The sequence below is a fragment of the Magnolia sinica genome, chromosome 13 (assembly GCF_029962835.1).
Source record: "Magnolia sinica isolate HGM2019 chromosome 13, MsV1, whole genome shotgun sequence".
NCBI lineage: Eukaryota > Viridiplantae > Streptophyta > Magnoliopsida > Magnoliales > Magnoliaceae > Magnolia > Magnolia sinica.
The window spans coordinates 38,598,238-38,670,326 of NC_080585.1; the positions used below are offsets into that span (position 1 = coordinate 38,598,238).

At 41.7% G+C, this 72,089-nt stretch overlaps 3 protein-coding genes across 4 annotated transcripts; 2 read left to right on the forward strand and 1 right to left on the reverse strand.

The window, feature by feature from the left end:
- Positions 1-18,582: 18,582 nt before the first annotated feature.
- Positions 18,583-29,007, forward strand: LOC131224106 (endoglucanase 14-like). Its single transcript, XM_058219660.1, has 6 exons — positions 18,583-18,741; positions 24,191-24,604; positions 25,349-25,435; positions 25,567-25,719; positions 27,409-27,690; positions 28,690-29,007. Exons 1-6 carry the CDS (start codon positions 18,583-18,585, stop codon positions 29,005-29,007), a joined length of 1,413 nt encoding a protein of 470 aa, XP_058075643.1.
- Positions 29,008-34,429: 5,422 nt separating this feature from the next.
- LOC131224108 (endoglucanase 14-like) lies at positions 34,430-43,097 on the forward strand. The gene is made up of 6 exons (XM_058219661.1): positions 34,430-34,624; positions 36,094-36,507; positions 37,194-37,280; positions 37,411-37,563; positions 39,110-39,391; positions 42,780-43,097. The coding sequence occupies exons 1-6, from the start codon at positions 34,430-34,432 to the stop codon at positions 43,095-43,097; spliced, it is 1,449 nt and encodes a 482-aa protein (XP_058075644.1).
- A 15,356-nt stretch (positions 43,098-58,453) lies between these two features.
- LOC131223621 (large ribosomal subunit protein eL28y-like) lies at positions 58,454-62,955 on the reverse strand. 2 transcript variants are annotated; one of them, XR_009160584.1, is made up of 6 exons: positions 60,465-62,925; positions 60,262-60,309; positions 59,889-60,052; positions 59,596-59,667; positions 58,683-58,849; positions 58,454-58,593 (listed from the first exon to the last, which is right to left on the reverse strand). XR_009160584.1 is itself a non-coding variant. In XM_058219071.1 (6 exons), exons 2-6 carry the CDS (start codon positions 60,486-60,488, stop codon positions 58,778-58,780), a joined length of 423 nt encoding a protein of 140 aa, XP_058075054.1. In that variant the 5' UTR covers positions 60,489-60,629; positions 62,142-62,955; the 3' UTR covers positions 58,713-58,777. The 2 variants fall into 2 exon arrangements, 1 of the variants encoding a protein (XP_058075054.1); XM_058219071.1 differs by lacking the exon at positions 58,454-58,593 and having other exon boundaries at positions 58,713-58,849; positions 59,889-60,095; positions 60,465-60,629; positions 62,142-62,955.
- Between the last annotated feature and the right edge of the window lie 9,134 nt (positions 62,956-72,089).

Genomic DNA, 72,089 nt, shown 5'->3' on the forward strand with positions numbered 1-72,089 from the left:
TCCCATGGTGAGAAAACTTCCTTTGTGAGGTCCACCTTTCCCACCCCTTCATCTCTCATCTCAACCATCCATTTCTCATCTTCCACCATCAAAGAGGAGCTCAAGGAACCAAGGAAGCCTAGGGAGCAAGAAGATCAAGTGGTGGGTGCCTTGATAGGGTAGATTTTCATATTCTTAAGATGGGCCAAGTGAGGCCAACCGATCAATGGTTTGGATCTCACTGGACCCTAAGATGTGGCCGATGGCCCACTTGGATCATCATGATCATTCCATGATGGGGCCATTCTCCATGGACCCCATCATGATGTTTATTTTCTTGTATATTTAGGGTCATCTAGACCGTTTAATTTGGTGGAGAAGGGATCTCCACCGTTGGATTTAATTTTAATGGGCCACATAAGATGGGACCCACTTGATGTATGATTTAGTGCAAGGGAGGGCCCATAGTGCCGGGGTCCCTCCATCACACGGTCTCACTCTATATCTCTCCCTTTTTGTTTTATTTTTATTTTATTTTATTTTTATAAGGTCGTATGGCCTGCTTGAATGGACCCCACCATGTAGTAAGTATTTTATTTGAGTGGGGCCCACCTTATAAGTATAGTGCCCATGCCACTCATCAGTGGTGGCCCACCTGAACAGGCCCACCTCAAATGGTAAGACCGTCCAGCGTCCCTGGACGCTGGACGTTTAAATGGGAAAACATAAATATATTATTTTTTTAGGCCTTGGAGTGGTCCACTCATGTAGGCCCCACCTTGATGTATGTATTAAATCCATGCCGTTCATTCCTTTCCTAAGACGATTTTAGGCGTTGAGCCAGGAGGTGGGATCCATCAGACCCTCAGGCGGGCCATACCATACCAAAAGGTGGTTTTCACCATTGAAACCTTCCCTGATGGGTTGTACGTTGGAACATGTCCAATATTGGACTTGTTTTGCTCGTAGTGAGCCATGAAGAACAATGGACGGAGCGGATTCACCGGATGTGGACCCCACCTGTAAATCATGAAAAAAATCGAAATCAAAAAAAAAGGACGCATGCTTCTGTCGAAGCGGAGGCCTGCGATTGCTGGCGGACGGGGCCCGGAGCCTCGACCCCACGGCCAGTGGGCCCACATTGATGTTTATATGTCATCTAGCCGTTCATCGGGTGGCCCACTCCAAGTGGGCCCATCTCAAAATCAGCCTGCTCAAGACTCAGGTGGGCCACATCGTGTAAATTAGTGGAATTGAACATTTACCTTTGAAACCCTTTTTGGGCCCACGAAGTTTTGGATCGGGGTGAAAATTATTTTCACCATTCATCTAGCTGTTGGACCTTATCAACGGTCCTGGATGGGATATAAACACTATGGTGGGCCCCACATGGAGCCCACATTGATGTATGTGTTTCATTCCCACCGTCCGCCTGGACGGTGGACGTGGAGCCACTTTGATGTGTGTGGGCCCACTGTGATGAGTGTGTGGGCCTATAGATATATATATATATATATATATATATATATATATATATATATATAATATTATAGTTCATATAATATTATATACATGTATTATGTATATATATTATATACTATATACATATTATATACTATATTATATGTATATATTTTTATTTTTTTACTAATGTTGAGGCCCGTGATTAAGGCCCACCTCAGTACTTGTGACCCCTGGTTGAGGCCCACTTTGATGTATATAAAAGGCCCATGGGTCGAGGCCCATTCAATGTATTAGGGGCCCATGGGTCGAGGCCCATTGGATGTAATGGGGCCAATGAGTTGAGGCCCACTTGATGTGCACATGGGGCCCAATTGGTGAGGCCCATTTGATACATATAAGGCCCAGGTGAGTAGACCCATTTGATGTACATATGGAGCCCAACTGTTGAGGCCCATTTGACACGTGTAAGGCCCATAAGCTTAGGCCTATTTGATAGGTTCTGAAGCCCCCGGGTTATAGCCCATTGCAATGTACATAAGGCCCATTGGTGTGGCCCACTTAATGAATATAAGGCCCATATGACTTGGCTAATTTGATGTATTTAAGGGCCCAATGGATGTACCAAAGGTCCATTGCAATGTGTAATCCCGACATGATTTATGACAGTCGTGCCTTGGGAGCAATGGTGGTTTGACGTCCACATTGCAAGTATAGTGTGGTTAAATGTCCGCATCATGACATTCCCTAAGGCCCATTGTTAGGCTCGTGCGTGTTATGTGTAGGCCGTCTCGGCCCACCTTCGTTATGTACATCATCCATCCCATATAACATGTTTAGTTCCATGATTCATGATCATATGCATCATACGTATGCTTGATATGAGAAATGACTGATCATAGCATATGCCTTTGGGCAGATTATTTAGGGGCTCCCGTACAGGGGGGTTGCCCTACATGAGCGCACGATACGCGCAGGATTGTCGGATAGTGTGATTCATGCATTTACATTGTGTGATATTGTGATTACGCCCTAGCGACATCGGGCCATAGCCTCCACAGGCATCGTGGTTGGCGGGATTGGATACCAGAAATACTATTCTACATGGGGTGCGATAGATATCCCGGGTGAAAGTCCCTAAACCCTTATGGTACCTGAGGATGCTCCAACATCTGACCGAGTGGATGCATGAGCGCCGATTGCCGATTACCAGACGGCCGCGTTTTCCACCGTGTCGTGGTCGGTTGGAAGGGGGTGCGGCCTTACCCGCCCGAGAGTAGGGGGCAATGCTGGGCTGAGTCTGACCAGCTGGCGGATAGTGAGGTCTTTTCCACTCACCTTATTGCGCGCGATGGGGCGGCAATCGGCTTGGAGTGTACTAGACCCGGTGATATTCCTCATTTGAGCCGTATTGACATGTGGACTTAGATGAGGATTTGTATGCTTGACTTTGCATTGCATGGCCTTGGTATGGCCGATATCATTCTTTGCACCGCATGGCCTTGGTACGGCTAATGGGATTCTTAGCATTCATCGGCATGTTCCGCATTACTCACCGCATGACTACATTATCACCTTGAGCATACACTTTCACCACCCTCTAAGCTTTATAAGCTTATGCACGGCCGTTGCGTGCGTTCGCAGCAGCGCTGAGGCTCGGACGCGTGGCGATCTTCTTTTGGAGTTTTGGTCTATCTTCATTGTATTTCCCTTGCTCATTGTACTTGTAAAGTTTTTGATTATAGTGGAAATGTGATGGAGTTTGGTTGTTGTTTGTGGGTTATGCCTTTGGTTATGCTTATTACGAATCAAACGGATGTAAAAAAATCCTCCTTGTAGCATCCCAGGATCAACCTGGCGAATGGGCGCCGGAGCCGAGAATGGGGTTCTACGAGGCTGCGCCCGATTCGGCGATCGGGAATTTTGTGAGCCCGGTTTCCGAGTTTGGGGCGTGGCATTGTGTTATCCGAGCATAACTCGGGAATAACCAAAAACAACATTACATATCTGCTATGAATGATTTAAGTCCTAAGTTCGAGTAGCCTAGCGATCCTTTATTACCGACCTTTAACGAGCGTGCCTTCGAGAGTTTTCAAAGTTGATAGGCACCTTCGCTCTTTCGTGTAGGACGGCGCGCCAGAGAGTGACCCGATCGACTCCCGCTCCACCACCGCGGCTCCCGCATTACCACCTACGATTCTGCCCCACCACCCGAGATCCCTCCGCCCCACCGAGGATGCCACCCATCTACCGTGGATTCAGCCGCCCTATGGGCAGTCCCCACCGAGAACTAGTGCGAGCCGACCGTATCCGTGAGTGCTTCCCGATTGCAGCAGCTGCAGGCCGTGACGGCCGCACTTCAGGGGGAGGGCAGACACCCGCACAGGCAGAGCAAGAGCGCTCGAGTGCCCTCCTTCGAGAGTTCCGACGCCTCGATCCCCGGCATTTCCAGGGTGAGCCAGACCCGACCGTGGCCGAGAGATGGCGCGCGGAGTTGAGAAGATATTTGAGACGATGGGATGCGCGACCGAGCGCGAGTTCGATTAGCCGTATTTCTTCTCCATGGTGAGGCCGAGCACCGGTGGACATCAGTCTTGGCCGAGCCCGATTTTGTTTGGACTTGGGAGGATTTTGTGGATCGGTTTGACCGCGGTATTTTCCCGATCACATCCGACGTCGCGAGCATTGGAGTTTGAGGCCTTGGTGCGGGGCGATATGGTGGCTCAGGATGCCGCTCGTTTTGTAGCATTCCCGATTTGCACCATATTTAGTGGATGATGAGGAGCGGAGAGCCCGCCGATTCGAGGCCGGCTTACGTTACGGTCTTCGAGGCCGTGTTATTGGGCATGAGCTTCCTACCTTCGAGGAAGTGGTGCGGAAGGCCCGGATTTTTGAGGCTGAGTGGGACTGTTCTCAGTCTGATCGAGGAAGGACCAAGAGGCAGGCTCCTTCCGGTGATACCAGCAGGTCGACCACCGCGAGGCGCACAGTCGCCCACCTTTCGAGCACCAAGGCACCCCGGCACCTCCGGCACCACCTCAGAGGCGTTCACCGGCACTTGTTTTAAGTGCGGTGCGACAGACACCGTATGTGGGAGTGTCCTCGCCCCAGCAGCAGAGAGGTCCACAGCAGCCTCCACCACCGCGGCAGCAACAGAGACCCCCACAGCAGCGAGGCCCCCACAGCGACAGCCGCCTCCACCGCCGAGACCACCTCGGCGACGTGCATCGGCCTGCCTGAGGCGCAGCAGGAGGCGGCGGTTTCGCGCCTCGGCCGGCAGCGGCAGGCACGCTCGAGAGGGGCAGGCACCTCCCGGTCGGCTCGAGCTCGATTCTATGCGGCCCCAGATCCTCATCATCGGAGGAGTCGTTGAGGGTATACTTCCGTATCCGCATGCATTGCACGTGTGTTGTTTGATTACGGTGCATCGCATTCTTTCGTGGCCGAGAGTTTTTGCCGATTGATGTTTTACCGTTGGAGTCTGCTCATGAGGGGTTGTAATGTCGACTCCCTTGGGGAAGACTGATGTTGGGCCGATTTTGCTTATCTTGCCCCGTTTTGGTTGGGGATATGTTTTTGCTTGCGACCTGTTTGTTTTGCCTATGTCCGAGTTCGATGTCATCCTGGGCATGGATTGGCTTGCCGAGTACCACGCCATATTGGATTGTTCCGCGAGGATAGTCACATTTTGTATACCTGGCTTGCCGCAGTTCCAATTCATTGCTGAGCCCAGAGGAGAGCCGTTGTCTTGTTTGATGTCTTGTGCCATAGAGGAGCCTTTAGCGGTGAGCGTCACCAGTTGCCCGTGGTTTGCGATTTTCCCGATGTGTTTCAGGAGATTCCGGATTACCGCCTCGTCGACTCACCGAGTTTAAGATTGATCTCCCGGTATCGCGCCTATTTCAAAGGCCCCATATCGTATGGCACCGTTGAGTTGCGGGAACAGAGGCAATTGGACGAGTTGCGCGAGTTAGGCTTTATCCGTCCGAGCCGTTCGCCGGGGGAGAGCCGTACTCTTCGTGAAGAAGAAGGATGGCTCGTTGAGGCTCGCGTAGATTACCGCGAGCTCAGCAAGGTCACGATCAAGAACAAGTACCCGCTCCCGAGGATTGATGATTTGTTTGATCACCGCAGGGTGCACATTCTTTTCGAAGATTGACTTGCGTTCTACATCAGATTCGGTCCGAGAGGAGGACATTCCGAAGACAAGCATTCAGGACGCGTTATGGTCATTTCGAGTTTCGGGTCATGTCCTTTGGACTGACATGCGCCCGTAGTATTCATGCAGTGATGAACGAGGTCTTCCGTCCGTATCTCGATCGGTTTGTTGTAGTCTTCATCGACGACATTCCGATCTATTCGAGGACTCGTGAGGAGCATGAGCGGCATTTGGAGGTTACATTGCGGACCCTCCGCGCCAGCTGTATGCGAAGGTGGAGAAGTGCGAGTTTTGGCGGAGGAGGTGAAGTTCCTCGGTCACGTGGTGACGAGGAGGGTGTCGCAGCGGACCCCTCGAAGGTTGAGGCAAGGCGTCGGTGGGACCAGCCCACGATCGCGTCCGAGATCCGTAGTTTCCTTGGTTTAGCGGGCTACTATCGGGCGTTTCATTGAGGGCTTCTCTCGTATTGCGGCCCTGTTGACGGTTGACCCGGAAGGGCGCAGAGTTTATTTGGAGTGACGCTGTGAGCGAGCATTTATGGAGTTAAAGGACCGTCCGACGTCCCGCTCCTGTCCTCACTCTTCCCTGTAGGAGTGACGGATTTATTGTATTCACCGATGCCTCGCATATTGGTTTGGGTGCCGTCTTGATGCAGCACGGCAGGCTAGCCTTCGCGTCTTGTCAACTCAAGGTCCACGAGCTGAACTATCCCACGCATGATTTAGAGTTGGCCGCAGTCGTCTTCGCACTGAAAGTGTGGAGACACTATCTCTATGGGGTTAGGTTCGAGCTCTTTTCCGACCACAAGAGCTTGAAGTACCTCTTCTCGCTGTCTGAGTTGAACATGAAGACGCTGGATGGAGCTTCCGAAGGACTATGATTTTGATCTCCGGCACCACCCGGGTAAGGCAAACGTGGTGGCGGATGCCCTCACCCGTCAGCCTGAGGCCCAGTGGCACACATGATGATTCGGGAGTGGCGGATGCTCGAGGATATAGCGAGTACGACTTTGAGTTTGGCTTGCCGTCTTCTATTGTGTAGTTATGAGCCTGTCGATTCAACCTCTCTTGTCGCAAGGATGATCGAGGCTCAGCTGACGAGTCGTTACAGGATTACCGAGCGAGGCGATCGAGAGTCGGGCAGTTACGCGATTGGTACGGATGGTGGACTTCGCTTGAGGCCGATTATGTGTCCCGGATATTCCCGAGCTACGCCGAGATCTTATGACCGAGGCACATCGATCGCGGTTTTCTATCCATCCCGGCTCGACGAAGATGTACCGCGACATGAGGCGAGTATTTTGGGCGGGGATGAAGCGCCGGATCGCCGCTTTGTGGCCGAGTGTGACACGTGCCGCGTGTCAAGGCCGATCATCGGAGACCCCCGTCTATTGCGGCCGTTGAGTGTCCCGATGTGGAAGTGGGAGCACGTGTCGGCGATTTTATTATGGGCTTGCCGAGGACTCGGCGGTCATGACGCCATCCGGGTTGTCGTGGATCGACGAAGTCGGCACATTTTATTGCGATACGTGCGACTTGGCCTTTGGACCGGCTTGCGAGATTATTCATTGAGGATATTGTGAGACCGCATGGCGTTCCAGTCTCGATCATTTCGACCGAGACCCGAGGTTCACGTCCCAATTTTGGGGGAGCTTAGAGAGCGATGGGTTCTGATTTGCAACAGCACCGCGAACCATCCGCAGACCGATGGCCACACCGAGAGGGTCAACCAGATCCTTGAGGATATGCTTCGGGCCTTGCGCGATTGATTTCGGAGGTATGGGATGAGCATCTGCGATTGGCTGAGTTCTCATACAATAACAGCTACCGGCGACCATCGGCATGGCTCCTTTCGAGGCACTTTATGGTAGACTGTGTGGATCACCGAGTTGTTGGACCGAGGTTGGGAGCGTCGTCTCTTAGGTCCCGAGCTTGTGCGGTAGGTCCGAGGCTATTGATATCATCAGGGAGAGGATGCGCACAGCTCCGGCAGAAGAGTTTTGTCGATCGTCGGCGTCGTCCCTTGGAGTTTGATGTAGGGGACCATGTGTATCTCAAGGTCTCGCCCATGAAGGGCGTAGTTCGATTTGGGAGCGAAGGGCAAGCTTGCCCCGAGATTCATAGGACCTTTGAGATCACCGGGCGCGTTGGCGCCGTGGCCACGGCTTGCCTTGCCATCTCGGTTATGTCCGGCGTCCACAACGTTTTCATGTCTCCATGTTGAGGAAGTGTGGGTCGAACATCATTCTATCGATTGGCGGCCGTTAGAGGTTCGTGAGGACGCTTCCTATATTGAGCCGACATCGCATCCTTGATCGGAAGGAGCAGTCCTCCGGACCAAGGTCATTCCGTTGGTGAAGGTTCGATGGGGTCACCATTCTCGTTGAGGAGGCTTCTTGGGAGCGTGAGGCCGAGATTCGAGAGCGTTATCCCCATCTTTTTGATGATTGATTGTGTTGCATGTTGCATGTTATCTCTGATTTTATATAGTGATGTGATGTTTCTTCTCCCTCTTGAGTTCTGCCTAGTTGCGGTGATTGTGTAAATTTCGAGGACGAAATTTTTATTTGGAGGGGAGAGCTGTAAGACCCGTGTCCTAATCCGTACCATTCTGTTAGCTTCCGCGGTCCTTCCGGTCAAATTCGGCAACCTTCGCACCGTATTCGGTATTTGGCACGATCCTGCCAGGTCCCGCGCACCGACGCCGGCTTGATCCGAAAGTTACTAGCGACCGCGCTGCCGCCGCGGTTCCAACGCCGTGACTTGCGCCCCGAACCGATACCCAGGCAAGGATATGTGGCGTATTCCGAAGAAACACCGCGTTGCGGATTTCGAGGGAATCTCTACTATTAGTCCCATCAATCAACCATCAAAGCACCCCATACCTCAAGTACATCAACCCATCACCACCTTTTACAAAAGTCCACCCTTCTTTCCACCTCACCACTCCTCTTTCCAAATTTCAACAACAACCATACCTCTTTTACCATTTTCAACCCAAACCATCCCCCATCACTCCATCACCCTATCTCACTCTCTCTCTCTCTCTCCCTTACAAGTCTCTCTCTCATTCAAACTCTCCCATAGCAATTCCCATACGTATGGTCCTCCCATGGTGAGAAAACTTCATTTGTGAGGTCCACCTTTCCCACCCCTTCATCTCTCATCTCAACCATCCATTTCTCATCTTCCACCATCAAAGAGGAGCTCAAGGAACCAAGGAAGCCTAGGGAGCAAGAAGATCAAGTGGTGGGTGCCTTGATAGGGTAGATTTTCATATTCTTAAGATGGGCCAAGTGAGGCCAACCGATCAATGGTTTGGATCTCACTTTGGACCCTAAGATGTGGCCGATGGCCCACTTGGATCATCATGATCATTCCATGATGGGGCCATTCTCCATGGACCCCATCATGATGTTTATTTTCTTGTATATTTAGGGTCATCTGACGTTTAATTTGGTGGAGAAGGGATCTCCACCGTTGGATTTAATTTTAATGGGCCACATAAGATGGGACCCACTTGATGTATGATTTAGTGCAAGGGAGGGCCCATAGTGCCGGGGTCCCTCCATCACACGGTCTCACTCTCTATATCTCTCCCTTTTTGTTTTATTTTTATTTTATTTTATTTTTATAAGGTCGTATGGCCTGCTTGAATGGACCCCACCATGTAGTAAGTATTTTATTTGAGTGGGGCCCACCTTATAAGTATAGTGCCCATGCCACTCATCAGTGGTGGCCCACCTGAACAGGCCCACCTCAAATGGTAAGACCGTCCAGCGTCCCTGGACGCTGGACGTTTAAATGGGAAAACATAAATATATTATTTTTTTTAGGCCTTGGAGTGGTCCACTCATGTAGGCCCCACCTTGATGTATGTATTAAATCCGTGCCGTTCATTCCTTTCCTAAGACGATTTTAAGCGTTGAGCCAGGAGGTGGGATCCATCAGACCCTCAGGCGGGCCATACCATACCAAAAGGTGGTTTTCACCATTGAAACCTTCCCTGATGGGTTGTACGTTGGAACATGTCCAATATTGGACTTGTTTTGCTCGTAGTGAGCCATAGAAGAACAATGGACGGAGCGGATTCACTGGATGTGGACCCCACCTGCAAAATCTATGGAAAAAAAAACGAAAATCAAAAAAAAAAAAAAGGGATCAGCAGCCGCAGCTGCTGCTGCTGTGTCAGTAGCGCAGCAGCGCTGCCTGCGCATTGCAGCGGGCGGACGGCCTGGCCGCCGTACAGCCACCCACGGCTGCAGCCGTGGGCCCCACATTGATGTTTATATGTCATCTAGGCCGTTCATCAGGTGGCCCACTCTCTGAAGTGGGCCCATCTCAAAAATCAGCCTGCTCCAAGACTCAGGTGGGCCACATCGTGTGAAACAGTGGAATTGAACATTTACCTTTGAAACCCTTTTTGGGCCCACAGAAGTTTTGGATCAGGGTGAAAATTATTTTCACCATTCATCTAGGTCTGCTGGACCTTATCAACGGTCCGGATGGGATATAAACACTATGGTGGGCCCCACATGGAGCCCACATTGATGTATGTGTTTCATTCCCACCGTCCGCCTGGACGGTGGACGTGGAGCCACTTTGATGTGTGTGGGCCCACTGTGATGAGTGTGTGGGCCCACTGTGATGTGTGTGTGTGTATATATATAGATATATATATATATATATATAATATTATAGTTCATATAATATTATATACATGTATTATGTATATATATTATATACTATATACATATTATATACTATATTATATGTATATATTTTTATTTTTTTACTAATGTTGAGGCCCGTGATTAAGGCCCACCTCAGTACTTGTGACCCCTGGTTGAGGCCCACTTTGATGTATATAAAAGGCCCATGGGTCGAGGCCCATTCAATGTATTAGGGGCCCATGGGTCGAGGCCCATTGGATGTAATGGGGCCAATGAGTTGAGGCCCACTTGATGTGCACATGGGGCCCAATTGGTGAGGCCCATTTGATACATATAAGGCCCAGGTGAGTATACCCATTTGAGCCCAACTGTTGAGGCCCATTTGACACGTGTAAGGCCCATAAGCTTAGGCCTATTTGATAGGTTCTGAAGCCCCCGGGTTATAGCCCATTGCAATGTACATAAGGCCCATTGGTGTGGCCCACTTAATGAATATAAGGCCCATATGACTTGGCTAATTTGATGTATTTAAGGGCCCAATGGATGTACCAAAGGTCCATTGCAATGTGTAATCCCGACATGATTTATGACAGTCGTGCCTTGGGAGCAATGGTGGTTTGACGTCCACATTGCAAGTATAGTGTGGTTAAATGTCCGCATTATGACATTCCCTAAGGCCCATTGTTAGGCTCGTGCGTGTTATGTGTAGGCCGTCTAGGCCCACCTTCGTTATGTACATCATCCATCCTATATAGCATGTTTAATTTCATGATTCATGATCATATGCATCATACGTATGCTTGATATGAGAAATGACTGATCATAGCATATGCCTTTGGGCAGATTGTTTAGGGGCTCCCGTACAGGGGGTGTTGCCCTACATGAGCGCACGATACGCGCAGGATTGCTGTATGACTGGATAGTGTGATTCATGCATTTACATTGTGTGATATTGTGACTGTACGCCCTAGCGACATCAGGGCCATAGCCTCCACAGACGCATCGCGGTTGGCAGGATTGGATACCGGAAATACTGTTCTATATGGGGTGCGATAGATATCCCTGGGTGAAAGTCCCTAAACCCTTATGGTACCAGGAGGTTGCTCCAACGTCTAGACCGAGTGGGTGCATGAGCGCCGAGTGCCGATTACCAGACGGTTGCGCTTTCCAGTGTCGTGGTCGGTTGGAAGGGGGTGCGGCCTTACCCGCCCGAGAGTAGGGGCAATGCTAGGCTGAGTCTGACCAGCTCGAGGAATGGGTCCTATGGGCAGGCGGATAGTGAGGTCTTTTCCACTCACCTTATTGCGCGCGATGGGGCGGCAATCTGGCTTGGAGTGTACTAGACCCCGGTGATATTCCAGATTTGAGCCGTATTGACATGTGGACTTAGATGAGGATTTGTATGCTTGACTTTGCATTGCATGGCCTTGGTATGGCCGACATCATTCTTTGCACCGCATGGCCTTGGTACGGCTAATGGGATTCTTAGCATTCATCAGCATGTTCCGCATTACTCTGATACTGCATGACTACATTATCACCTTGAGCATACACTTTCACCACCCTCTAAGCTATCATAAGCTTATGCACGACCGTGCAGGGCAGGTGACGTTGGATCGCAGCAGCGCTGAGGCTTGGACGCGTGGCTGATCTTCTTTTGGAGTTTTGGTCTATCTTCATTGTATTTCCCTTATGCTCATTGTACCTGTAAAGTTTTTGATTATAGTGAAAATGTGATGGAGTTTTTGGTTGTTGTTTGTGGGTTATGCCTTTGGTTATGCTTATTACGAATCAAACGGATGTAAAAAAAAAAAATCCTCCTTGTAGCATCCCAGGATCGGAACCTGGCGAATGGGCGCTGGGAGCCGAGAATGGGGTTCTACACAACAGTGGACGGTGGTACCCAACAATGATGTATGTGTTTTTTACACCATCCACAGTAGTGGACGGTGGAACCCACCATGATTTATGTGTTTTATCCACATCGTCCACACTGGACGGTGGGACCCACCATGATGCATGTGTCCCATCCAATCCGTTCAACCATTTGGCCAGCTTGTCTTACAGGCTTGAGACTAAAAATGAGGCAAATCTATCAGGATCAAGTGGACCATATAGCAAAAAAATAGTGGGGATTGAATGTCTGCCATTGAAACCTTTTGTTTCACAGAAGTTTTGGATCATTAGAAAATTTGTTTCCTCTTAATCCAGGTCTATGTGACCTTATGGCTAGAGCGGATAGAAAATAAATGATACAGTGGGCCTTGAGCATTTTAATGGTGGAAATCATTGTTACCACTATTATTTGGAGTGCAGTCCAGTTGATCTTTTGAGATGATTCATGTGTGTGTGTGTGTGTATATATATATATATATATATATATTGATGTACTTGTGGCCATCTGTTGAGGCCCACCTTGATATTTATAAGGCCCATTTGAGGAGGCCATCTTGATGTATTTGTGGCCCGTCGTTGAGGCCCACTTTGATTTATATGAGGCCCATTAGTGCGGCCCATTGATGCAACCCACTTGATGTGATCGAGGCCCAGGTACGTGGCCCATTTGATGTGTATGAGATCCATGTATAGGGCCCACATGTTGTGTATTTGAGGTCCATGTGTAGGGCCCACCTGTTGTATATATGAGGCTCATGAGCGAGGTCCATTGTGATGTATTCGAGACCCAGGGGCAAGGCCTGACATGATGTGATTATGGCTCATATGATGTATATTCGTACCATCCATCTCCAATAAATTTGACCCTCCTTAGTGTATATATTCTATATCCACCGTTCGTCTAGTTTGTCGGACGGTGGACTCCACTTTGATGTATGTGTCTTATACTATCCGTCCATCTACCCCAGAACGGTGGTAACCCACCTCATGTATATTCCTACTGCCCATCTGTTTTCTGGGGTGGGATCCAACTTAATGTATGTATTGTATTCCAGCACCATCTATCTGGACGTGTCGTGGGGCCAACTACGATGTATATATTGACCTGCACCATCCAACTTGCTAGACGATAAGCCCACCTACTGCGTATTCACAGGGCCCACTATGTTGTATGCATTTCATCTAGGCCATCCATTTATGCGGCTCACCTTAATGTGTATAGTAGGCACACTGTCCATCTGTTGGGGCCCATTTGATATGTGCAAGGCCCACCATGATGTGTTGGATACGAGGCCCATTGGCAAGACCCACTTGGTAAAGCCCAATAAGATGTATTTTTTGGCCCATGTATTGTGGCCTAATAGACATACAGGTGACACCATGTATTGTGACCCATTGTGATATACATGAGGTCCATTGGTACGACCCATTAATGCGGACCACTTGATGTATATGAAGTTCATTGACATGGCTCATTGGTGTGGCCCACTTGATGTATTTGAGACCCATGTGCAGGGCCTACCTCCCATTTAGCGAGGCCCATTATAATGTAATTCCGGCCCATATGTCGTGGCCCATTGTGACGTATTCCCGGCCCATATGTCATGGCCCATTATGATGTATTTTCGACCCATTTGGCAAGGCCCATTGTGATGTATTCAAGGCCCATGGTTAAGGCCCAGTGCGATATATGTATGGCCCGTTAAGTTGTGTATAAATCCCTTATATGGGCCGCTCATTGGGAGCAATGTTGGTTAAATGTCCACGTTGATGGGCAATAATGGTTAAATATCCACATTGTGACTTTCCTTTAGGCCTTGTTAGGCCGATTATCGTGATCGATTGCCGATTTTGATTGTCATGGCCAATTGTAGATTTCGACTGTCGAGGCCGAGTATCGAGGCCGATTCCGATTTGTCGAGGTCGATTGTATAGGCCGATTTTGATTGGCAAGACTGAGTATTGAGGCCGATTCTGATTTGTCGAGGCCGATTGTATAGGCCGATTTTTATTGGCAAGACCGAGTATTGAGGCCGATTGTCGAGGCCCAATGTGATGTATGTGAGGCTTATATGATGAGGCCTATTATGATGCATTTGAGGGCCAGGCGATATAGCCCATTGTAATGAATGTTAGGCCCATGTGAAAGGCCTATCGTAATACATATTAAGCCCTTGAGTGAGGCCCATGATGTTGTATATTTGGCCTTTGTGTGAGCTTATGGGTCTACTATATGTTAGGATCTATGAGGACCATTCCTCGGAGCAATGTTGGTTAAATGTCCACATTATCGAGGTCGATTGTCGATACCGATTATAAGTATGTGACGGCATAGCATCATGATACATGCCCATACGCACCATCTGCATATTTGTTATGAGATGCGGTTAATCATTGCATATGTCATTGAGTGTGTTGTTATGAGACTCCCTGATAGGTGGAGGTTATCTCACATGAGCGCACGATATGCGCAGGATTAATGCATGACTGGATTGTATGACTCATGTATCTTGCATTATGATTACTCTACGCCCTAGCGACATCAGGGCCGTAGCCTCCACAGGCATATCGTGGATGGCCAGGTGGGACACCAAAAATTTATTCTAGCATCAGGCTGCCATAGATAGACCTGGGTAAAAATTCCTAAACCCTTTTGGTACCGGAGGATGCCCCAACGTCGAGACTGAGTGGATACATGAGCGCCCGAGTGCCGAATACCAGGAGGCCGCGTCTCCCACTGTGTCGTGGTCGGTTGGGAGGAGGTGTGGCCTTACCTGCCCAAAAGCAGGGGGCATTGCTAGGCTAAGTTTGACCAGCTCGTGAATGGGTCCGCTATCGACATGCCGAATAGGTATTGACAGACTATTGGTCAGGCGGATAGTGGGGTTTCTTACACTCACTTGGACTGTGCGGCTGAGAGAGCGGCAGTGTTATTTGGAGTGTACTAAACCCCGGTGATGATCCCAGAGATGAACCGTACTGATATATGGATTTAGTGAGTAGGAGTTGCATACTCATTCATTCATTTATCATTCACTATCCACTCGGGCTAGTAGTGTGCAACTAATTGTTACGTGTACCTTCGCAATTGCCAGGATTTCAGTTGAGGTGCACGACTAACTTGAGGTCAGGAGTTTACTACATTAAGTCTGACTATCAAAACTAGGTATGGGACTAGTTTGGATAGAAGTCCATTGTGATGGACCCCATAACCTGCGCTACTACGTACTACCATCCCGACTTCACACTCCAGCATGGTTATTCTATTCGCACCACATGTTGCATTACATCCACGTCATATGACAATTTGAGTTATTGTATTTCTATATTTATATGGTCTAGGTACGGCTGACGCTATTTGTGTTACTCATCAGGAATGTATATTGCATTGCATCCTCTGTATCTGATATTTGGCTCTCTATGACTCCTCATTTGCATAGTTGATTCGTATTGTGTATTCTAATATTGTATGACTCATGGATTTATCAGTATTTCTGCTTAATCTGTTATCATATTATTTGTGACCTTGTTAGTATATCTGTTTATTCTGATAATTCTTGATCTTGTCCGTATTTCTGCTTACTCTGATAATTTATGATCTTGTCAGTATTTCTGCTTATTTTCGACATTGCATGATTTATGGATTACCAGTATTTTCGGTATTGTATGACTATGGCATTGTATTGAATACTTGACACTTACCTTGTGCACACACTTACACCACCCTCTAAGCTTTCTATAAGCTTATGCATGATAGATGCGTGCGGGTGATGTTAGGTTGCAGCAGTGTTGAGCTTGGAGTGTAGAGTAGTCTTCTGGAGCTTGATTTTCGATTTATGTATTTCCTTTTTAGCATTGTACTGAAATGATTATATTAGTAGATATGTGATGTTGATGTTGCTTTTGTAAATTGGGTAATCTTGTGGTTATGCTTATTATGAGTTAAATGTAAATAAAAAATAAAAAATCCTCCTTGTAAGATCCCAGAATTGGAATCTAGCATATGGACGCTAGGAACCGAGAATGGGGTACTACGGAGGCTGTCGGCACTAGATTCGGCAATCGGGATTCCTGTGAAATCGATTTCCGGATTTGGGGCGCGATAGCTGTGATGGGGCTGAAACAGGTGTAGGATTGGGAACCCAACCTAGTTTATAGTTACAGAGGGTAGATGAGTTTAAAACCCATCAAAACTCCTCTCCTTAAACCTCCACATGAATTTGACAATCCTAGTTCTTTTAAAACATTGTGTGTGTTTCACAATTATAACACTCCACCTTTTATATGAATTTCTGAATGTATCACAACTTAGTGGGGCCCACTGGTATACCAGATCACATTATCCAACCCTTAGGACAATCCAGACCCTTGATCAATAAGGCCCCCTTTATAGAATTCTTACATCTCTATCATTTCTTTCCTCACTCTACTTAGACATCCCCTTCCGCTTCTTCTCCTATCACATACTACATCTCTTTTAAAATCCTTGTGCACACCGTTGATGAGATTTAGACGGATCTCTATTTGAATAGTAGCTGAAATCTCTCGGTACTGATCTCTTAGGAGTGACATCTCTCCACCTTGTCCTTATTGTAGTGGTTTTTCTTCTTTCTTTCACGTCTTCTATTTTAAGTAACAATCTCTTTTACGAACTATCTTCTAAATCAATCTGGCAACCATTAATTTGATGATTTGGATCATTTGATTAGTATGAATTTTTTTAAGGCAACCCATTGAAGAGTATATATAATCTAGTAATTGCAGTCCGAATGGATGATATTGATGTGAGTCTCTCCCCCTCATCCGTATTCTAGCGGTTTTTCTTCTTTCTTTCACGTCTGTTATTTTAAGTAACAATCTCTTTTATGAACAATCTTGTAAATCAATCTTGCAACCATTAATTTGATGGTTTGTGTCATTTGATTAGTAAGAATTTTTGAAGGCAGCCCATGAAGAATATATATGATTTATTGATCCGTCCAAATATATATATTGAAACTTTGTACACGGTAAACTTGAACCACTTGATCATCATTCCTCCAATATAATTACAAGGGATTTTTACAAAAATAATAATAATAATAATATACACCATTCAAAATATCTCAATTAGCCCATGTGATAATATGATGATGTTTTGCCTGTCTTATCAACATGGTGTGGTGCATATGTTTAACGGGCTGGATGTTATACGCGTGCCATGTGTGCCTCACAAGTCTTTGAAATTCACTATTTCTATAAATAAATAAAATATGAGGGTATTTTTGTAATTTTATCCCTTGAAAAGCCCCTCCAAGTAATTTCTAATCTCTTGGAGGCAGTAATTGGTAAATCATAGATCCCTTGGAAAATCTGTGGCAGAAATGCCTAATCACAACACAGAAATTACATATACCAAAATTGATAAAAAAGGAACGACAGAAAGAAAGAAAGGGCACACGCGTGTGGAGCATTGTCCATCTACACACACAAGCAGGATGACAGTATGGTACATGTGTACGAGATCCGAGCCTTTCATCAGTTGGGCCCACCCTCTTTCAACTCTCTGGCCTGAAAATGAGAGCATTGCACTCACCGTACCAAAAAAAAAGAAAAGCAGATGTCAAAAACTTCTTCGGCAGCCATCCATAGTTTTTTTATATACTTTGTAGCTTGTGGCCCACCTTCAGAGGGGAGAGCCCACATTTGTAGGCTTGAAGATCTAAAAATGTTGCCTATCTGATGGATCTCCAGCACGTGTGCTCTATTAGCATGTGAACTGCGTGTGGGCTTACTAAACTTCACGGATTGTGTATGGTGTATATTTATATACAAGCTTGGGCACACATCTATGAAGTACACATACTAATCTGGCATATATGTATGGCATCTGGCCCATGCATAAGGTGGATCTCATCTTGTAGATCACCTCATGTAAAAATCACCCAAGGTCAGCTAATTGGGCAATCCAACACTTTACGAAAATGATGGACGGTTTAAAAGGATTTCCCAATGGTCCAAATCTAATGGGTCTACAATGAGTTGACCTGCCTGAATTTTGCATCAGGACATCTTGAGAATGCGCCCATTTTATGCACGGGTTAGATTTTACATACATACGGCAGGTTGGCAAATGTGCCACGTGTAAAAGTGAATGTGGGGCTGATGCAATTAGCATACAGTAAATACCAAATGACCCAAGAAAAAAAGAGAAGGAAAATGAGGGCAGTGTATAGCTTTCCATGCATGAAATATTATATGCCATTTGTGGCTTCAAAATGCAGTTATAAATACATAGCATTTCAAAGTCCAAACACCACGGAGAGGATACAACAGGCCCTTGAACAAAGAGGCTCCTTTTATATTGAAATATAGATTTTTTCCTTCTTTTTCTTCATATATGGCTTCCAATCTCTTGTGTTTGGGGTTGTTTTCAATGCTTCTCTTGCAACCGAACTTTGCTGCCTTTAACTATAGAGATGCCCTTACAAAGTCCTTATTGTATTTTGAAGCTCAAAGGTCAGGAAGATTGCCACACAACCAAAGAGTGCAATGGCGGGCTGATTCGGCTCTTGCGGACGGACGTGATGACCATGTAAGCTAGCCATACAAGGACAGCTAGAAAACGGACGCGGATTGCGTACTGGGTAACTCAGCACGCTAAGCGTACTGAGTCAACTCTGTAGGGTCCACCATGATTTACATATCTTTTTTCCACTCCGTCCATCCATTTTAACAGATAATTTTAGGGCTCCGGCCAAAAAACGAAGTATATCCAAATCTCAAGTGGACCTCACCACTGGAAACGGTGTGAATTGAAATTATACCGGCGAAAATTTCTTGGGGGCCACAGAAGTTTTGGATCCATCTGTTACTTATGTTTGCCCTTCATCCATCTCTGTATGATCTTATGAACAGGTTGGATGACAAATAAACATCACTGTGGGCCCTACCAAGGTTTCAACGATGGAAGTCATTATTTCTACTGTTTCCTGTGGTGTGGTCCACTTGAGCTTTGGGCATGTTTCAATTTTTGGGTCAACCAGTAAAATGAACCGTAAAAATGGATGGATGGCGTGAATAACACACAAACATTCACGGTGGGCCCAACTGAGTTTACTAAGTACAATAAAAGCGTACGAGTAACTCAGTAGGCAATCCGATTTCCTAGAAACTTAGCTTTATATAGAGAGAGAGAGAGAGAGAGAGAGAGAGAGAGAGAGAGAGAGAGAGAGAGAGAGAGAGAGAGAGAGAGAGAGGAATACTCACCTGCGCACCTTCTGAGGTGAGCACCTTTGGACACGTGTCTTATGCATGAAATCTGAACGGTCCACGTGATGCGGCACCCCTTGAAACTTTAAAGTCCAACTTTCAGCCTGATAAAAAACTTTGGTAGGCCATGGATAAAGGAAATAGTTTCCTCTCTTGATTTGTATTTGTATTTACTATGGCCTACTAGAATTTTTTATCAGGCTGGAAATTAGGTCCACAGATTTTCAAGGGGTGCCGCATCACATGGACCATTCAGATTAAGTGTCTAAGACACTTGTGCAAAGATGCTCATGAGTGCTCACCTAAGAAGGCGTGCAGGTGTGCGTTCCTCTCTCTCTCTCTCTCTCTCTCTCTATATATATATAATTATAATTTTCGAAAGGTAATTAAAGCATAATAAAAAGCATATTTTCAATTTAAAAAATTGTAAGGAACGATATTACCCTGCATGTGATGCATCAACTTGTAAGTTGATAAAATTCTAATATTTGCTAGCTATATGCATGAGGGTGTCCACTCATTGCATCTCTTTTATTCAAAGTTTACCTCGTCCATGTTTTCTCTCTTTCCCTCCAATATTTCTTTCTTTATACTTTTTTGCGTGCGCACACCCACATGGGCACCTCAACCCATGACTTCAATGTTGGGAGAGCATCTACTTATGAGCCATGCATGCATGCAAACCCGCTACATCCATAGGTACTGTGGCATGGAAATTACTGTGTGAAACCCTCTTTTATAAAGATTAGGTTAATGGGTATGGAATGTCTTCTTGATGTTGTCATACCTCGCAGCACAAAAATGTATTAGTATATTTATGTGATCCTTTCTCAAGAGAACTAATCACCGATAAGCACGAGTACCATTATTTATGGTCCAAGTCTTTTCTAGCCACAAAATACACAGTGAGAAAAGTAAAAGACAATTATCTTAATGAACTTATGGCTAGAAAAGTGCTTTGTTGCAAATAGCAGTGCAGGTGTTTCTAGGCAACCCCTTCTCTTTTTGAGAAATGATGGCTTACAATACTTCTATCTTATAATCCATTTTTATTTCTTGTTCATATATATATATAGGAAATGATTTTCTTTTTCATCCTTGCTCTTAAAAATAAGTGATTTTTACTGCAAACTTTCTAAAGAATCCATGCTTTACAAAAATGCCTTAATTTAATTTAATTTTTGTTTAAAAGTTGTCAAACTCAAATACTTGTAAGGCCCATGTGATGGGTGTATAACATCCAATCCATCAAACGTATGTGCCACACAGGGAGAATAACACGAACAAAACATCAAGTCAATCAGGTCATTCGATGTCTACACTACTTGAATTGGGAGATATTGAATGTTATGCAATACTTTTTATGAATTAGTCCACCTTGTGATTAGATCTATCATATTTTTGATTCATCTAATAATAATAATAATAGTGTTGGTGTGTGGGTTGAGTGTGAGACAAGTTGGGAGACAACTTTTAGAGGCTTCTTTTTCTTTTAATCTTTGATGTGTACTTCTCTTAGGGGTCGTTTGATTTTGAGGTAATTCAAATTAAGGGGGTTTCAAATCCATCAACCAGGGGGTTTGAAATCCAAAGTGAGACCTTGGCTTACATCTAAAATCATTCCCATAGTTGCATGTGTAACATGTGTATCACTAGACTATTAATCTATTGGACATATGGCCCGCTAATGATGTCCTAAAGTAATTAGATTATCAATTGCATCACCATAATTACTTTAATAAGATGAGTAACACCATACAAGCATTGTCCATGTAAATCAACAACTAAAAATCGTTGGTTAGTCGCTCGGACGTGATCTTGTGCTTGTGGCCCATCCGAGACTTGGAATTTCATCATTTTTTGGCAAAATATATATTCAGCGGGCTTATTACAACCATTGTGTGTCAAAAATTACATAACATCACTAATTAGAGATATTAAAGTTGATTTAATAATTAAATTCAAACCCCTTAAAATATACTATGAATAACTACTTTTGAATTAAAGTTGATTCTCAATCTAGGTGAGGATTTCAATTCCAGGAGTTCCGAATCCAGGGGGTTTAGAATCCACGCTCCCAAACAGGCCCTTATGTTTCAAAACTGAAGTCATGGTTTGGGGTACCATGCGGTGTGTATGATATTAGGGTGTGCGTGTAAAAGATAATAAAAATTAAAAATTATAAAAAAAAAGAAAAAAAAAAGATGGTAGAAATGTAATTTCTCCTCCTTAAAACCTCTACCGGAGATATTGGTTCCGGTAATATTTGGTAAAATACGTTTTCTAATTTTGTGGTGAAAACTCCGAAAAAAGTAATGGTATTTTAGAGAAAACTCTGATACTCTGGCATTATGTGAAGCACAGTACACAGGCACCTAGAAATTTGATTATCAAATATCAGGTTGATGGATATATTTTGATAGTTAAAAATAAAAAATATCCAACGGTCCTATTTCAACAAACAAATTCTTTGAATAGTTAAAACAATTTGTTTTTTGGACACTGACTTATAGACAATGGGTTGTACAATTAAGACGGTCTAATTTCAGTTATTATATGCCACAGTAATAATTTCAGGGTGCCTGCGTATCAAGCTTCATCTACTCCCTGGGTATTATATCACTATCATATTTTTATTTTTTTGGATGCGTATTGCATGCTAACGCCTGCCAGCAGCGAGGTGGCTATAGGGGAAGCGGATTGCGTAGCTAGTAACTCACTCTGCGCGCATGAGGAAACTTTGTAAGGTCCACCAAGATTTATATATTTTATCTGCCCCGTCCATCCATCTAGCCATATAATTTAAGAGCTTGAGCTCAAAAATGAGGCATATACAATATTCCAATGGACCACACCACAGGAAACAGTTGACTTGAACTTCTACCATTAAAAATTTCTTTGGGGCCACCGAAGTTTGGGATCAAACTTATATTTGTGTTCTTTGTTAACCCATGTCTGTATGATCTCATGAACAGGTTGGATGACAAAGAAACATCACTGTGGGCCTAGCAAGGTTTCAACAGTGGAAATCATTATCCCCGCTGTTTTCCTGTGGAATGATCCACTTGATCTTTGGATATTTTTCAATTTTGAGCTCAACCCCTTAAATTAGGTGGAAAAACGGATGGAAAGCATGGACAGACCACATGCTTTTAAGGTGGGCCCAACTGAGTTTACTCAGTACGATACGATGAGAGATTTCGGCTAGGAGACGGTGCTTCGTGGTCCATCATCATATATATGTGCTTTATCCACTCCATCCATCGAATTTTCTAAATCACGGGTGTACCTACCATGGGAAAACATTGGTGATTGAACGGCCATATTAAAAACTTCCTACGGCTCACTAATGTTTATTTGCCATCCAACCTGTTCATAGGTCACACACACTTGGATGAAGGAGAAACATAAATATAATCTTAATCCATAACTTCTTTCATCTTAAGAAGTTTTCAACCGTTGGTGTTCAATCTCCACTGTTTTCTGTGGTGTGGTCCAATTCAGCTTTGGATCTGCATTATTCTTAGGCTCATACCCTAAAATGTGCTGGAAAAACGGATGCACGGCATGGATAAAATACACGTATCACGGTGAGCTCCACAGATCTTGGGCCACTGCGTGCCAATGCCATAGGGATATCCCTACGGTGGGTGCCACACTCCGCTCCCTATTTCACGAACGCGATGCCGGTAAAAGCAGGATTCAGGTTGAGTTGAACGGCTGATAGGGAAGCGGATTTCGTGCTGTCCCGCTTGGACATAATCCGTCCAGACGGGCGGCTCTATGGGGACCACCATGATGTATGGGTCTTATCCATGCCGTCCATTATTTTTTTCAGATTATTTTAGGATATGATCAAAAAAATGACGCAGATTCAAAACTCAAGTGGACCACACCAGAGAAAGCAGTGGTGATAATCACAACCACAGATGAAACCTTCCTATGGGCCACCGTGATGTTTATTTTCCATCTAAACCGTTCATAAGGTAATATAGACTTGGATGAAGGAAAAACATAAATATCAACTTGATCCAAAACTTCTGTGTCTCCAAACAAGTTTTTAATGGTGGCCGGTCAATCCCCATCGTGTGGTCCACTTGATCCTTGGATCTGTCTCATTTTTGGTTTAATTCACTAAAATAAACTGAGAAAATATATGGACAGCGTGGATAAAACCCATCAATTACAGTGAGCCGTTTTCTTTTACAGCAGCCTCTTAGGTCGGGTCTTGGAGTACCCATAACCGAGTTGAATTGGTCCGGGTCTTGCCGGGTCCTTATCTTCTTTTGAAGACATAGACCCAGATTTAATTGGATTCGGGTACTCTTCGGCTGCCCATTGGATATCTGGCCCTTGGTTTGTATCAGGTTCAAGTGAGGCTCGGGTCGAGTAAACTAAGGCCCACCCAACTGATGGATTAAATACTACCCACGCGTGGCAGGTTAATACATGCATGCTGTTTAGATGGGCTTTCTTACCATTTGAACTGCTCGTGGCTTAGAAAATTTCATTCTCCCTAGAATAATTTATATATACTAATATCATTAGTAACTTTAATGGTACCTTGTCAGATCCGACTTTAAATGGGTAGAAGATTTTGGACCCGACCACAGGAACCAGACCAACCCAATTTTGTATTTGAAACAAACTCGTGGACCTAGACCTGACTTGATTTTTAAATGGTTCAAAAAAATGGACCCAGACTCCTTAAAAATCAATAGAATAGAAATCATAAAATTATTATTTTGAACTTATTTTGTGTTGTGGCACAGGTGAATCTGGTGGGTGGTTACTATGACGCCGGAGACAACGTCAAGTTCGGGTTTCCAATGGCCTTCACCATGACACTGCTTTCATGGAGTGCGGTTGAGTTCCGTAAGCAGCTAGCTGCGAAGAATGAGTTACACCATACGTTGGACGCCATCAAATGGGGCACGGACTACTTGATCAACGCTCATCCAAAGCCCAACGTCTTGTATGGTGAAGTTGGCGATGGCTACTCTGATCACAATTGCTGGGAGAGGCCTGAGGACATGACCACACCCAGGACGTCTTACAGGATCGACAACACCAAACCGGGCGCCGACCTCGCTGGAGAAACTGCAGCTGCCATGGCTGCAGCCTCCATAGCATTCCATAGTTCCAACTCAACCTATGCAGCCACTCTTTTAACCCACGCAAAGCAGGTTTTTAACTTACACAATGCACCACCCTATTGTCTTTACAGGTGGGGTATGGTCCAGTCATTCCGACCTATCTGCAAAGATCACAGTTATAATGGGGCCCACTAGTGTGCTCAATCATAATAATCTAATGATATGATCTAAACTGATAATCATGTGGGACCCACTAGTATTCTCAAATATAATAATCTAATGGTATAATCTAAACTGATGATCATATGGGCCCACTAGTATGCTCAATCATAATAATCTAATGATATGATCTAAACTGATAATCATATGGGGCCCCACCTAAGAGATCCTACAGACCATCGATTCGATAGGCTTTGATGTGGATGGGTCATGCACTAAATAGATGGGAAAAGGAAAAATAAAATACAGCTGTGATTGATTTTCAACTTAAAGTAGACAAAATATTTTGTAGCTAGATTCTACCACCCTGAGGAATTTTTGGTGCATGAGCAATTCAGAGTGAGCTACCTGATCAGATCAACAGTATAGATTACTGGAAAATGGGTCCCACTTGTATGAACTGAAAACCCAGAAAGTTTCAAAGTGACTCAGCTGGATTTCAGGCCGAGTCGAGTTGACTCGATAGTTTTGAGTACACTGAGTTACTGAGTTTGAGAACTAGGCCAATCATCCCATTGACATCCATACGCCAAATCATCGATCAAGAATTTTAATCCCAGATTGGCTTTTGTAAAGCTCTAATTGTGATTATGGTCTTCTAACTTTTGATTACAGCTGTTCAATTTCGGTCGCAATCATGCCGGACTTTACCAGAACAGCATCCCGGTCGCGTCTAACTTCTATTCTAGTAGCGGTTTCAACGTAAGAAAAACATGCTTTTCTGTTGCCACTCAGTCATTTCACTGCTTGATCTGCTTACAATGATCTTTAAATAACTGAACTGAATGTTTTTTCGATGAAAACTGAAATTATGAATGATTTTTCTGTAACAGGATGAATTGTTGTGGGCAGCTGCATGGCTCCACCGGGCCACGAACAATCCAGCTTACTTAGATTACCTGGCTAAAGCTGGTAACACCGGCGGCACCCGATCGGAATTCTCCTGGGACGACAAGTTCGTAGGAGCTCAGACACTCGTTGCGAAGGTGCGGGCCATAATTTGAACGGACATAGAAGATTGCATTTCCTGCATAAATGAATCATTTACGTAGATTTTAGATTGAAAATGACAATTCGCACCGCTTGATCTTTGATTGGATGGTCTCCAAATGTGGAGATCACTTCCTGATGAGTTAGTGGGCCCCACATTATTTGTTTCAAGGGCGATAAACGGTCTGTATAACTTAAGTAGATGCTTAGATGGATCTTTTTTTTGTTCTTTAGAAAACTGAATGAATATTGGAGGAACAGGAATGCTAGAAAGGTTTGTCCATGGGAAGCTTGCACAACTTTGATCTGGACCCTTCATCTAGAAGGTGTCATGGTGTATGGCCCACTCACTAAATTAAGGTCCTCACCACCCATAGACAAAGGCTTAATATTAGAAATTCCTTTACTGGACGTTTCTTTCTAATAGATGAACGGTCTGGAGAAGAGTGGAGTGCTGCTTCTGTTAGTCAACGTATTTGACTTAAACTTAGTCAATTGATCAGCGCTTTTGACTTAAGTCAAAACTACTCAACCCACTTTTTATACCTTTGCTGAAAGAGTATTCATTAATTTTCAGAAAAAAAACAAACCTTTGATTATTTAAAGAAAAGTGATTCGGTGCTTGTTGGAGCACTGTAAGTTATAGTGCTTCTAGTTGCATCAGGTCACTAGGAGAGTTCAATCAGTCCATCTAAACTGTCCACTTGGAGAATCCAATCCATTGAACTAAAACATCCACTAAGTGCATAACAAATTCATGGGCCACCATGAAAAAATCACACTGATTTTACTATCCATCCATCCTTGATTTGGGCTTATATTTTAGCCATCATTTTTCAAAAACAAGGATGGGATTTCTAGCTAGGTCTAACAGAATTAATTCTTTAAAGTCATTAGCAATCTATGATGGTTCCAAACAACTAGATGGATCTAAGTTTTTGTTGGACCAATTTTCGTGTAAATAATCTTCGCCGTCCAAATTAAAGGCTATTGTCTGATTGGTGAAGTATTTCCAGAGTAACACATGAAATGTGTGGTCTAGATCAATTAATTGAAGTGTCTAAGTGTCCCAATGCCACTAGGAGCACTATAAGAGCACTGAAGCTTTTCTCTTCAAAGGAAAATAAAAAATAATAAAAAGAAAAAGAAAACTTCAACAAAATTATTATATTTCTCTTTTTAAGAGGAAAATTCATCAATTTGTTTCCTAAATCAGAATATTTTTAACATTGCTCAAAACCAATTCATCCTGCGAGGAGCCACGGCTGTATATTATTTTACCACATGTAAGATGTGTGAGTGGACAGTTAATTCATTTTATTAATTTACATGTGTCTGTGAAAGGCCCAAACTAGTAGTTAGGGCTGTCAACAGGCCAGGCCTGGGTAGGTTTCAACCCAGATTTTAATCTGTTTCAGACTGAGCTGTTGGGCATGCCCCCGAGCCCGGCCCAGTGACACCCCGAAAACTGAGGTAATAAGAAAAGACTTAATAACCTATAGTTGAATTAAATGTATGGCCTTTAATAGAGTGGAATGAGAGGAGAGAATGCATGTATTCGAACACAATTAATTTAAAAAAAAAAAAATAGATGATGCTGATATGTTTACGTGTAGACAATGATATATGTATGTATGTATATGTATATGTATAATGTATTTATGTATGTGTTTGTTTGATTGCAGCTGGTCTTGGAGGGAAAGGTAAGAAAGGATGGAGTGTGGGCACAGTACAAAAACAGCGCCGAACAGTTCATTTGTTCGTGCATTCAGAAAGGGAGCAGCAACGTTAGGAGAACGCCGGGTGGCCTACTTTATTGGCATCCATGGAATGGTCTTCAATACACAACCTCCGCCCTTCTCGTCATCACCACATATTCTAAGTATCTAACTGCAACCCGTTCCTGTCTCCAGTGCCAAGCCGGTCTTGTCCAGCCCCGGAAGATAATCACATTCGCCCAATCACAGGTGATTGAATCTACTATCATACATATACACAAAAGTAAAAAATGAAAGAATAAAGAAAAATATATTAACAATATTTTCCACATATGAGGGTTAATTTGGTTGCACCAAATATCATGATATATATTTCATTATTTTTCAATCTAATTTAGAAACATGCGATGCCTTATGCATGTTAGATGCATATACAGTTACATATATACATAGTGACCGCCATACATAATGATTATATGTAGGATATATGTATACAATGCGCCACCCAAAAGTATTATAGTCACTTTTCTTGAAGATTTTTCTTTTGCTACGATGCCTGAACCCCCTCCATAACCATAAATCTCACATGAATATCCTAAGAGAAAAACTTTGATATTGAGGTAGTGTAATGGTTGATACACATGCACTTCAAATTACTTAGAAAATGCTGTAGAGCTGGTTGCCGACGCTTATCATGGCCAATATGGATCAGAAAAGGCCCGGTTGACAAGAAAAGTGATCCGAGCCGTCAGAACTTAAAATGGACGTATCTCACAAACCAGAATGAGTTATTGGATGTACCATATGTGATTTTAGGGTAGGACAAGCTACTTTAGCCACCCAACCCCACTCTGCCAGGTTGCCCACGCTGAATTTGCAAAATACCATCAATGTGACAGTCGAATTCCTGTTATAATTTCACTTTTCCTATTTATAGTAAGTTTTAGTTTGGTTATATCTATTCATTCCTTGGGCTTCAGAAGCTGCGTCCAACATGAAAAGTGCTTAGAATAATTAGGAGTATAACAAGGTTGAGCCAAATAGGTTTCTAATTTTTTAGAAATTATTTTTTATCTTTCTCATTTCCATTGTGGATTCGAGGTTTCTCTCTAAAGATATTTTAATATAAGAAAGTTATCAAAATCTACTCTAACAAAAATAATTACAAATAAAAAATAAAAAACCATTTAAAGACCCATATACTAAGTGCACTAACTAATGTTAAATTACAACTTTTGATGTGTGTAGGTGGATTATATTCTGGGCACAAACCCGAAACGAATTAGTTACATGGTCGGGTTTGGGCCTGCTTATCCATTGCAAGTCCATCACAGGGCGGCGTCAATTGTGTCCATAAAGAAGGACCGCACCCCTGTGTCATGCCAAGATGGTTTCAAAAACTGGTTCAACAAAAATGCGCCCAATCCGAATGTTTTGGATGGTGCGATTGTCGGTGGTCCGGATGATAATGATGGCTACACCGACTCGAGGTCTAGTTTTCAACAGGCTGAGCCGGCCACCGTCACCACTGCACCCTTTGTCGGTGTACTAGCTCGGCTCGCCTGAGTTTTATCAATGTGATTAGATTTTCTTTTTCTTGTTTTTAGCTTATAGTTAGCCATTGACATCAATGTATCTGTCATTTGGATTGAATAAGAAATCAAGAAAAAATGAGGAAACAAGAAGAAGAAATACTTAGTATTTTTGTTTTTCTTTGTTGAGATCAAGGCTGTGTTTGGATGCATAGGTAAATTGAATAGTGAACAAATCACATCAGAGGCCCACTTCGATTCACTTGCAGATTGTCTTAAATCTACACCGTTAAACCCCCGAGGATTAATAGTAAATCGATGGGTGCGAAATTGTTAAGTGGCCAAACGCAAATGGCCCATATGATCCTATGTAGTACATGTACGTTGGGGAGTTCATTAAACAACGGTCCACTCACTACATTTTCCATGCACTAAAATTTGCCCCGCCCCATTCATCAGGTGAACACACCCGAGCATAGGATTCCATAGTTGGCAACTTTTCATCCTGACCATTGATTCCTTGTAGATTTGCAGCCACTTGATAAATGGTCTGAGACAATGTTTGGGCTAATGGGTGGGGCCCACCAATGAATGTTTGTGTATTTGCACCCCGTTATGCGCTCTTTTCTCATGCACCTTTCCACAAAGAGAAAGGTCGTCGATAGGCTGGGCTGGGCCCAGTCTCAATAAACTCAATTATATAGGGTGACCCAAAGGGGCCCTACTAGTAGAGCTGGGCATCGAGTCGAGTCGGACCGAGTTAGGACTGACTCGACTTGATTTGGTTTTGAAATAGGCCTGACCCGAACTCGATCCGACTCGAGGTCAAGTCCAGCATGCCTAACTCGATCCGAGTTCAGTCTGGCCTGGACTGATCTGACCAAGTTCGACTAGTCAGAAGTACCGAGTCAGGTTGAGTTGGCATCGAGTCGGATTGAGAGATGAGGGAGGGAGGGAGTTGAGAGGAGAGAGAGGATGAGGGTGATGGTGGTGGGTGGTTGCTGGGGCTTGGAAGAGGAGGAGGACGAGGGAGGGAGGGAGTGGAGAGGAGAGAGAGGAGGAGGAGGAGGAGGGTGAGGGTGATGGTGGTGGGTGGTTGCCGGGCTTGGAAAAAGAGAAGGATGAGAGAGGGAAAGAGAGAGTTTGGGATCGGGTCAGGGTAGGGTGCGTCGGGTAGGGTTAGAGGGTTAGGTCGAATTGGGTTTCGGATCGAGTTGAGTCTAATTGGATTGAGTTTTGGGTCGAGTCGGGTCGAGTTACTGAGTAACTCGAACTCGACTCGGTTTGAGTTTAGATTGGGCGAAGCCGACTTGGTTCGGACTGACTCACCCATTCGGTTTGGGTCGAGTCGGATATGAACGAGTCAGACGAGTTGAGTTGCTCAAATCGAGTTGGATCGTGCCCACCTTTGCCTACCAATGTCAACATGCTTTTTTAGGGCTAAGCTTTATCCAAGCCCGTCTTGGATGGTTCTACTCGATCTGGGCCCATGACGAGCCAAGATAGTCCAGCCTACGCCTAGCCTAAGGGGTATGCCCAAAAGCGAAATGGGCTATCCCAGTCCATGACAGCCCTACTCAAAATCCAACCCAAGACAACTCAGGTCATGCCTATTGCCAGCCCTAGACTACACACATGCCAAACCAGCACATGTGTGAGACAATGGTTTGTAATCTATGATGTTAATGAACATATCTAAATACATGGATTATATCTAAGTAATGATATGATGGGTCAGCTATATGGAAACTTTCTCATGCGCATGGTTGCAATTGGGCTCGATGGAATTCACATCACGTACCTGAACCGTCCATTAGTCTCAGTCCCTTTTCTTCTGCTGCTGGGCAAAACTAACAGCAATCAGATGGTTCTAAACATCTGCGGCTGGGCCTTTTTTTTTTTCAAAAAATTAAGATTTTATTAAGAACTAAAGCAAGAACAAAAATAGCAGCAATAAGAAGTAGAGAAAACAAACCCTCACGAATTACATAAGCACTCCCTAATTCTGGGAAACACTATTCTGATGGTGGATCCAACGGTACCACTCTCATCCTTGAAGCATCTACCATAACTTTCAATCCATATGCACCAAAGAACAGCCAACAAAGCCAAACGCCATTCCCTCCTTTGATTAGAAGGGGCCTGATGTAGAGCAGGCTGCAGGCCTATTCTTGATTCAGATGGACCAAAAAAATTTCGAACGGAAGTGGACATAATCCATTAAATCTACGCCTAGCCTTACATGGGGGCAAGATGAATATGGGCCCCTGGCACTTTCGGATGAGAGATTCATTCAAGTGAATATTTCTGCACATACTCACATACGGGTAAACACACCCAAAATTGTAGGTTGTTACATTTGTTGGGCGTGGAAGCAAACTCAGATTGAGCCGAACAAGTAATGGAGAATAAAAATATACAAGCAAACTTAGAGAACACACAATATTTAATGTGAAAATTCCTTGCAGAAAAAAATACGACACAAAATAATGATTAATCAACTATAATCAGAAGAAATTTATGAGAAATGGAACAACTTATAGTAGAAACCTTAGCCTTCCCTTTAAACCTTGAGTATTCATGCTAGGTTTCAAAATCTTCATTTCAATACTCTCAAGTTCTCTAACCCTAATTAGGAAATAAAATCCGCACTTACGCATTCTACCGGTCGGACCGATGGGACCTTTGGTTGGATTGACAGAAACCGACTCACAACCATTCGGTCGAACCAAAACGTGTAAAAGTGGACAATGTGCATCTGAGAATTCAACGTCTAATTTGGTTGAACTAAGACTTTTCTGCACTGTGATTAAAATCAACACACCCTCCTTCTCCATCCTCTTCGAATGCTTTGTCCCCACCCTTAATTTAAGCCATGGTCTTACCTTTAACCTTCAAGTTCTGTGTCGACCCTCCCAACTCGAGGAGCCCGGTCCACGGAGAGCCTTTTGGACACATCTCCTTTCCCGCATACACCACTCCCTTCGTACCCTCTATCGCTGAAACCCTCTCTTCTTCTGGCCTCATCATAACAAAAGCAAATCCTTGAATGACAGCTGAACCCTGAACTTTAGGAATAACCACCTCCATGACTTCCTTGATTTTTGCCAAACACTGTAGAGAAATGGAGATGCATCCATTCCTTCACAAAGTTCTCCACGAACAAATTTGGCAAGTCCTGGAGCATTCCACCACCAATTGAAACTTTCTGCACGGTAAACTTGAACCACTTGATTATTCCTCCATATATAATTACCAGGGATTTTTACAAAAAATTCCTAAGGAATTTATATTTAATGCCTTGATGATAAGAAATTACATCTCCGTGCTTTATCGATGAATCACAAAAATGCACTTATTCAATTATTTTATTTAAAATACTCTTGAAACTCAAGACTTGTGGGGTCCACATTTAAATGTATACAAAACACTATGTTGATAACACGGAAAAATTATAGGTCAGATAAATCATCAGATGAGCTACACTTGAATTAGGATATTTTGAATGGTGTACATTAATTTTTATTGATTGGCCGACCTTAAAATTGGATTTGCTATAATTTTTAGTTGGTCCATTAATAATGTGAGTATGCATTTTCTGAATGGGTTAGATGTGAGACAGATACCACTAGAGCCTTAAAAGTTTTGATTTTGCACTCTGTTGTAAATTAAAAACCAAGGAGGGCAGTAATATAAGTTCTCATCTTAAAATGCCTTGCCTCGGAGTATAGATTTGGAGGCACTATTTAGTAAAATCCAATGCCTTGAGGAATTTTGTGGTAAAAATTCCCTGATTACAGTACAAAAATCACATATCCCAAAATGAAAAAAAAAAAAAAAAAAAAGAAAAAAGAAAAAAGAAAAAAAAGAAGAAGATACGAGATAAAGAGTGGGCACACGCGCGTGTGGAGCATTGGCCATCTAGACACAAGCAAGATGACAGTATGGTACACTTGTGCAAGATCCGAGCCTTTCATCAGTTGGGTCCACCCTGTTTCAAACTTCCAACGTGAAACTATTGCACTCCCTCACAATGAAAGTAGGTGTCAAAAACTTCTTCGGCAGCCGTTCATACGTTTTTTTACCTTGTACATCGTGGCCCACCTGCAGAGAGAGAAGCGGCCACATTTGTAGGCTAGATCTAGCCCATCTGATGGATCTCCCGCACCTGTGCTCTAGTGGCATGTGAACGTCGCTGTAGTGTTAGAAACTTCATGGATAGTGCATGGTGTATATTATATACAAGCTTGGGCACACATCTATGAAGCACATATATCGACCTGACGCATGTGTGTGGCATCTGGCTCATGCAGAAGGTGGATCCTTGCTTGCTCTTGCTCCAGTAGTAGACTCCTAGGAGTTTCAACACCCGGTCAAGGGTTCGAGTATCCATAGGTTGTGAAATTCCACTATGGCCTGAGTGTGTGGGAACGTGGAAAAAAAATAAAAGGTGGGTCTCATCTTGTAAATCACCTTATGTAAAAATCACCCAGGTTTGCTCGTTAGACACTTTACAAAAATGATTTACAGTTTAAAAGGACTTCCCAGTGGTCCACATCAAATGGGACTAAAATGAGCTGATCTGCCTGAATTTGGCATCAGGCCATCTATAAATGCGCCCATTTCATGCACGGGTCAGATTTCACATACATATACCAGGTTGGCACATGTGCAATGTGTACTAGCTAGAAGTGCATGTGGGGATATAGTAAATACCAAATGACCCAAGATGAAAAAATAGATAATGGGGCAGGAGTATAGCTGTTCGTACATGAATGAGTAATTAATACGGAAATAGGATTGCCCCTCTTATCGTACTGAGTAAACTCAGTTGGGCCCAAAATGAGTGCATGCAGTTTATCCACACCGTCCATCAGTTTTTTCAGCTCATTTTAGGGGTTGATCCCAAAATTGAAGCTTATCCAGAGCTCAAGTGGACCATACCACAGGAAACAGTGGAAATAATGATTTCCACCGTTGAAACCTTGCTAGGCCCCATAGTGATGTTTTTGGTCATCCAACCTTCTCATAAGATCACAAAAACATGGATGAATGGAAATACAAACATAAGCTTGATCCAAAACTTCTATGGCACCTAAGAAATTTTCAACGGTGAACATTCAATTCACAGTGTTTCCTGTGGTGTGGTCCATTTTAGCTTTTTATATGCTTCATTTTTGGCATAAAGCCCTAAAATCATCTGGTAAAATGTATGGACGGATTGGATAAAATACATAAATTATAATGGACCCCACGGAGTTTACTCAGTATGCTAAGCCTACTGAGTTACTCAGTACGCAATCCGCCTCCATTAATACAGGACTATTTGTGGCTTAAAAATGCATTTATAAATACATAGCATTTCGAAGTCCAAAGACCAGGTAGAGGCTAAAACAGGCCCTTGAGCAAAGAGGCTCCTTTTATATTGAAATATAGATTTTCTCTTCTTTTTCTTAATGGCTTCCAATTTCTTGTGTTTGGGGCTGTTTTTACCGTTTCTCTTGCAACAGAGCTTTGCTGCCTTTAATTATGGAGATGCACTTACAAAGTCCTTATTGTATTTTGAAGCTCAAAGGTCAGGAAAATTGCCACCCAACCAAAGAGTGCAATGGCGAGCCAATTCGGCTCTTACGGACGGAGGCGATGGCCACGTAAGCTAGCTACACAAGGACAACTAATAAACTTAGCTGCTGCTGTTTCTTCTTCTTCTTCTTTGTTTTTATTTTTATTTCTTTTAAGCTGCTCATCTATTTTTGTCCGTAATAGTATACTCATCATACTAAAATCTTTTTTTTTTTTTGGTCAAAGGTAATTAAAGCTGAATAATTGGAGCATAATTTTAATTTTAAAAATTTTCAGGAATGATATGTGATGTATCTATATATGTAATGCATTAACAATATAACTTGATATAATTCTAACATATGCATGAGGGAGGGTGTCCACACCCTCATGCATGCATGTGTGTGTGTGTATATAAAGTATCATATTGGTAGATATATTTTGACGGTTGAAAATGAAAAATATCCAACGGTCCTATTTCCTTGGTCCAGTTCCGTGAATCAAAAGTTAGAATGGTTAAAGCAATATATCTTCTTTTTTTTTTTTTTTGGGGGGGGCGGGGAACTCTGACATATAGACAGCGGGTTGCACAATTCAGACGGTTTAATTTGAGTTATAATATGCCATGGGAGCAATTTCAGTGGCATAAGCTTTGTGGGGCCACCTTGATGCATGTATTTTATCCGCACTGTCCATCCATTTTTCCAGCTTATTTGAGGACATGAGTCTAAAAATTATGCAGATCCAAAGCTCAAAGTAGACCACACTACGGAAAACAGTGGGGATTGAATTCCCACCATTGACAACTTCCTAGTGCCCACCATGATATTTTATTTGCCAAAAGGGAAATCACAAATATAAGCCTGATCCAAAACTTCTATAGCCCCGAGAAGTTTTCAAAGGTGGGTGTTCAATCCCCACTTTTTTATGTGGTGTGGCCTACTTAGCTTTGTATTTGCATTATTTTTAGGCTCATGCCTTAAAATAAGCTAAAAAAATGGATGGACAGCGTTGATAAAATACATACAATAGGGTGGGCCCACATAGCTTGAGTTGGAGTACTAGTACATGTACCCGGTCCGAATGGGTTCGGGTCTTGCTGGGCCCTTGTCTTCTCTTGAAGACCTAGACCCAGATTTAATTAGATTGGGGTATTCTTCGAGTGCCCATTGGGTATCTGGGCCTTGTGTGTCAGGTTCAAGTAAGCTTCGGTCAAATAAGGACATCTACATGGTAAAGGAGCCCACCCAAATAAGGGCACTTTGATACATGCATGCTATGTAGAAGGGTGCTTTTGACTTAGAAAAATTCATTCCCTAGCTAGAATAATTTATACTAAAATTATTGGGCCCCGATCGGATCCGACTTTAACGGAGTAGAAGATTTTGGACCCCACATGAACCAGACCAAACCCATTCTGTATTGGAACAAACTGATGGACCCAAACCTGACTTGATTTTTAAATGGTCCGAAAAAATGGACCCAGATTCAATAAAAATCAATAGAAAGTGAATTCATAAAATTATTTTTTGAACTTATTTTGTGTGTTGTGGCACAGGTGAATCTGGTAGGTGGTTACTATGACGCCGGAGACAACGTGAAGTTCGGGTTCCCGATGGCCTTCACTGTGACACTGCTTGCATGGAGTGCGGTCGAGTTCGGGAACCAGCTAGCTGCGAAGAATGAGCTGTCCCATGCATTGGACGCCGTCAAATGGGGCACGGACTACTTGATTGATGCTCATCCAGAGCCCGATGTCTTGTATGGTGAAGTTGGCGATGGCAACTCCGATCACAATTGCTGGGAGAGGCCTGAGGACATGACCACACCTAGGACATCTTACAGGATCGACAACACCAAACCGGGGGCCGACCTTGCCGGAGAAACTGCAGCTGCCATGGCAGCAGCATCCATAGCATTCCAAAATTCCAACCCAACCTATTCAGCCACACTTTTGAACCATGCAAAGCAGGTTTTTTACTTACACAATACACTAGCCTAATGTCTGTATAGGTGGGGCATGGTTTGGTGATTATAGACCTATCTTCGAAGTTCACAACTATAATGAGCCCCATTAGTATGCTTAGTGACAGTAATTTAATAATATGACTTCAATAAATGATTTTGTGAGGCCCACCTAATAGAGTGTTACAGATCATCTATTCAATGGCTTAAATTGATGATTTTGTGGGGCCCACCTAATATAAGTGTTACAGACCATCTATTCGATGGGCTGCAATGTGGATGGCTCATCCACTAAATAGGTGGGAAAAGGAAAAATAAAATACAGCTGTGATTGATTTTCAACCTAAAGTAGTTAAAATGTTTTGTAGCTAGATTCTACCAACCTGAGGTAAATTTGGTGCATGGGCTATCCAGAGTGAGCTCCCTCATATCAATGGTGTAGATTACTGGAAAATGGGCCCCACTTGTACTAATTGAAAACCCAGTTAGTTTCAAAGTGACTCAGCTGGATTTCAGGCCGAATCAGGTTGACTCGATAATTTCAAGTCCAGCTGAGTCACTGAATTTGAGAACTACTACGCTGATAATCCCATTGATATCCATATGCTGAATCTTGTATCAAGAATTTTAATACTAGATTGGCTTTGTAAAGCTCTAATTATGGATTAAGGTCTTCTAACTTTTCGGTTGCAGCTGTTCGATTTTGGCCGCAATCATCCCGGACTTTACCAGAACAGCATACCGGTCGTAACAAATTTCTACTCTAGCAGTGGTTTCGACGTAAGAAAAACATGTTTTTTTGTTGCCACTTCATTGTTGCATTGCTTGATCTACCTACATTGATCTTTAAATAACCAAACGGAACGTTTTTTCTGAAGAAAACTGAAATTCTGAATGGTTTCTGTAACAGGATGAATTGTTGTGGGCAGCTGCATGGCTCCACCGGGCCACGAACGATCAAGCTTACTTAGATTACCTGGCTAAAGCCGGTGACATTGGCGGCACCCGATCGGAATTCTCATGGGATGATAAATTTGTAGGAGCTCAGACACTGGTTGCGAAGGTGGGCCATATTTCGAACAGACACATAAGATTGTCCTCCCTAAATGAATCATTTACTTAGATTTTAGATTGAAAATGATGATCATAAACGTTCGATCTTTGATTGGACAATCGTCAAATGTAGATATCACTTCCTGCTGAGTTGGTGGGCCACACATTATTTGTGTCAAGGACAATAAACGGTCAGTATAACTTAAGGAGATGCGTATATGGATTTTTTTTAATCTTTAAAAAATGAATAAATATAGGAGGAACAGGATGGCCCACCCAGTGAACTTCTACTAAATGAAGGTCCTCACCGTCCATAGACAAAGGCGTGTTAGAAATTCCTCTACCGTACCCTTCTTTCTAAGACACTTTTGCATGGACAGTCAGATCTCTAATGAGTGACCATTTAATATAGGAACTAATAGATGAACGGTCTGGAGAAGAAGGGAAGTGCAGCTTCAGCTCGTCAACGTTTTTGACAAAAATTTAGTCAACTGGTCAACGAAGTTGACTTAAACTAAGTCATTTGGTCAGCGCATTTGACTACGTAAAAAATGCTCAAACAACTTTTTATATACTGAAGAATTTTCAGGGAAAAAAAAAAAAAAACCGTTGATGATTTAAGTTATAGTGCTCCTAGTTGCACCAGATCACTTGGAGAGTCCAATCAATCGATCTAAACTGTCCATTTGGAGAATCCAATCCATTTATCTAAACTATCCACCAAGTCCATAACACATTTCATGGACCCCACCATGCAAAAATCACACTGATGGATCCAAGCCATCCTTGATTTGGCCTTATTTTAGCCATCATTTCTCGAAACCAAGGATGGAAGTTTTAGGATTGTCTAACAGAAGTTATTCTTTAAAATAATTAGCAATCTATGATAGTCCCAAAAAATAGATGGATCAAAGTTTTTGTTGGACCTATTTTCATGTAAACAATCTTAGCCGTCTATATTAAAGGCTATTGTAAGATTGGTGAAATATTTGCAGAGTAACCCATGAAATGTGGGTTGGACCTAATGAACAGTCTAGATCAATTGATTGAAGTGTCTAAGTGTCCCAATGCCACTAGGAGCACTATAAGATCACTGGAGCTTTTCTCTTTAAAAAAAAAAATAAAATCAAATCAATAATTCTATTTGTCTTTTTTAGAGGAAAATTCATCAATTTATTTCCTAAATCAGAATATTTTAAACATTGCTTAAGCCAATTCATCATGCTTGAAGCCACGGTTGTATTTTATGTACTAACTAAGGGATGTGTGTGGACAGTTAATTCATTTTATTAATTTATATGTTTAAAAGGCCCAAATTGACATGGCAGTGGTGGTAAGAAAAGACTTAATAACTGAAGGCATGACATTTAATAAAGTGGAATGGGATAAGAGATTTCATGTAGCTAGCTGACCTCAATTAATTAGAATAAAGCTTAGATGGGTGCATGATTATATGTCTATATGTGGACTTAAATAGTTAGTATAAGGCTATGATAATGATGTATGTATGTAGGTATATGCATAATGTATTTATGTATATGCTTGTGTGATTTCAGCTGGTCTTGGAGGGGAAGGTAGGGAAGGATGGAGTGTGGGCGCAGTACAAAAACAGCGCCGAGCAGTTCATTTGCTCATGCATTCAGAAAGGGAGCAACAACGTTAGGAAAACGCCCGGCGGCCTACTTTATTTTCTTCCATGGAATGATCTCCAGTACACAACCTCCGCCCTTCTCCTCATCACTGCATATTCTAAATATCTAACTGCGACCCGTTCCAGTCTCCAATGCCAAGCCGGCCTAGTCCAGCCGGGGGAGCTAATCACATTCGCACAATCACAGGTAATTAATTCTTCTGTTACATGTATACAAAAAACAATAATAATAATAATAATTGCCACACATAGTATTGATGAAATGGGTTCGTTTGGTTGCACCAAATATCATGATATTTCATTATTTGCGGTCTAATTAGGAGTATCATGAAATTTGTCTAGAAAGATGTGATGCCATATGCATAGTATATGTAGATAGAGTTACATCAATACATACAATACATGTAAACCATACATACACCGCAATTTCCTTCTACAATTTAGTGCAACCAAACGCACACAATTTGTGGGCCGCCTCGTGAATCTGACCGATGACCATAAAATCTTATATGGAAATCTTAAGAGAAAAACTTTGATAGTCTGGCAGAGTGTGATGGATGATACGCACGCACTTTAAATTTTTCTTAGAAATTGCATATGTGGCATGCAAGTAGTAGATTAAACTGTCCAATTTATGTTCCAGTTTAGATGTATTATGAATCAAAACATAAGCTTATTTCGTTATCTGAACATCAAATTGACGGGTGTTTAATGGATGATTAATAATGAAAAAAATAATAATAATAAAAATCAGTGGTCCTATTTCCATAGATAAGTGTCCAAAATTCTATGGCTAGGATCTTCCAATCAGAAGGACTGTGTATGGAACATCCATAATTAATCCTATCATATTAAAGTTTTGTATCAGTAAACCATACTTTCTAAAATCCCTAATGTACAATCTTTCAGCACCACCTAAAGTCCAATCATAGATCTGTTCATGAAGGAGAAGAAATTAGTAATTTTTGTTAGGGTTATTATGGTTTTGAAAACTCTAGCTTTGATGAAGTTAATGAAATTTTTGTTTTTGAAAACTGGGATTTTCCAATGTCTCATTTACAATAATAAAATAATACAAAAATATTTGGCAGTCCAATGTACCCCACTTTTACCTGTGTGCATGCAAAATGCATCCTTCATCTTACCCGGGTAACACATTAGTGGGTGTTACCCTTACTGTGGGGCCCACCTTGATAATGTGTTATATATCAATGCCATCGGTCTGTTTTTCCAGCTCATTTTAGGACATGCTACCAAAATTTAAGTAGATCCAGATCTTAGATGGACCACACCACAGGAAACCGTGGTGATTGAACTCTTGCCATTAAAAACTTCACAAGACCTATTTTAAGAAAATCCGTAATATTTATTTTCCATCCAATCCGTTGCTAAGGTCAAAAAGATCTGGATGTAGGGAAATTACAAATATCAGCTTGAACCAAAGCTTCTAGGGCCTACAAAAAGCTTTTAATGGTAATTCACCTCACAGTGGTATGGTCCATAGGAGATTTGGATCTGCTTAGGTTATGGAATAACTTCATAGAATAAGTAGAGAAAATGTATGGATGAGGTAGATATATCCTACATTCATCAAGGTGGGCCCCACACGGTAAGGGTAACACCCACGAAGATGTTACCCAGGCAACAGCTCCCTCATCTACCAGGAACCAATCATGGTAGCATTCCTCTTTCATGCAAGTGTGACCATTTTCACCAATATCAGATCATGGACCGTTCTGCATGTGTAAGGGCTTAAATATCCACATGGTCGATGATTTGAAGGGTTGGGTCATGTTAAAACAGGATTCCAAAAATCAGGCTAATCTAAAGCTCAAGTGGGACGCACTAAGGAAACAGTAAGGATAGCACACTGTTGAAACCTTCCTAATACCCGCCAATGTTTCATGTGGCTGATATTGATTTTATCTTCATCATGGTTGTACTCAAATTAAGAAGGGCTTCAATGGCATGTAAGCATCATGGTGGGCCAGAAATGTTTCAATGGTGGGTGTTCTCATACCGATTGTTGGCTGTGGTATGTCTAACTTGAGTTTCCATTCACCGGTTCACCTCCTAACATGAGTTGGTGGACAACTACTGGGCGGATGTCATACACATATCATGGTGGACCTCACAGGGATTTATTTTATTTTATTTTATTTTTATTTTATTATTATTATTTTTTTGTGTATAGAAGCTAATTAATCACCTCCATGGCATTACTCATTCAGGTGATTAGGTTTTTTTCATTGGACCTTTCTAGTGGTCCACAGCACTATATGAAATTGTTATCTTGAGACTATTATCTTGTTCTAGCCAATCTCTCTATAGAATATTTTATGTACCGTGAAAGACATGATACTTCAATAATTTATGATGCTCCCTCCAAAGATCCATTGTACATTGCCCCACCCCAGATGATTAGCAATTGGAACCGTCCATAAGGTGGGTCCTTACTCTTACCAGGGTGGTAGACTCCCAGGAGTTTCAACACCGGGTCAAGGGTTCGAGTACCCACCAGTGGTGAAATCCCACGGTGTGCGTGGGGTGTGTGTGCATGTGTTAAAAAAATTTAAAAAAAATTTAAAAAAGAAAAGAAAAGTGGGTCCACTGTGGGTTGGCCACAGTGAAGTAATTGGACAGTCTAACCATCCAATTTATGATTTTTGCTCATTGAGTAGGAATCAATATCACTCCCATTTTAGTGTCCACTTGAGAGCAGAAGTTGGGCCCACTGGATCATCCAATAGAAGGGACTCCTATACTTCCGGATACACAAACAATCAGCGGCTCTGATCACCTAATTAAGTGGAGGGGCCATATTGAGTGGATGCCTTATAAACTATAATCCGGGGCACCCTTACAAATTACTTATCCTTTCCACCCAGTCCATCAGGTGCATCTCCCCCTTGTTAGCCTTGATTTCAAAAATAGGCTGAATCAACCCTTAGTGTGGGCCAGCCCAAAAAACTATACCAAAAAAGCCTCTAAATTAACATAATATGACCCACCTTATTTTGGGAGTAGTGTGATTTTTGGGTAATTGTTTCGTCTTGATGGTGCACACCAGATGAATGAATTGGATTACATCGAAACACTAGCTCCTACAGAAAAGTGATTGTCAGCATCACATCTCAATCTTTTCCTATCATGTGGTCCACCTGAGCTTTGGATATTCATGATTTTTGAATTCCGATCTGAAAATAAGGCAGCACATCTGATGGACAGGGTGGATATATCGCAAGAACGTTCCAATCACATGGCTCTAGGTGTGCAAGATACCCAGCATGAGCCACCCCAAGGTTGAGGAATCCATAATCTCATGAAAATTCTGCTTAAAGGGTGGAAATTATTACTTGTTTATTTCTTTGAAAATAACTGAAATATATAGAAGAGACAAAAGATTGTGGAGGTACAGAGAGATTTCAACATATATACATCTTAACAAATAAAAAAATATTTTATTATAAGAAAATTAAAAATTTTTATTAAGAAATTTAAAAAAAAAAAAACTCATGAACTAAGTGCACTAACTAATACAGTGAAGGTTAATTTACGGGTTTTGGTGTGCGCAGGTGGATTATATTCTTGGCGCAAACCCGAGACATATTAGTTACATGGTAGGGTTTGGGTCTGCTTATCCATTGCAAGTCCATCACAGGGCCTCATCGATCGTGTCCATAAAGAAGGACGGCACCCCTGTATCGTGCCAAGATGGTTTCAAAATTTGGTTCAACAAAAATGCGCCTAATCCGAACGTGTTAGATGGTGCGATCGTCGGTGGTCCGGATGCTAACGATGCCTACATCGACTTGAGGTCTAATTTTCAACAGGCTGAGCCGGCCACAGTCACCACTGCACCCTTTGTTGGTGTACTAGCTGGGCTTGCCTGAATTTTCTTAATGGGGTTGGATTTTTCTTTTTTTCTTTTTCTTGTTTTAGGTCATTGTCAGCCATTGACATCAATGTAACCATTCCAAGGACACATGCATCTCTGTCACTTGGATTAAATAAGAAATCGATAAAAAAAGAAGAAGAAGAAGAAATATATAGTCAGCATTTTTGTTTTTCTTTGTTGAGATAAAGGCTGTGATTGGATGCATAGGTGAATTGAATAGTGAAGAAATCATATTAGAGGCCCACTTGCAGATTCAATTAAATCTGCACCGTTAATCCCATGAGGAATCGTAAATTGATAGGTGAAATAATCAGGTGAACTGCATGCTGGACTTTTCAGAGTTTTCCTTTCACACCACAACACGTTCAAGGCAGGCTCCTATGGTGGTGGTAGAGATCTTTCCCTCTCAAATGCACCCCACAGTGCTTCGTTTGGCCCCTTCCTTCTTGCTTTGGGAGATATGGAATGCCAAGAACGATGCAAGGTATGACAGCCGCGCGTCATTTCTGCTCAGGATATTTTCTTCAAAGTTAAATGGTGGTTGAAAGCCTGTTTCCCTCAAACTCAGAGGATTCCCATCCTACCAACTGATTCTGCAGATCTTGCTACCCATCTACAGGTCCGTCATTCTCGCCCCTCCCTTGACTTCTTTATTGTTAAATGGTCCAGACCCCCAGCGGGATAAATGTTGATGGCTCCTCTCTTTCGAACCTAGGGTTGGCTGGGGGTGGGGTGTATTTGCAGGGACCACATAGGGAAGTTCATTTTTGCTTTCATCAGTGGCTTCGGGGAAGCTTCCAATAACTGGGCTAAATTACGGGCTATCTACGACGGCATGTTTTTCTGTGTGACGCTCAGTTTAGATAGAGTTCTCATTGAATCGGACTCTAAATGGGCGGTGGACTGCATCAGCGGGAAGTCCCCAACTGGCTGGAAATGGTTTTATTGGATCTCTAGAATTTGGAAGCTTAGCCGCATAGGATCCTTCAGGATCTCTCACATCCTTAGAGAAGCAAACGGTCCGGCGAATGATTTGGCGAAGGATGGCAGTAAGATGTAATCTGATAAGTACTTCAGTGAGGCATCTTCTCTGCCTCGTCTGGTTAAGGGCAGCTATCTGCTGGATAGAACTGGTTTATGCTCTATTAAAGAATGTCGATTTCCATCCTCTGTATAGGATATGATAGGTGGGGCAGGTTTTTGCCCTGTTTCCCACCCGACAGGCTTAGGCTGTAAATTTGCAATATTAATGAAATGCTCTCATCGGGTTTTTTGGAAAAGAAAATTAAAATAAAATAAAATCAGGTGAACACACATGAGCATTTGATTTCCGTGGTTGGCTACTTTTTGTTCTGACCATCCATTCATTGTAGATTTGCTGCAGCCACTTGATAAATGGTCTGAATCAATATTTGGGCTAATGGGTGGGGCCCACCAATGAATGTGGTGGAGAGAGAGAGAGAGAGAGAGAGAGAGAGAGAGAGAGATATGTGGTGCAGGTTTGAGCATGAGTAAATGGATTTATTTATTTTTTTTTATTATTATTTTTTAATATTGCATATATTACAAAGTTGTCCTTGCAATTTCTAATGGTCTGGGCTGGAACGGATGCAGGCCCAGCTAATGGGCTAGCATACACTAGGGCTGGAGGTCAGGCGGGTTAGGTTGGGTTGGTGCTCAACCCTAGCCCAACCTAAGGTTCCTATGCCTCAACCCCAACCCAACCCAACCTTGGGTTGGGAATTCTCAACCCAAGCCCAACCCAAGCGGGCTCGGTCGGGTTAGTCAAGTGGTTACATGCTAATATTTTTGTTATTACATTGTTTATTATATTTCAATACATGTTTTATTTTTTATACATATGATTTTATTAATTATATATGTAATTATTTATCGTAAAGAACTTCATTTTTTCTAAATAAACAAGTCATGTTGTGTACCACGCGATCTATTTGGGAGAGAGAAATCGGGCGTATCTTGTTACCTTGAGTCATCGGAAATAACGTGGACTAATAAGACCCGATGACACTAGAATTTCCCATGCCTTCAACGCAGACGATCCACACACAATTATATATCAATCGGGTTCAGGTTGGGTCGGGCAACCCAAGCCCGATCCAAGTTTTATCGGGTTGGTGTTTGTATATCCCAAGCTTGAGACTGAACCCAATGCATCTTACCCAAGCCCAACCCAAAGGGACCAGTGAGCCAAGCCTGGCTCTTTTGAGGGGGAAAAAAACATAAAACTTCCATTATAATGGTGGCCCACTTAATGATTGAATTGAACCAACCAATTGTGTTGTCATCTTTGATCTTGGCTCGAGCATGGACCTGATCCTAGGCTTGACTCTTGGGCTAAGTTTAGGAATCCAAGGCTTGACTCTACAAGGCCAAATTGCCGAGGTCGAGCCAGGCTGCATGGCTAATCGCCACCTCTAATTACTTCCATACCTTGGGTGGATGATGTGTATCCAATGCTTCATTCTCATGTGAAGACATTGTTGTGAGATGTCTTCAATTTGTACATAGAATAGGCAACCATCTTGGTTGATCAATTAAGAGCACCTTGAATTATACTGGTTATTCTCTAAATAGTCTTGATCGATTAAATTATTGGGTCAGTTGATCAACAAAATTCAAAAAAAAAACCCAATTAACTTTATGAACACTTTTGAGCGTGTTCGAGCGATCAAACATGTGTAGATCGATCAATTGAGGATAGCTCGATCAATGATGAGATCAACGACATGTACAGTTTTTTGTAATTGCGTGATTTGTTTTCTATTTCGATTGTAACACTATATAAATGTTGAGGGTCAAATATTGCATATTAGACCTCAGTTATTACCTGAATTTACGAACATGATACTGTTTAACAGCCTATTTTAATCGTGTTTGTGATACAAGGTGTATTTAGGAGCTTGGACTGAAAAAGGTACTAAAAGCATGAATTTAACTCTTAGAAATCACCAGGCAAGGGACGGACCCCAGGGGACCAAGATCGAAGAATTTACATGCCAGAGATCCGAGAAAATCACATTACTCACATTAAACGGGCTCGAAAATTGTCTAGAATGCGAGATCATAGTGTTCCAACCATCCGTTCTGATCGAAACTTTATATCTAGCCTGAGGACCATAAATTAACCCTACACGTCAAATTTTAGCCATTGGATCCTTGTGGAAGTGGCCTGACGGACAAATCAGCCCATAAATCTTCAATCTGGGGCCCACCTGACATCTAGATATACTTCAAATTTGGTCTCAACCCCTTAAATAGGGTGACAGAACGAATGGATGGAGCGGATTTCCTACACACATCATAATGAGCCTCACTCCATGTGGCGAGCTACGCAACAGGTGTACACCTACGTTGCACCCAATCCAGGAAATGGTCAAACCTGTTTTTAACCCACAAGAAACGAAGAAGGAAATCCTTCTTCCCAGATCTGTTGTGCAGGATGTCTGCGGATGGGTTTTGTGGGCCACGATCTTGATCTACATGATCGATCTGGACCGTTCAATAGAATTAGACGAATGGTTTGACCTAGACCATGAAAACGATGCCTTTAGAGAGTTCTTTTTCCCTCTTTTTTTTTAAAATTATTTTCCTTTATGCTTTTATTAAGATTTATAGTTTAATCATGGTAGTGATTGGCTAAACTTCTTAACTAGGGCTAAAAGGTGAAACTCGTAGCGTGATGGGTAGTTTCCTATTGTTCTATTCATATTGATGAACTGTCTTTGATTCTAGTTTGATTATAAGTTATACTTTCAATTTTTAATGGTTTATTATGACCTAAATTATAATAGATCTGCAATATCTTTGAGTATGTTCTTTTCATTATGAGATTATGAATTTAGGAGGCCTTATTATTCACCATCATCTCCTGGGCATGATTGGATGACAAATGTAAGACCCGTGTCCTAATCCGTACCATTTCATTAGCTTCCGCGGTCCTTCCGGTCAAATTCCGGTAACCTTCGCACCGTATTCGGTGTTTGCGCACGATCCTAGGCCAGGTCCCGCACACCGACGTCGGCTTGATCTGAAAGTTTTATCATAGCGACCGCGTCGTCGCCGCGGTTCCAACGCCGTGACTTGCGCACCGAACCGATACCCAGGTAAGAAGATGCCGATCAGCGTTTATTCCGAAGAAACACCGCGCGTTGCGGATTTCGAGGGAATCTCTACACAATTAGTCCCACTAATTAACCATAAATGCAACCATACCTCAAAGTACTACACCCATTCCCTCTTTTTCCAAAAGTCCACCATTCTTTCCACCTCACCACTCCTCTTTTCCAAATTTCAACAACAACCATACACCTTTACAATTTTTCAACCCAACCCATCACTCCATCACCTCACCTCACCCATCCATATCTTCTTTCTCTCTCTCATTTCTCATATCTCTCTAAGCAACTCCAAGCCTCAAACGTCCAAGCCTCCTCTCCCTCTCAAGTGTGGCCCACCTTCCATCTTCCATCTACACCCTCCCATCTCTCATCCACACCATTAATCCCCCATCATCCTCCATTAAAAGTGAAGGTAAGGAGCTAAGGAGTCCAAGGGAGCAAGGAGAAGGAAGATAAGGTGGGTGATTTTCCATTATTTTAAACTTTAGGGCCCACTTGTTGGTGGGACCCATTTGGATGTATGTGATTTAATCAAGAGGGCCCATAGTGGCGGGGTTCCTCTATCTCACCGTATATCTCTCTCTAGCTCTCTCTCTTTCTTTGTAATGGTGTGGATCCCACCAATATGTGTTATATCTACCCCGTCCATCTACATCAGACGGTGTGGCCCGCCCTATTACAAGTGATGATCCACACCATCCACTGTTTGGATGGGCCCAATGCATCTTTATATATGTATATGTATATATTTATATGAGCATATTTTATATAATATATATATATATATATATATAATATATAATATATATATATATATATAATATAATATAATATGTATTTTTATATATATATAATATAAGATATATTATAAGTATATGCATAGATAGTGGTGGGCCATGTCTACGTGGGACCCACCACAATGATGAGAGATTGTAAACGCTGGACGTTGCAACAGAGGAGTAACTGGCATGGGTGATTATTTTATAAAAAAAAAAAAGAGAAAGAGAGAGAAAGAAGTGGTGGGCCCCTCATGCAAGCCCCACCTTGATGAATAAGTCAAATCCAAGCCGTTCATTTTGTTCCCCATCTCATTTTAGGCGTTGAGCCGAAAAATGAAGTTGATCCCTTTCCTTGGCGGGCCATACCATAGGAAACAGTGTTCCTACCTTCGGTTTACTCCCTAATGCTCCTGCATATCAAAAATAACCCGATATTGGACTCTATGGGCTTGTATCAAGCCATAGGGACCCGTGGCTGGAGTGGATCTTGCGGATGTGGGCCCCGTTTATGAAAATCCATAGAAAAACTGTTTTTCAAAAAAAAAAAAAAGGACAAGGGAGGCAGCAGCAGCGTCAGCCGTGGACGGACGGACGGTCGGGCTGGGCTCACGGCCCCAGTTGTGGGCCCCGCTTTGATGCGTTTAGGCCATCCAAACCGTGCATTTGTTGGGTTCCCACAGTTCCGCCGTCCACCCAAAATTTAGCTGTATATGGAACTCCGGTGGGCCACATCATTTAAAATCATGTGAAGACATGCCAAAACATATAAAATCGTTTGGCGGGGCCTACCTGAGTTTTGGATGGTTCTGAAACTTGAGCTGGACCGTTAGCCAGATGGGACCCACATAATGTGTGGGCTGGATTGTGAATCACATCTCGGTGGGCCCCAAAACAAAAAAAAATAAAAATAAAAAAATAATATATAAGGGCAGCGCCTGCTGCCACTGACACAGCAGCAGACGCTGCTGCGTTTTACACGGGCGGGCGGCCAAGAGGCAGGGACCCACGGCTCCATCCGTGGGCCCCACCATGATGTATATTTTGTATCCACACCGCCCATTTGGTGGGCCACTATTTGACATGGACCCCCCTCAAAAATCAGGCCAATCCAGCGCTCGGGCGGCCCACATCACAAGAAACAGTGTGAATTGAACTCTACCATTGAAACCCTTTCTGGGTCCACAGAAGTTCCAGATCAAGCTGAAATTTGTTGTTCCCCTCCTCCCTGGCCCGTGTGACCTTATGAACGGATCAGATGGAAGATAAACACTATGGTGGGCCTCGCATGGGACCCACAGTGATGCATGTGTTGCATGCCCACCGTCCAGACGGACGGTGGGGCCTACTTGATGTATGTGTTCGTCCGCACCGTCCTGGACGGTGGGACCCCTCCCTGCTGCACGTGAATGTGCACGTGTGTGCACGTGTGTATGCATGTGGGTGTGTGTGCACTTGTGTGAGTGTGTGTGGATATACATACATACATACCTATATATATATATATACATATATATGTGTATATATATATAATATTATATTATTATTATATATAATATTGTATATATTTACATATATTAATATTATATAATATATATATATATATATATATATATATATATATATATATATATATATATGATGGTGGGCCTATATGGGCCCCACCATAATGCATGTGTTGCATCCAAGTTGTTCAACCATATGGCCGTTGTTGAGGCCCACCTGGATGTGTATTTGTGGCCATTGTTGAGGCCCACCTTGGTATATACATAAGGCCCATGTGATTCGACCCATTTAACGTATTTAAAGGCCCATGGGTTATGGCCCATTGCAATGTACATAAGGCCCACTAATGCGGCCCACTTGATTTATATAAGGCCCATATGAGATAGCCCATTTGATGTATCTGAGAACTATGGGTCGAGGCCCAATGAGATGTATATTAGTCCATTGCAATGTGTGATTTCCTATGGTTTATGTAATGGTACTTTATGGCGGGCTATGCCTTGGGAACAATGTTGGTTTGACGTCCACATTGTAAGGATAATGTTGGTTAAATGTCCGCATTGTCACACTCCTTAAGGCCACTGATAGGTCCATACTTATACTCTGCAGGCCGTCTAGGCCCATTTCTGTGATACGCAGAGCCCATCCCTATATGCATGTTTAGTATAGATGCATGATTCATGATCATTCGCACCATATGTATGCCTGATGTGAGGAATGACCGATCATAGCATATACCTTTGGATAGACTATTTATGGGCTCCCTGATAGGTGGAGTTGCCTCATATAAGTGCATGGTATATACAGGACTGTTCATGAGTGATAGTGTGACTCATGCACTTGCATTTGTGTGATTGTAGTTCTTGTATGCCCTAGCGACATCGGGGCCATAGCCTCTATAGACACATCGTGGATGGCCGATTTGATACCGAAAATATTTGGTTCTCGCATCCGGGCGCCATAGACGTCCCTGGGTGAAAATCCCTAAACCCGATGGTACCAGAGGATGACTCCAATGTCGAGACCGAGTGGATATATGAGCGCACGAGGGCCGAATACCAGGAGGCCGCGTCTCCCACTGTGTCGTGGTCGGTTGGAAAGGAGTGTGGCCTTACTCGCCCGAGGGTAGGGGGCAATACTAGGCTGAGTTTGACCAGCTCGCGAATGGGTCCGCTATCGACGTGCCGGATAGGTATTGGCAGACTATTGGTCAGGCGGATAGTGAGGTTTCTTACGCTCATTTGGACTGTGCGGCTAGGAGAGCGACAGTGCCATTTAGAGTGTATTGAACCCCGGTGATTATCCAGAATGAGAACTGTACTGATACATGATGAGGATTGGCATGCTTGAGTTGCATCTCGCATCGCATGGCTGTGTTATGGCCGATAGCATTCATATCTTGCACCGCATAGCCTTGGTACGGCTGATTGCATTCATGTGCTCATCTCCATGATTCCGCATCACTCTGACCTTGCATTTTGAGCACGTTTATATTGCGCACACACTTACACCACCCTCTAAGCTTTCCATAAGCTTATGCACGATTGACGCGTGCAGGTGACGCCAGGACGCAGTCGCAGCCATAGTCTCGCCGTAGTTGGACCGTGCAGACGAGCTTCTGGAGTTTTGTTTCTTTTATTACATTGTATTTTCCTTTTTTATCGCATTGTACTCAAAAGTTTTTGATCATAGTGGATTTTGTGGTGGTGTTCTTGTGGTTATTGTTTGTGGGTTATGCTTTTGTTATGCTCATTATGAATCAGACTGATGATTTGAAATCCTCCTTGTAGTATCCCAGGATCGGAACCTGGTGAATGGGTGCCGGGATCCGAAAATGGGGTTCTACGGAGGCTGTCGGCGCCGGATTCGGCGATCGGAAATTTTGTGAGCCCGGTTTCCGAGTTCGGGGTGTGACAACAAAACCCTTCCTAACATTCATAACTCTCTCAGATTGGTTTTGGATTGGTTAAATTTTGATATTTACCTTGTCTCCTGGGCATGGTTTTGTGATGGAATCAATTCTGATTCTCATACCTCTCATCTCTTGAAAGCTAGATCAAAGGAAGTTCAGATTGGTTTTTAACGATATATCTTCCAACTGGATGAAGATGGGACACAAAGTCTAGTTGAGTTCATGAATCAAGCGTAGATCTCCCTGATCTCTACAAGTGGATCCTTGGCACCCTAGTTTCGTACCTTTGAATTTACAAGTTTTAGATTAATATTTCACCATTATTCCCCTCATATTCTTCTGATTTAGATTTCATCTTCTTCTAGTTTTAAGTTCTAGTTATTTTCATATTACGTACAAGGTTCTGTCCCAGTGGATTCGACCTCGGTCTTACCGAGATTATTACTACATCACAACCTTATACTTGGGGTGTGAACAAGTTTTCGGCACCATTGCCGGGGACTGATGGCTACGTTTTTATGATAATAGTTAGTTTTGGAATTAGTCGAAGATTAGAGTTTTTCTATTTTCTATTTTTAGATTAGGGTTTGTTTTCTGTTTTAGAAATTTTCTAATTATAGGATTTCTTTTATTTTTAGAAACTAACTTTCTAATTCTAGGTTAGGGCTTTTCTGAGGATTTTTAGAAACTAGGTTAGTTATTTCCCTTTTTGGAAACTTTATCTAGTCTTAGAAACTAACCCATCTTTTTAATTTTTAATTTTAGAATTTTTAATTTTAGAAACTAACTTATTTTGTTTTCTTTTGCAGGATTCTAACATAGGAACTTCCAATCTGGTTACTTCTTTCTAATTCTTTCTCTTTCTATTTCTAGATTTTTTATTCTTGTAAGATTTTTCTTTTATTAGTAGGATTAGATTTAGAGTTAGGGTTTCAACATGTAAGAGTTGGAACATGTGTATGCTGAGATAGCTAGGAAATCTTGGAAAAGTTTTTTGATGTATGATGATTATGATGGGAAACAGCTTATGCCTCAAATATTTTCTGAAAATTACTTCAACCAATCGAAATATGATGCTCCACCAATAAAAAAGTCCATCGGTGATTATCTGTGGGAGAATAATTGCACTCCACAAGTTAAGAAAATAGTACGTGATTATTGAAATAATGACGCGTATCAACTCTCGACCTATGACTCGTATGACTATGACCAGTAGAAACATCAACATTGGAGAGATGAACTGCTAATTGATTTTAATGACTACTTCTTTGGATTCCCTATTTATGAGACTCAACTGGAAATAATCCAAGAGGAGTCAATTCAAAAATACATATGTGCTCAAGAACAATTCAACGAATATGTCACACAAGTAATCGCAAATATGATAAAAACATTAGAGGCGATTGAAACTGTCATTCAAGATCGTCAGTCGCATCTAAATGACAAGGAAGAGGCTGGTTCATACCAGCTTCAACCCAATTCAAAAGCACAATGTGAAGAAAGTGATCATAACTCGCTTGTGGAAGAAACTGAAATTACAAATGAGGAGTTGAATTCCATTAATGAGCATATGGTTCAATTTCCCGATGAGTCGATCTCGATGATTGTCCAAATGAATGATCAAGAGACATAGGTGTCTTTCAAATATAATAATAGTGATACATTTCACTCACATGACACACATGATTTCAATGATGAGGCAGAGGTTAGTTTATTCGAACCTCAACCCAATTTAGGAATAGAATGTAAAGAAAGTGATCCTATCCTAAGTGTGTGCTGCACAAAATTAGACAATGATGAGTATTAGGATGACAATTATGAATGTGCAGCCCAAATTTTCCTGGAATCAATCTCAAGTATGGTATGAAATTGCGGTAATGACTGCTTCAGTTGAAGTGAGAATATGCCAATATGTCCTAGAGGGGGGTGAATAGGGCTTTTTAATACTTTATGACAATTTAAAATCCTATCACTCTAATCCTAAAAGTAAGCATGCATCAAGATTACTACAGAGTAACTCTACTGGCTTCCAAGCCTCGTAGAGGATCCAATCATAAAACTATTTGAGAGATAAACAATATGCAAATCAGTCTATGATGGATGTGACTATGTGTGTGAGGTGTGATCTCAGATAATCAAGTATGAAAGTATTTAAGGAAATCACATTAGTAATGGAAGACAATAGCAATCTCAAACACAATCATTTTTATAGTGGTTCAACTACTTGTCTACTCCACTTTCGGTGGACACACTCAACCCTTGAGTGTACTGGATCTCACTAAAGGAGGTTTCACAACAGGTTCACCTCAAACCGGAGGTTTTAAATCAGGTTCACCTCTAACCAGTACAACCTATACTTAGGCTGACACGACATGTCTACATGACACTGTTTATGCTCCCATGAGCAAGCGTCAACACACATCACCTAACTTTTAGGCCCCACTGGCCAAGGATCGACACAAGGAACCTAACAGAGGTTTCACAACAGGTTCACCTCTAACCGGAGGTTTTAAACAGGTTCACCTTCAACCAGTTTATGCTCTCCACAGAGCAAGGGTCAACACAAAGCATCCCTACGTACACTCCCGCCGGAGGCCTTCTATGAGGACTTGCAAGGGTGAGAAACACCTTAGACCCAATCCTAAGAAGGAATGATCACAAGGGTCCTCTGGACTCTAATGACTTATAAATAAGTAGATGAGTCTCGTTTAGGGCATTGATGAAGATCTCCTCCTTTGATGATGAAGAATCTTCAGCTTCCTTGATCCGCAACTCAGAAGATGTACCAATACATGGCGACAGATTGGGTCAAGGTTATGATAGAATCCTACTCTATTAAATGTTTTCCTATAAGGGAGATAGAGTGATTCCAATCATCTGTGCATTCGAGGCATCCCAGCTTAATGATTTTCCATTAAGGTAGTAGTTGTAGGATCCTTGAATGCGGAAGTTCATTCCCCAATCCACTCTATTGAATTTCAATGATAAGGGTGGATTGGAGGATGAACTTTCATGAGAGAAAAGGCTTAGGGTATATGATATAAGGTTAAACACTCACAAGCACTCTCTATTTTCTCTATCAAACAACCAAGGGCAAGCTCTCATTAAATAGGCAAAAGGTTCCAACGGATATAAAACGGTGACATTTTTGACAGAGTTCGATATCATCGAGCAGGGTCGATATCATCGAGTGTATACTCTCGATAACATCGACTAGCTGCTCAATGACACGAACTCAAATATCAAATGCTTTTGAAACCTTTTGCCAGCTGGTCGAGGAAATCATACATGCGTCAATGTCATCGGATTTCAAACTCCGATTTCATCGACACGAGGTTCGATACCTTGACATTTGAAAATGTGAGAGACTTTCCTTTAAAGATTTTCAGGTAAATGATATGATCGAGCATCACTCGATATCATTAGAATTTGAATATCGATGATATCGAGGGAAGTGTCGATTCATCTATAATTTCAAAGAATTTTCTTATATGCTTGCTGGACAGTTTGTGTCCATGTTCGATGAAATCGACCATGCTTCGATATGATCGATATTTGAATGTCGATTTTAACGAGTGACCCTCGATCCGAGAAAAACAACCTGAAAAACTTACTAGATAGATTTGTGTCCCAGACCGATATCATCGAAGGGCGTCCAATATCATCGATATTTGAATTTCAAAGATATCGAGGAGCTCTTCGATATATTGAAGATTATATGATTTGCCTTAGCAGAACTTGGACACAACAGACCTGATGTCGATTTTATTGAGTCTATTTGATGGACTCGAGATTCAAATTTCAATGATATCGAACCCTCTATCGATACATCGATAATTCTGTCCAAAGGTTTTTGTGGTTGCTAGACATCTTATGTCCTCATTCCGATAATATCGAGTGAGATTCGAGGACATCGATAACAAGGTTCGATTTTATCGAACCATGTATCGATAAATCGACAAAGCTAGAAAACTTAAAGATTTTCCTAAAGTTTTAAAAAAGTTTTCTAACCAAAAACCTAAGATGTTCTTTTCAATTTTTAAGGGTTTTAATTACCTAGTGTTTTGGGACATGGGATGTGAGGCTAAGATTTACCTGTGGCGAGTTTGGGCACACATCCTATTGAGACAGTCACTTGATTAATCTTCCTATGGGGCTCCTCTGTCTAGCTGACTCAACGCTCACGCTAATTGACAAACCAGGGCACTTTCATGGTCCAGGTCAATGATCAAGAAGTACACGAAGTGATCGGTCATAATGAACTACTCTACTCACCTGACATGTCTGATTTAAAAGTGAAAGATGAGCTCCTTACAACCGGCCTTCTAACTCCTGTGAGACATGTTTGGACCACTCCCCTGAATTAAATGATGATATGATTCGGGAGAAGGACGAGTTGCTCGATACGACTCTTGAATTTGAAACCACCCAGTTGAGGCCACCATCTGAGCTATACACGTTTGACGATTCAATACCTCGACTGAGTAGTTTCAATGAACAGAGTGTTCACATCAATGCTTCCCCTATCAATTTTCAATCTGTCTATGCAAGGCAAGAGCAAGAGAGCATGCGTCCATCCACTTTCAAAAACGATGGATTCCTTAGACTGATCATCACAAACTTCATGTGGAGAATGAGTCACTCTCAGCTGAATTTTTCAACTCTTTAGTTGATTGCTTGGCACACTTTGCAGATTCAAATGATCCCATGATATAAGAAATAGTGGATGTCTCGCAAGACAATACCTCGATAGTTGTCACGAACCAAGAGAAACCTTGTTCTGAACTCTACCAGAAAAATGTGCAAAGGCTACGGATAAAATCTGTAACCATAGACCTATGGCTACAGTTTTAGTCCGTAGCTAGTCCGTGGCACGACCGTAATCATAGGTGCCGTAACAATAGGTCTAGAACCTATAGCTACGGATTTAATCCGTAGCTATAGATTAAAACAACTATGGATATAATCCGTAACTATTATAACTATAGCGATCAGCATAAACAGCTATGGATATTATTTGTAGCTAAAAGTCAGTAACAATATGCCAAATTTAATAATGGCTACAACTGTCAGATTATCGGCTACGGTTAATATCCGTAGCTAATTTGTACATTAAAAAAATATAATCATTTGTTCATTCAATTACCACCTGGATAATCATTCATTCATTCCATTACAATCATTCATTCATTCAATTACAATCAATTACAATCCTTCATTCAATCAATTACAATTACAATTACAATAATGCTGAAAATACAAATCTTTGGCTTCATTAGAGAAATTTGCTCAACTTTTCCCTGAAATTTCAATGATAAAGAATTAAAAGAGAATATATATTTTGACGGTGTAATATTTTTTTCACAAGTAAATAGGACTTTTTCAGCCATCAGCCCATCACCCACCTGAGGAATAAAAAACCGATTGTTGTCCAAGTCCACTCCTTTTCCTTTCAATTTCTTAGTGACATCTATAAAATTACTTCCACGGTCAATTATGTAGACATTTAAAGAGCTGTCTCGAAATGCAACTCTAGTAATAACAAAGTTACTTCCTACAACAGCTTCGTATATTCCATCATCCTACAAAGGTCCATTTCCTGGACGTCAAATTCAACGGGGAAAGTAAGATGGTTAATATTACTTTTTACAGTACAAAGTTTTAATTATGTCTCTTCTTTACCTTCCATTTTCTTCTTAACAAGAAAATCCATATTTACTAATATTCCCATTTTTGTATTTTTCAAAAGAATGAGTTCGGACTCCGAAAGCGTCGGCTCCCGCACTCATACTTTCAGCCCAAACCCTAACCAAGGTTATAGGTTTTGGCTAATGTGAAACTAGAGTGGAAGTCTTTTGAAAATGTTATGGATTCATGTGTTCGTTCATGTAGCATTTGATCAGGCTCCTGAACCAAATAAAGTTTGAGACTGATATGGCTGCCTTCACTGAAGAGTTTCTTTTCTACATGATCTCATTACATACCATATGTTTTGATAGAATGCAAGCCGTATATATAAGAGCTATCATGCAAAGGCTCATCCCCATCGTTGGATGGCATGCATGCCAGACATCCGGGCCATTCATTAGGTAGCCCACACTATATATGAACATGACTTGGACCAATATAAAAAAGATCACTCTTCTCCCATTTGCTACTAACCTCTTCCCTGTTCATAAAATTCTACCAAAAAGTCCAAGCATGATTCTTCAAATATTTAAAAAACATGTGACTTTGAGGAAGAAGTCCAGCTACCTACCCAAGACTTTCTTGTGTGGAATAAGTGATTCACTTGCCTACAAAAGGTTATTCACCAATTTCCTTCTCATCCAATTGCTTCTCTGCAACCTCCAGCATTGAACTAGAGTCTCCAGCAGTTCTAGAGGTGCTTGAACTTGAAGATGATGTTTCCAAACATTCCCCAAATTGTCCTAACCTTCCTTCCTATTCCACAATGTAAAATTTCTCAAAGAATATAATTAGAATTTAAAATTTCAAACATGCATCCAACATCTCCCGGAAAAGCTCCATAGCATCACCATACCGGCCTGCTTGAGCAAAACCTGCAATCATAGATACATTGTTTAGATCTTCCGGATTAAATCAGGCAATCCTACACCTCAGGTTGGCCACGACATATCAAAATAAATGAATGGCTAGAGGAAAAACAAGTTCAATCATCAATTTACTTTGTATGTTGTGACTCGCCTGAAGAGTAACATTTTCTGATTTTTTAGTCAGAAGGTATAAGCATTATTTCCAATCTTATGGAAAGCTATCTCGCACCTGTGTTTCATATTTCCATATGTGCCCTTGTGTAGAATTAGCAAACCTTCATATTATATATTGTGAGTATTAATGTTCTTTGTTTGATTTCAGGAATGCCCAACATGCCTTTCTTCTATGCTAGCTACAAGGAGATGGTGAGCATGCTTCTTTCCTTAGTAGTTGTTTCTTGGGATGGGTTTATCGTAGCTACATGAAAATGCAATAGTAACATGTTCCCATAGGCAACACACAACATCTTATTGAAGTAAAAAAATCAGTAGGCAACTAAAGATTTCAAGATATATTAACATTACAGCAAATTGCCTTTTGGATCCTGCCTTAAAAGAGACAAAAGGGCTTTTTGCACTGCATCACGCTCCACATTTTCCTCTGACAGCATGAAGAAAACAGAACTGATGTGGTAATAAATAAGGGCAGGAAAAAGAAGTTTCAGAAGAAAAATTGAATAATTAGATTACCAGCTATGAGGAGTTGTCCAAGAACATCCACAATTTTAGAAACATACTCTAGTGAGTCCTTGCAAAGAAGAGGAAGTCCTCAAATTGCTTGAACTCTAATCATCACCAAAAAGTTCAGACTCAATGTCTTGTTTGATTTTCAAGATATCTTCAGGAACATCTACAACCTATAGAGACAATATTGGAGGAAAAGAAAGCTATAAATGAGTATTTGGGGAAAAGTTATGGAGATTCTGAGCAAATATCCCAAATTAGCATATAAGATGAACCTCAAATGAGTATGCTAACTTAAAATAAATAACAATAGCAGTATAAATAGAAAATAAAGAACAAAGGGAAAAACTCATGAGTTGTCCATAAATGCAAACAAAATAAAATAAAAACATGTGATTTCTTATGTTTGAGTAAAAAATAGAAGCTTTCAAACATTTCCACTAAAAAAATTATCATGGATTTTACAAACCAATTTAGCGCTCACAGCCTCACACAGATTTCGAATGAATGGTAAATGAATTTATATCAATTCCTGAACATGTGATTGTGAGAGAAATTCAAAGGTAGAGAAAGCAAACACAGGAAACACATTTCCCTCTAATATGAACCGGAAACAAGTTCCTTCATTTCCACGCAATTTTCCATGAGGTTCTCCCATGTCTTATTGTTTCTCCTCCCACCAAACCAGATGTCTCAGTTTTTACTTCACACATTCGTCTCTCACCACAATAAACAACACTAGTGAATCGTATCTTAGCAAAGCCTCATAACAAATACAATCTCAGAAGGATGCAAGCAAAGAAATCATTTTTTGCAACAAACAAAAACATAACTCAGAAGCATACAAGCCTCATTAAAAAAACTCAATGTCAGAAGCATGCAAGCAAAGAAATCGTTTTTGCAACAAACAACAACATACCTCCTTAAGTTGTAAGAGCCAGTCTCGTGTGTGACGAATGCGCTCACGACCATCAAACCACAAATCTCCAGTCTATTAAAATCAGAACAATTAAAATTAGAGTCAAACACATCCAACGTTTGTGTACTCAGCCATAATTTAACTATAAAAACATGGCTCAGTCAAGATCCATCTAAAGAGATCTTCTCACATGTTAACTGCTCATCACAGCACAAATATCAGCCATAGATGCCCATGTGAGGGGGAATTTAAAAATAAATAAAAATAGAACAAGGTTTTCTAGAATCCTTTACCCAGTTAACAACTGCCTTTGCCATTTGTCGGAATTCCTTCTTCATGACTGACCTATGGTACATATTTGCAGGATGGTTTTGGTTCTTTGTCTTCGTCGTTGCAAGCACAATAGAAAGATCTTTCCCTGCTGGCTGAATCAGTACAGTCTTCTTGTTTGCCAGACCTGCAATACCACAAAGACAAACAATGCTGGCAATGTTGATGTTCTGCAAATAACACAATCCCTTTGTTACCATCATCAAGAAGTAGCAACGCTGAACACCTAAACTAATTTATTGAATTGAAACAGAACAATTTTTTTTGGGACCTGTTGGTATTAAAGAAATATATAGGCCAAAACAAGAGAAGCAAATGAGATACTCGTTACCATACCTTGGAACTTTCTTTCGTAGTACCATTAGTCCCCTTCAATTTTGCATTCTAAACATTCAATAAATGCTCAGTCAGACATAGTGGATAATAAATATAGAATGCACACAAAAACCCACCCACGTATACAATTAGACATGTGCGTGTGCGCACGCACAAAGAACACAGAGAAAAGAACGAACAGTCTTGATGCCATGAGCAAATACCAGGGAAAACATTAGCAAAACCATCGGCCTTCTCTATCAGCTCATCGATTGGCAAAGCAGCAATTGACTCGTCCTTGTTCTGTCCTAACAAAGCTGATGACGGGTACATGTTGGTGCCCATTCCCAGACAGCAATCGGTTTCCTTTCCTATAGCTAGTTGATCACCTGATAGAAATCCACAAAAGAAAAATCTTTACATTTTCAACCAGTTGTATGCTACAACCCATTTTTTCATGCCTCATGAATTTTGTTTCCAATTAGACCTTGGCAGAAAATGCTTGTAAAAGTAGATTATATGTTAGGTAAACTACAACCAGTTATAGGTCATTAGTTCCCTTTTCAACGTCCAGCCAAATAAAAGCAATCAATCATTGTGAAATTTTTTTAAAAAAAATTAAAAAATTAAAAAAAACATAAATGGAATGATTGCATTGGATTATGCAATTGGACTTAGAAACTCAAAAATCCAAAACAAAACCAAATCAATTCCCTAGTAATTTTGGAGATTCTGCTTGGATAAAGTTTTAGTAGTGGTGATAATCCATTTGCAACCTAAAAATCAAAAGATGAGTATGGACTCAAATTTACAGTATGAATCGATTCATTCTACAATGAATATCATCATACAGAAAAGTTATGCCCCAAACACTTTCTTAGTTAAATGGGGACTGTTATTTTATTTACCCTCTAGTCGGCGCATATGGCCACAAATGGAAGGTTATACTAGTCTTATCAAGAAGATTTTTGTGTTTCAATCCAACCATGTTGAGATGAAACACAAATCAAAGGTTTGCCAAACCATGGGCCACACTTGTATACAGGTGTTTCCAATTGTGACAAGTGGGACCACTGGTTTGGTAATATAGACCATTGATTTTTTACATCCTAGAGTCAAAATTATCTTGGGGTCGTCTCCATCTATAATGGGGTGCAACAGATTAATGGCCTAGATTATGGACTAACTATCCCACTTACTAGAACTAAAAACCCAAGTATACTCAGTTACCACTAGCATTCCTATGGTAATTATGCAGAGTTTAAAAAGTAACTCATACTCCTCATTTGTGGCACTGATGCACGGGTTTCTGCATCAAATGGTGAATCCATTGGAAATGTGCATATTTAAATTCACACTATTAGAGCAATCCCAACCAATGAGAACCAAAGGCCCAAAACAAACAATAGGGGCCTTAAGTACAATTCCACATACAACAGGGAACAACCCAAGGAAATAAGCAAAAGTAATATTAAAGTAGCACCAGAATACGAGGCATAGAACAGAAATGCACAAAGATATTAGACGAAACTCAAAATTCAATGAGGCTTTGAATAAACCAAAGAGCATTAAAACTAAATCTCATGAAATGCACAACGATATTAAATGAAAATGCACAAAGATATTAGACGAAAATGCACCAAATATCATGATTAATCAGTCTAATTTCAGTACAAAATCTCAAGAAATTTTATGGTATTTGAATCAACCAATTGGGCATTAAAAAGAAAAAAAAATAGAGAGATGAAAGAAAACAAATAGAAGAAAACGGAATAGGGTTTGGACATTGAATATTTGAGAGAGAGAGAGAGAGAGAGAGAGAGAGAGAGAGAGAGAGAGAGAGAGAGAGAGAGATACCAAGGACGATGAGGGGCTGACGGGAAGAAACCCTTTGTTTTTACCTGACGGGAAGAAACCTTCCGTCCATAAGGAGAGTGGCAGCGAGATGGGAAGAAACCCTCTGTTTTTACCTGATAGGAAGAAACCTTCCGTCCACAAGCTGAGTAGCAGTAAGATTGAGAGAGGGAGCACGAGAGAGAGAGAGAGAGAGGGAGAGGGAGACGGCGGGGGAGCACGAGAGAGTGAGAGGGAGAGGGAGGGTTTTTTTTTTTTTCCTTTTGGAGCGAGAGGGAGAGGAGAGAGATAGCCTTTAGGCGGCTGAATCCAAAATTTCCATGACCGTCAAAAGGGTTTGGATGGCAGGTGTTCAATCCTCCGCTGCTTTATACAGTGTGGTCCACTTAATTTTTTGATCTGTCCTATTTTTCGTCTCAAGCCTTACAACGAGGTCGCCAAGTGGATAGACGGTTTGGATAACTCATACGTCATGATGGGACCCACAACACTTGGTGACGTCAACACACCAAATAGCCAATCCGCTTCCCAGCCAATGCTTGGGCTATAATTTTGGACGGTGATCTCAGGGGCTTCGTGGGGGCCACCATGATGGATGTGTCTTATCCACGCAGTCCATTCATTTAGGTAACCATGGATAGGACATGAAACCAAAAATGACGCAGATTGAAGGCCCAAATCAACCACACCACTCCAAAATAACTTTCACCAATATGCACATAATTTCTAGTGTTTACTATTGTGTGGTCCACTTGAGGCTTCAATATACCTCCTTTTTTAGGCTCATACCCTAAAATACGATATCAAAACAGATGGATGGCTTATATAAAATAAATACATTATGATGGGCGCCACAGAAGCCCTTATGAAACTGTCAATTTAGAAAAGTGCGGTGGTGGGTGTTAGCCTATAGCTACGGATTAAATCCGTAGCTATTTAGCTACAGATTAAAGCCGTAGCTATAGACCTCTATAGTCCATAGCCTTTACTCATTTTTTTGGTAGTGGAAGTACCTCCTCCCTTAAGTCCTGAATGTTTACCATTAAAGGAGAAGAAGCTGAGAATTGAACCGAAGTCTGCAACTTCAGAATGTGTTGAGACTATACTTTCTGAGAAGTTTTTTGAGTTTTATTTACTTGTAGTCTCTGATTCACCATGGGATACTAACTTTGAAACTTTTTGTCATAGGTAAACCATATATACTTTGGCTATCTCAGGAAAATCAACGACAAATTTTTGATGAGGTCCATAAATTTCTTTAGACATTCATGCTCCAGAGTATCCAAGCCTATTGCAAAAAGGGCTTTTGAATGATCATGTCTAGAAACCTACTAAGAAATTTATCTAGATATTGGCCGGAAGAGACCTTGCGACGTGACTGAGTAGTTTTTTCCCTACTTTCATAGGACTATGATAGTTTGCTTGATGCCATTCTAAGATAGTCGACTTTATGCCGTTAGGATAGTTTGCTTTTTATTGGTTTCACTCTTGTGCTAACCCGCTCTTACGCTATGATCTTTTTGGAAAAAGCTTCTTGATTCCTTCATCCAGATATTATCTTTCCATCACTTCTTCCTTATTTTCATTGTCTCATGTGCATTGCATGCTTACATCTTTTACATTGAGGACAATTGAGTAAAATTGAGTAAAATAGGACTATGATACGTAATATTGGTAATTTATGACTTTTGGATTCAGCCATCTGTTAGATTTCATAGTTAAGTTCGAATTATTAATTCATGATTAAAAGTTTTAAACATTGATTGAGTCATGATTTTACATGTCATACCTAACTTACACATTAAGGCTTCAGTTCGATATTGAATCGTTAACTTGGTAATCACTAAGCATGGAAGGAACCAGCCTACAAAATTTGTCCATCATGTTCAAAACAAAAATACTCAGCTAAAAAATAGTTGTCTTCAGAACGGGCTGGGCGAATGGTCTTCACCATGGGTTTGCTCCATATAGGTGAGGGTTCAATTCCTCTCCTTGGCTTTACCATTAAAAGGTTGACATGGCGTAAAAGCCATCAATAAAAAAATCAAAAGCTGAAAGAATGAAAAGTTGAACTGTAAGACAAGTTTTGGTTTAGGTTATGATTATCCTAAATGTTCTTGTGATTATCAATGTTATAATGAAAATAAATAATTGATCACCTGATTTTGATGAGTTTAATTAAGTTTTACTATACACCCATGGAACTCATTGTTTAGAATTGTTCGAATTGATGGATTAATAAATTGAACTTGACTACGAAGTTTACCGTGCGCTTGAGTCCAGGAGAAATTAATGTCCAACATTCATGAATCTTAGAATTCCATTATCTGGATTGTTTTTCAAAAATCACTCGGGTTTATAAAAATTTATCTTGTTATTCTCAACTTATTTTTTCGTATACTTTACTCAGGACTAGCAAAATGCTGATTAGGGGTTGTGTTGAGGGTCTAATATTGCTTGTTAGACCCCAATTATTACCTGAATTTATGAACATGATACTGTTTAATGGCTTATTTTAATCGCGTTTGTGATGCAAGGTGTATTTAGGAGCCTGGACTGAAAAAGGTACTAAAAGCATGAATTTAATGCTCAAAAATCACCAAGGTAAGGGACAGATCTCAGGGGACCGAGATCGAAGAATTTACACACAAGCGATCCAAGAAAATCACGCCACTCACATTAAACGGGCCCGAAAATTGTCAGGAATGTAAGATCATAAGGTTCCCACCATCCGTTCTACTCAAAACTTTATATCAGGCCTGAGGACCATAAATTAACCGTACACGTCAAATTTAGCCATTGGATCCTTGTGGAAGTGGCCCGACGGATAGATTAGCCCATAAATCCTCAATCTAGGGCCCACTTGATATCTCAATATACTTCAAATTTGGTCTCAACTCCTTAAATAGGGTGAAAGAACAAATAGATGGAGAGGATTTACCACTTACATCATAATGGGCCCCACGCCATGTGGTGAGCTACGCAACAGGTGTACACCTGCGTTGCACCCAATCCAGGAAACAGTCAAACCAGTTTTTGACCCGCAAGAAACGTGGAAGGAAATCCTTCATCCCGGATCTGTTGCGCAGGATGTCTGCGGATGGATTTTGTGGGCCACGATCTTGATCTACATGATCGATCTGGACCGTTCAGTAGAATCAGACGAATGGTTTGACCTAGGCCATGAAAAATATGCCAAGAATACGGACAGAAATCGCCCTCACTGTATTGAACAGTTGAACCATCACCGTGTGATTGTCTCGGTAGGCCACGACCATAGAGAATCAAAACACCCCGTACTTCACTAAGATCTCTTAACAGAACTAATGGACGGGGTGGATTTCTCAGACATTGGAGTGTGTGCACCCTACTGACACCACCGATCCGGCTCGTCCGCATGTATTCGCAGACAGCAGAAAAACCGGACGCCGCCCGGCCCTTTTCGGCTGTTGTGTGATTCGGTCAGCGTCCGACCAACAATCCGAACCGTCCAGATGGAGCCCATGTGAAATCTGACCGTCCCCAAGAAGTCAGAGGGTCGAATTGGTCGACCTTCAGTACCAAATGTGGGTTGAGTGTAAGCTGTTTCACGTGCGCAGGAAAATCCAGGCTGCGAACGTTTCACGTTGCACGATAGGTGCTGCTTAAAAGCCTTTACAGAGGAAAGTTCGGTGGAGGCAGCTTCTAAAAACGCCCAGCCGACCGACCTCCCTAACGGATATAAAAGAGAGAAAGGAAGAAAGAGGAAAAAAAATCCAAGCTTTGACGTGTGTAGCGTGGCTACCTTTAGAGAGTTCTTTTTCACCCTTTTTTTTTAAAAAATTATTTTCCTTTTTGTTTTTTTTAGGATTTTTAGTTTAATCATGGTAGTGATTGGCTAAACCTCTTAAATAGGGCTAAGAGGTAAAGCTTGTAGCTTGATGAGTAGTTTTCTATTGCTAGATTCATATTGATGAACCATCGTTGATTGTAGTTTGATTTTAAGTTATACTTTCAGTTTTTAATGGTTTATTATAACCCAAATTACAATAGATCTGCAATAGCTTTGAGCATGTTCTTTTCCTTATGAGATTGTGAATTTAAGAGGCCCTGTTGTTCACCATTGTCTCCTGGGCATGGTTGGATGACAAAACCCTTCCTAACGTTCATAACTCTCTCAGATTGGTTATGGATTGGTTAAATTTTGTTGTTTACCTTGTCTCTTGAACATAGTTTTGTGATGGAATCAATTCTGATTCCCCTACCTCTCATCTTTTGAAAGCTAGATCAAATGAAGTTCAGATTGATTTTTAACGATATATCTTCCAACTGGATGAAGATGGAACTCGAAGTCCAGTTGAGCTCATGAATCAAGTGTAGATCTCCCTGATCTCTATAAGTGGATCCTTGGCACCCTAGTTTCCTACCTTTGAATTTACAAGTTTTAGATTAATATTTCACCATTATTCCTTCATATTTTTCTGATTTAGATTTCATTTTCTTCTAGTTCTAAATTTTAGTTATTTTCATATTACATACAAGGTTCAGTCCATGTGAATTCGACCTCAATCTTATCAAGATTATTACTGCATCACGACCCTATACTTGGGGTGTGAACAATAAACGGGATGTAATCATGATTAGGGTATATGAAGATATCATTAAGGATTCTAGAGGAGAAAAGCTATGGTTTTGGAGAGATTCAAATGGGTTGTCATTAGTATAAGTTGCATCAATCTCTTATAATATTATTTTTATAGTAAATTTTGTTGTCACTTTGTGCTGTAATTTTTTCCTGCGAGGGTGTTCTACATAAATTTATGTATTTTTTGTGTGCTTTGTTTGTTTTTGATTTTCTCTTATTTAATTCAAATTTAAATTTTCTTCCACACTATCCCCAACAGACACATGCAAATACAAAGCTCATGTGTCAGATCCAACCTTTCCATCATATTGGAAAAATTATTCAAATCTTCTAGAGTAACACTAACAATCAGTGCAATTCATGTGCTTCAGTTATGCCACTTAATAATTTAGGTGGACAAATTTTTGAGGCTGAGCCTACGTTTTAAGTAGTCATCATCATTTCCATCTCTACTAATGGGCCACACATGTGAAGGGCTCTTTTAGACAGTCTCTCTCTCTCTCTCTCTCTCTCTCTCTCTCTCACAAGAAGGCGTGGCTAATCTTGAAATTCAAAGTGACTTCAAAAACCTCAGTGAAAGGGATCTTGGCCAACTCCCCCTCATCCATTGTCAATTTGGTATTAGTAGGTTGAGTCCAGAAAAAAGCTCTAATCTCTTAATAATAGTCTCATCCACATTGGTTTGGAAAGCGGCTCAGTCGTGGGCCTGTTGGTTTGGTTGGACGGCTGGAGGGTAAGAAAGCCAATTGCCTACTGAGTTACTTAGTAGTCTTTTAACTCAGTTGGGCCTACTGTGAATGTATATATGTGGTGTTTGTCCACACCATTCTTCCATTCGTCCAGCTCATTTTAGTGGTTGAACTCAAAATTGAAGCACATCCAAGGCTCAAGTGAACCATGTCACAGGAAACAGGGGAAATAATGACTTTCACCATTGAAACCTTGTTAGGGCTTATAGAGATGTTTATTTGTCATCTAACCTATTCATAAGATCACATATATATGGATGAAGGGAAAATACAAATAACAGCTTGATCAAAAACTTCAGTGGCTCCAAAAATTTTCAATGGTAGAATTTCAATTCACACTGTTTTCCATGGTGAGGTCCACTTGGATATACTTCATTTTTGGGCTCAAGCACTAAGATTAGCTGTTAAAATGGATGGAGGGAGTGGATCAAATACATAAATCACAGTGGACCCCACAGAGTTTACTCACTATGCAATCCGCTTCGGCAGGGTAAGAAGGATTTTATTTTATAGAGAGGTGGACCAGCGTAGACAAAAGCATAGGCAAGCCGCCTATGCTTTCGTTGATGGACCAACAAAAAAAAAATTGTTACTTTTAAATTATTTCTGAAAAACAGCCTATTGTTTTAATATACGGACTTTCTACCGCCTGTATAGCTTCTGACTACCAGAAAGGTTCTGTTACATGGGAAAATTTGCCATCTTTACAAGTGATGATGAGACATTGGTCAATTCAACATGAGTGATCCTGATCATGGGGCCATCGTATTCTTTCTGAAAAATCTGGCGGCCCATCATTTGCTTCATATGCATTTATGATTTGGGCTAAAAAAAATTTCCTGAGTTTTGGAACACGCCCTAAAATGAGATGACTAAAATGATGAATGGTTTGGATTTATGAAAAGCATCATGTAGGTGGGCTGATCGAAATTAATGGCAGTTGCGTGCACAGTCACAGAAGTGTCAGATGATATAGGGGTGAACACAGGTCGGTTCGGTTCCAGTTTCACTTCGGTCCAGTTATGGGGTGAAACTGGAACCGAGCCGTTCCCTACGGTTCTAAAAATTTTGGAACCGGAATATGAAAAATGGTTCGGTTCCGGATCGGTTAGACGGTTTTGGCTTTTAAAAATCCAGCCCAATTACTTGATTTGGGAGGGGGTGGAGGATGAAGAAAGAGAAGAAAAAGATGATCAATGATCCATATTCGTTGTATGCATGCCACGTACTTGTTGAGTGCATCTTGTTGACTTTTGGGCAGCTCCTATTCATGGTGGACGCCCATCTAATGAGTGGCTCGGATTAAACACACGTACTATGTTGGCACTATGCTGCAGATTACAAGATGAAGATATTTCTGGCCCATTCCCCCATTCACCCACAAGTTGATACTGCTTTAGATAATCTTAAACTTTTGAAAGAAATTTTTAATAAAAAGATGAAACCATGATTTTATGGACCGGCTCCCATGCAGAACACCATTTGGTAGAAAGCAATATGAAATGCAGGCAATGCTGATTGAACAATTATGATGGAAGCAGGACTAATCACCATTAGAACTGATCGCAATGAGACCTTCCGTCAAAAGTATAATACAACATGCACAAGACCCATCTGATATAATCTATTACCTTACTTGGCATATGAAGCTGGAGAAAAGCAAAACACCTAAAAAGGAAGGAGAAGGAGAGAGAGAGAGAGAGAGAGAGAGAGAGAGAGAGAGAGAGAGAGAGAGAGAGAGAGAGATGGTTCGGATCCATGGTTCAGATCAAAGGTTCGGATCTACAGTTCAGGTCACGGTTCGGATCAACGATTCGGTTCTACAGGGCCTTACACCAGAACCGATCTGTAACCAACGGTTCTAGAAAATTTGGAACCGGAACCGGACCGTTAGCACCCTAGAACCGGACCGATCCAACGGTTCTGGTCCAATTACACGATTCCACTAGTTTGATGTGCACCCCTAGTTAGATGTGGGTGTGAAACGGTTATACTTCACCGTGACCTTTGCAAAAATAAAAAGAAAAAAAAATCATCCGAGCCGTCCATTATTTTTCCTCGCATGAATTCATGATTTGGGCTTTTTTAAAAAAAAAAAAACTATCCAAATCTGAAGCTAAGGTGGGCCACATGGTAGATAACAGTGCATGTTGAACCCAGGCCCTTCAAGCTTTCATGTTGCTATAAACATTTTAGATCAAGGCAAAAATCGGTGGTGATGTTCATACCAAGGATGACCTTCTAATAAGTTGGGAATACCTTTTCAACAATTTGAATGACCTAAAAGCATTAAAAATAGATTATTGGTAGTTTCAACGGTGGGAAGCAACGACCCAATTTTTCTTGTCCTGGGAACCACATATGCACTAGATTTGCATGAATTTTGGGCACGGCCATCCCTAAAATGAGGTGGTAAAAATCATGAATGGCTCAGATTTGCAGCAAGTATGATGAAAGTCGGCCCCACCTCATTCCGTGGATTTCTAAGTACGTTAAAAGAAATGGCCAACTCGTATAGCAGACTCACGACGAGCGGTTACAAGGCAAACACTGCAAATGAAAGGCAGTTTCGAAGTAATAGCTTAGAAGTTCACAATATTTCAGTCAATACGCTAAAACATCTCCTGTGGCATTTTCGGGGTGTAAAGCAACAACTGAGTTTTTCTCTTTGTAAAGAGAGCTTGGTTTAGTAAGCTGAGGAAGGAAATGGTGGAATTGGGAAGAAATATAATATGGTATATTCATCTCCCTAAAGTGCTTGAGGGAATACAAATAAAATCGTAGGGTTAATTTGGATTCATGGAAAGGAAGAGTAAGGTAACATTGTTTTCATAAAACTCACTTTCCATTATTTACGAAGTCTTATTTTGTGGAATTGTGGAAAATACTTTTTATATTTATTGGAAAATAAATAAATTTATTTTCTCACCTTCGTCAGTGGGAAAAGCATTTTCCAGTGATGAAATAAAATTTTCAAAGGTTAAGCTCAAATTAATGTGTGGCTATCCGTCGCCTTATATGTGCCAATGTGTCAAATGGGCCATTGTCCATCTTCAATTATGCCCCCATGCTTACCACTATGACACATGTGCCACCATCCATAATCTCTTGCGCCCCACAAGTGTTATGTGTCACATGTGTCACCATGCATCTTCTCTTACACCCATATGTAATGTGTTACATGTACCACCATGCATCTTTTCTTGTATGCATATGTGCTGATGTGTCATACGTACACTATCCACTTCTCTTGCACCCACATGTGCTAATGTGTCACATGTACACCATTCACTTCTCTTGCACTCACATGTGCTAATGTGTCACATGTACCACCATGCATCTTCTTTTGCACCCACATGTGCTAATGTGTCACATGTACCACCATGCATTTTCTCTTGCACCCACATGTGTTACCGTGTCATATGTGTCACCAACTTCTCTTGCACCCACATATGCTAATGTCTCACATGTACCACCATGCATCTTCTCTTACACCCACATGTGCTAATTTATCATGTGTCATCCTACACTTCTCTTGCACCCACATATGCTAATGTGTCACTGTTGACACCTCACCCAGGCTAGTGGCTTGATAAGGCATAGATGATCTTTAGGAATTGAACCAGAACCCCACATCTTACCCCAAACCTTATCCAAACCAAACCTAGGTTACCCACTACTCCGAAAAGTCCAAAAAGTCCAAAAAACCCAAAAGCCCATATCTTAGGCCCAAGACAAAGCCCACGAGATGAAATCTGGAGTCAACGGTGGCCGGGCGGTAATCGGACTACCGCCGGCGGTAATCCTATTAACACCCTCTCTCGACAAATGCGCCCTCTGAGCACACAGTTATCCTTCCCTCCCAAAGTCAACTTTCCCATAAAATTACCCCCAGAATTCACCTCATTTACCATCCTACCAAAGCCTAAGGACCAATAAGAGAGTGTCATGTGGCATTGCCCTCCTCTCAACCAATTTCAAGTTGCTATATCATCATTCACCCTCCGAAACCCTTAGAATTATCAAAATATCATCATAAAAAGCTATAAATAGCCTTCACTTCTCTTCATTTCTAATGAACAATCAAAGAAAAAACTAATTACCAAGAAAGCACCGCCAAGAAAAGGAGAGGGAGAAAGAAAGAGAGTGAGTAAGTGAGAGTGAGGAGGGTTCAAGTTTTCAACTCTCTATCCTTCTGGCCTTCTTAGTCATCCCTTAGCTTACTTACTTCCATTTGAGTTAAACCTTCCAATCATAGTGTACCAAAACACACAAGCTTGTGCAAGCTGAAATCACACAATCATCATTAGCATTCATACTTCTTATCACACCATTACTTCCTTTCTCAACCCCCCTTCTCCTCTAGACTGTCATTGAATGTATGCTCTATGACTTGCCAGAACCCTAAATCCTGTCACATCAAAAACTCATGGTAGCCTAGTCCATATTCTATCATCATCATCATTTGTTTAAAAAACTCCTCTAGACACTCTCTAGACATATGCTCTGTAGCTTGCCGAATTTTCGGATCTTCCCACATTAGAAATTTAAGTTTGCCTAGTCTCATATAATCTTATCATTTCAACCCTTAAGAATATTTTACCACACGAAGTAGAGACCGT

What these genes read in the sequence shown, in the direction of transcription:
- LOC131224106 (XM_058219660.1), top strand. Translation starts at nt 18,583, where the DNA reads ATGCTTCTCTTGCAACCGAACTTTGCTGCCTTTAACTATAGAGATGCC. An exon ending in CTCAGACACTCGTTGCGAAG is followed by an intron (nt 25,720 to 27,408) that starts GTGCGGGCCATA and finishes GTTTGATTGCAG; the next exon opens with CTGGTCTTGGAGGGAAAGGT. An exon ending in TCACATTCGCCCAATCACAG is followed by an intron (nt 27,691 to 28,689) that starts GTGATTGAATCT and finishes TGATGTGTGTAG; the next exon opens with GTGGATTATATTCTGGGCAC.
- LOC131224108 (XM_058219661.1), top strand. Translation starts at nt 34,430, where the DNA reads ATGGCTTCCAATTTCTTGTGTTTGGGGCTGTTTTTACCGTTTCTCTTG. An exon ending in ACTCTAGCAGTGGTTTCGAC is followed by an intron (nt 37,281 to 37,410) that starts GTAAGAAAAACA and finishes TTTCTGTAACAG; the next exon opens with GATGAATTGTTGTGGGCAGC. An exon ending in CTCAGACACTGGTTGCGAAG is followed by an intron (nt 37,564 to 39,109) that starts GTGGGCCATATT and finishes GTGTGATTTCAG; the next exon opens with CTGGTCTTGGAGGGGAAGGT.
- LOC131223621 (XM_058219071.1), bottom strand. Translation starts at nt 60,488, where the DNA reads ATGGTTTTGCTAATGTTTTCCCTG. An exon ending in CAAAGGCAGTTGTTAACTGG is followed by an intron (nt 59,668 to 59,888) that starts GTAAAGGATTCT and finishes TGATTTTAATAG; the next exon opens with ACTGGAGATTTGTGGTTTGA. An exon ending in GGCTCTTACAACTTAAGGAG is followed by an intron (nt 58,850 to 59,595) that starts GTATGTTGTTGT and finishes TTGTCTCTATAG; the next exon opens with GTTGTAGATGTTCCTGAAGA.